The sequence below is a fragment of the Macrotis lagotis genome, chromosome 5 (assembly GCF_037893015.1).
Source record: "Macrotis lagotis isolate mMagLag1 chromosome 5, bilby.v1.9.chrom.fasta, whole genome shotgun sequence".
NCBI lineage: Eukaryota > Metazoa > Chordata > Mammalia > Peramelemorphia > Peramelidae > Macrotis > Macrotis lagotis.
Window position 1 is genome coordinate 67,835,201 of NC_133662.1, and position 72,089 is coordinate 67,907,289.

Below are 72,089 nucleotides of genomic sequence, written 5' to 3' on the forward strand. Positions count from 1 at the left end.
GTCTCCAGCACAGAAAGACTTCCTTGAAGAAATAAGGAAGGAGTTTAAAAATCCATTGGAAAATTTTGGAGAGACAATTGATACCTTGCAACAAGAAAACAAATTATTAGAAAATACAATTGGAAAATACAATACAAAATGAAACTAAATCTCTTCAATCCTCAATTGGAGAAATACAAAATGAAAATAAATCTCTTAGATCATCAATTGGACAAATACAAAATGAGAATAATTCTCTCAGATCCTCAATTGGGCAATTGAAAAAAGAAAATAATTCTCTCAAAACCTCAATTGGTCAAATGGAAAGCTCTTTCAAAAGTAGAATTGACCAATTGGAAAAGGAGTTGCAAAAGGTAAATGAAGAAAACCCCTCCCTAAAAAAAAGAATGGAGTCTGCAGAAAGTAATGACTTCATGTGAAAGCAAGAGACTGTTAAACAAAATTTAAAAAATAGAAAAAATAGAAGAAAGTTTAAATGCTTCATCAGCAAAATCACTGACCTCAAGACTAGGTCAAGGAGAGGCAATATGAGAATTATTGGATTTCCTGAAAACATTGAAGAGAGAATAAGCCTGGATTTAATATTACAGGATCTAGTGATTCAACATGGCCTTGATATCATGGAACCAGAAGGCAAAGTATTGAAAGAATACATGTATCCCCTCTAGAAGGAGATCCTAAAATGAAAACATCAAGGAATGTTGTGGCCAAATTCCAGACCTATTAGATAAAAGAGAAAATCCAGCAAGCATCCAGAAAGAAACAATTTAAATACCAAGGAGCTACAGTAAGGATTCCACAGTACCTGACTCCATCAACATTAAGGCATCAAATAGCCTGGAATGAGACATTCTGATAAGAGAGGAAGCTTGGAATGCATCCAAGAATCCACTGTCCTGCAAAGCTGAGGCTTATTTTTCAGAGGAAAATATGGACATTTAACAAAATGGAAGAATTCCAAAAAATCCTGAGGATAAGACCAGAGCTATATAGAAAATTTTGACCTCAAACAGGAGGTTCAAAGGACACATGAAAAGGTAAAAAAAAGGGGTGGGGATAAAGGGAAAAAACTGGTATCCAATAATTTGAAACTGGCTTTATCCCAACATGGAGTAAAACATTCTCACAACTCTTGATAATTGTGACTCTAACAGAGAGAATATACCTATCCAGAAGTGATGTACACTCATGATTTACCCATGTGACTGCTATCCAATAGGATGAAACTGGCTATCACCCAACCTGGTCGAAAACTCTAATAATTCTCAAGAATTATAGTTCTATTAGATAGAAAATACTTAGCTAGAAGTTATGGATACTCAGAATTTTCTATTACTCAGAATGATTTGAAAAACATTACCTCCTTAAAAAGGGTGATAGGAAGGAGAAGGGAGGAGGGAGGGGATTGAATGGGGTTAGTCTCATTACAATAAGAGGTACAAAATACCTATGGTAATAGAGGTGAAGAAGGGAGGAGATGAGAATCACTTGAATCTTCTTCTCATTAGACTTAGCTTAAAGTCAACTTACATACATACATATTGAATTAACTTAAAAACAACTAACCTTTCAAGTATTAAAAGGGGGAAATGGGAGGGGGGACAGAAATAGGGAGGGGGGAAAAGGGGAAATAACAAGAGGAAAAGAAGGGAAAAGGGAAGAAAGGAAAAGGGGAAAGAAAGGGGAGGGCATGGATATAGGAAGGCAAACACACTGAAGGGGCTGGTATTTGGAAAGAAAATACTGGGAAACATGAAAAAAGGGATAAAAGGTGAAAAATACAAACAGAAGGAAGAGAGCATGGAGGTCAATAAAATATTAGTAATTATAATTTTGAATGTGAATGGGATGAACTCTCCATTAAAAGTCAAAGGAATAGTAGAGTGGATTAAAAACCAGAATCCTACACTATGCTGCTTACAAGAAACTCATTAGAAGCAAAGAGATACATATAGAATAAACGTAAAAGGTTGGAGGAAAATATATTTTTCTTCAGCTGAAGTGAAAAAAGCAGGGGTATCAATCCTTTTCTCAGAAAAATCATCTACAAAAATAGATAGTGTTAAAAAAGATAATGAAGGAAACTATATCCTCCTAAAAGGTACCATAGACAATAAAGCGATTTCCATACTGAATATATATATATGCACCCAATGGGATAGCATCCTGATTCTGTGAGGAGAAGCCAAAGGAACTACAAGAAGACATAGACAGCAATTAAATACAAATTTAAAAATTCTAAAAATTAAAAGAGAAATTAATAAAATTTTAATTAAAAAACCTATTGAAGTAATAAATAAAACCAAGAGTTAGTTTTATGAGAAAACAATCAAATTGCTTAACCTCTGGTCAATTTGATTACAAATAAGAAAGAGGGGCAGCTAGGTGGTGTAGTGGATAATGCACTGGCCTTGGGGTCAGGAGTACCTGGGTTCAAATCCCGTCTCAGACACTTAACAATTCCCTAGCTGTGTGGCCTTGGGCAAGCCACTTAACCCCATTTGCCTTGAAAAAAACTGGAAAAAAATAAGAAAGAAGAAAATCAAATTGCTAGTATCTTACATGAAAGAGGTGAACTCACCACCAACAAGGAGGAAATTAAAACAATAATTTTGAATTATTTTCCCCAACACTATGTCAATATATGTGAAAATTGAATATTTACAAAAATACAAATTGCTAAGGTTAAATGAATAGGAGATTAAATACATAAATGACCCTATCTCAGAAAAAGAAATTAAAGAAGCCATCATTAAACTCCCTAAGAAAAAAATCTCCTGGACCTGATGCATTCACAAGTGAATTCTATCAAACATTTAAGGAACAATAGGTACCAATTCAATGTAAACTCTGTAAAAATAGGAGAAGTTGGAACTCTGCCTAATTATTTCTTTGATAGCAATATGGTGCTGATACCTAAACCAGGAACGGTTAAAACAGAGAAAGAAAATTATAGACCTATCTCCCTGCTGAATATAGATGCAAAAATCTTAAAAAAAAATCTCACAAAAAGAATTAAAACAAGTTATCACAAGGATAATACTTTTTACCAAGAAGGATTCATCCCAGGTTGGTTCCATATCAGAAAAATTTGTTAGTATAATTAATTTTATCAACAACAAACCTATCAGAAATTATGTGGGGGCAGCTAGGTGTTGCAGTGAATAGAGCACCAGTTCTTGATTCAGGAGTATCTGAGCTCAAATCCAGCCTCAGTAACTTAATAATTACCTAGCTGTGCAGCCTTGGGCAAGCCATTTAACCCCATTGCCTTACCAAAAAACAAGAAATTATATGATTATATCTATAGATGCTGAAAAGCTTTGGAAAAAATACAGTACCCATTTCTACTAAAAACATTAGAGTGTAGGAATAAATGAACTGTTCCTTGGAATAATAAGCAGTATCTATCTGAAACTATCACCAAGCATTATACTTAATGGGGAGAGTCTATAGGCATTCCCAGTAAGGTCTGGGGTGAAACAAGGATGTCCCTTATCACCACTACTATTCAATATTTTATTAGAAATGTTAGCTTCAGCAATTAGAGAAGAAAAAGAAATTGAAGGAATTAGAATTGAGAAGGAAGAGATAAAACTCTCAATCTTTGCAGATGTCATGATGGTATACCTAGAGAATCCCTAGGAAATCATCCAAAAAACTACTAAAAAAAATTAGAAATTTTAGAAAGTTGTAGGATTTATAATAAACCCTCATAAATCCTCAACATTTCTATAGATGACTAGCAAGATACAGCAGGAAGAGCTAGAAAAAGAAATCTCATTCAAAGCCACCTCAGACACTATAAAAGACCTGGGAGTCTATTTGCCAAGGCAGACTCAGAAACTTTTTAAAAACAAGAACAAAACACTTCTCCCACAAATTAAATAAGATTTAAATAACTGGACAAACATCAACTGCTTATGGATAGGCAGAGCTAATATAATAAAAATGACAATTCTACCAAAACTAAACTACCTGTTTAGTGCCCTACCAATCAAAATTTCAAAATATTATTTAATGAGTTAGAAAAAAGTTGTAATGAAATTCTTATGGAGAAATAAAGAGTCAAGAATTTCCAGGGATTTAATGAAAAAAAGTGCAAAAGAAGGTGGCTTAGCCCTACCTGTTCTAAAATTATATTATAAAGCATCAATCATCAAAACTGTCTGTTATTGGCTAAGAAATAGAGCGGTGGAACTGGTGAAATAGACTAGGTGCAACAGCAGGAGAGGATTACAGTAATCTGCTGTGTGATAAACCCAAAGAGTTCAGCGATTAGGGTAAAAACTCTCTCTTTGATAAAGACTGTTAGGAAAATTGTAAATAAGTATGGAAGAAACTTAGTTTAGACCAACACCTCACTTCATTTACCAAGATAAGATGCAAATGGATGCAGGATTTATACATAAAAAACAATAATATAAGCAAGCTAGAAGATCAAGGACTAGTTGACCTCTTAGATCTTTGGAAAGGGAAGTAGTTTATGACTAAGGAAGAGATGGAGAACATCACTAAAAAATACCTAGATGATTTTGATTACATTTAATTAAAAAGCTTTTACACAGAGAAAACCACAAGATCAAAAGAAATATAGCAAACTGGGAAACAATTTTTACAACTTATGTTTCTGTCAAAAGATTCATTTCTAAAATATACAGAGAACTGAGTCAATTTTTTTTTAAAAAGAAGCCATTCCCCAATTGACAAATGGTCAAAAGATATGCAAAGTTAATTTACAGATAAGAAAAAAGCAATCCATAATCATATGAAAAATTTCTCTAAATCATTACTTATTAGAGATATGCAAATTAAAGCTTCTCTGAGGTACCACCTCACACCTCTCAGACTGGCCAATATGACCAGAAAGGATAATGATCATTGTTGGAAGGGTTGTGGGAAATCTGGCAAACTATTATATTGTTGGTGGAGCTGTGAACTCATCCAGTTTTCTGGAGAGTTATTTAGAACTAGGACCATACGACAATAAAAATTTGCATACCCTTGGATCCAACAATACCACTACTGGGTCTATACCCTGAAGAGATGATGAAAAACGGTAAAAACGTTACTTGTACAAAATTATTCATAACAACCCTGCTTGTGGTGGCAAAGAATTGGAATTCAAGTAAATGTCCATCAATTGGGGAATGGCTTAGGAAACTGTGGTATATACATATGTCATATGTATACATATATGTATATATATGCATATATATATATATATGCATATATATAATGGAACACTATTGTTCTTTTAGAAACCAGGAGGGATGGGAATTCAGGGAAACATGATGGAAGGATTTGCATGAACTGATGCTGAGTGTAGCAAGCAGAACAAGAAAAACACTGTACACTCTAACAGCAACATGGGGACAATGATCAGCCTGGATAGATTCGCACATTCCATCAGTGTAGCAATTAGGGACAATGCTGGGATGTCTGCAATGGGGAATACCATCTATATCCAGAGAAAGAACTGTGGAGTTTGAACAAAAACAAAGGACTATTAACTTTTATTTTAAAAAGTAACTGATATCTTATTTTCTGATCTTCTTATCTCTTATACTTTATGTTTCTTCCTTAAAGATATGATTTGTTTCTCATCACATTCAATTTGGATCAATGTATACCATGGAAACAATGTAAAGATTGTCACATTGCCTTCTGTGAGGGGGTGGGGGAGGGAGGTAATATTAGGGGGGAAATTGTAAAACTCAAAATAAATGAAATCTTTAGAAATTAAAAAAAAGAAATAAAAGAAAAAAATTAAACTGTAATTTGCGAGGCAACTAGGTATCACAATGGATGGGACACTGGCCCTGGAGTCAGAAGCACATGAGTTCAAATACAGCCACAGAAACTTAATCCTTACTTAGCTGTGTCCTTGGGCAATTCACTTAAACTCATTACTTTCCAAAAAATTTAAAAAATTCAATTGTATAAATGTAAAAAGAAAATTATTCCCTCAAAAAGTTATTGGGAAAAAAGAAAAAGATAAAACCTCCTTTAAAAATTGAATTGAACAAATGGAAAAGGAAAAGCAAAATCTAAATGGAGAAAATATCTCACTGAAAAATCCATTGGAATTAGTGAAAGCTAATGACTTCATGGAATACCAAGGATCTGTTAAACAAAATTAATAAAATGAAAAATAGAAGACAAAGGAAAGAAATATAAGAATGTAAGAATCATAGGACTAAATTAAAAATCTGATAAAAATAGCTGGTACTCCATTTTTCAGGACATAGTTAAGGAGACCTCTCTGATATCCTGGAACCAGAGGGTAAAATAGTCATTGAAAGAACGAATCTATGCCTTCTTGAAGGGGATCCCAAAATGAAAACACCAAGGAAAATTATGTCCAAATTTCAGAATTATCAAATCAAGGAGCAAATCCTGCAAGCAGGAAGAAAGAAGGAATTCAAATACCAAGGAGTCATATTCAGGATTACACATGCCCTGGCTGCATCTACATTAAAGGATCGATCAAAGGACCTGAAATATCATACTCTGAGGGCAAGGAGACTTGGATTACACCAAGATTACACTGTCTGGAAAAACTGAAATTTCTCTTTTAGGGGAGAAGATGTTCATTTAAGAAAATAGGTGACTTTCAAACTTTCCTGTAGAAAATTTAATCTTTTTTGTTTGTTTGTTTGTTTTGCAAGGCAATGCAGTTAAGTGGCTTGCCCAAGGCCACACAGCTAGGGAATTATTAATTGTCTGAGGCTGGATTTGAACTCAGGTACTCCTGACTCCAAGGCCAGTGCTGTATCCACTGTGCCACCTAGCCATCCCCTGAAAATTTAATCTTCAAACAGGAGACTTGATATACATGGAACAGTATCAGGGGAAAAGAAAAAAATCTAATGAGATTAAAATGCATCCCCACCTGGGATGATGATTATATTAACTCTTGATAATTGAATGTGTAGAAGAAATATGCTTAGGCTGAAAGTATAGACATTCATGGTCCTTGGTATGGAATGATTTTTAAATATACATTATCTATCTATCTATCTATCTATCTATCTATCTATCTTTCTAAACTCAAATGATTTTATAAGTGTTGCTTTCAAGTATTAAAAGGGAAAAGGTGGAGGGGAGAGGAAGTAAAGGACTGATAGAAGTGAGGGAAGGAAGCAGGAGGAAAGGGGGAAAGGGGAAAGGGGACAAAAGGAAGGGTACTGTATAAAAGCAGGGGAGCACATTTAGAGAGGCAGTATTTAGAAGGAAAAACAATGGAGAGGAGGGATAATATGAAAGAAGGGGAAAGAAACAAAAAAGAGTGGAGAAATAGGATGGAGGGCAATAAAAGGTTAGTAATTATAACCATGAATGTGAATGGGATGAACTCTTCCATAAAACAGAAAGGGATAGCAGAGTGGATTAAAACTCAGAATCCTACAATATGCTGCTTACAAGAAACTCATTTGAAGCAGAGAGATACACACAGAGTAAAGGTGAAAGGCTGGAGAAATATGTATTGTGCTTCAGCAGATGTGAAATAAACAGTAGTAGCAATTCTTATTGCAGACAAAAAAGTTGCAACAGTAGATCTAATTAAAAGAGTTAAGGAAAGAAACCAAATTCTCTTGAAAGGTACAATAGACAATCAAGTAATTTCAATAATAAATATATATGCACCTAACAGTATCTAAATACTTAGAGGAGATGCTAAATGAGTTACAGGAAATCATAGACAGCAGAAGTCTACTGGTAGGGGAACTCAACCTACTTCTCTCAGAATTCTATAAATTTGACCATAATAAAGAAGGAAGTTAAGGAGGTGAATAGAATGCTAGAAAACTTGGATATGGTAGACCACTATTGACCATGTATTATACGAAGACCCCATAATCAAATGTAGAAAGGCAGAATATTGAATATATCCTTTGAAGATCATGGTGCAATAAAAATCCCATTTCAAAAAAGGCCTTGGATATATAGACCCAAAACTAATTGGAAACTAAATAACCAAATTTTAAGGAATGAGTGGACCAAACAAGAAATCCTAGAAAGAATTAATGATTTCATCCAATACAGTGATAATAATGAGACAGCATTATGCATTAACCATTATATATTATGCATTATGGAATACAGTCAAAGTAGGTTTTAGGGGAAACATATTTCTAAATATGTCCATGAATAAAATAGATAAAAAGGAAAATTAATGAACTGAGAGTGTACCTAAAGAGTTAGAGAAAGAAGAAATTAAAAGTACCAAATTTAATACCAAATTAGAAATTCTGAAAATTAGAGGTGATATTAATAAAATCAAAAGCAAGAAAACTATTGAACTAATAAATGAAACAAAAATTTGTTTTTCTTAAAAATTATTTTTGATTAAAAAAAGAAGAAAATCAAAATACTAGTATCAAAAATGAAAAAAGTGACTATCACCAATGAAGAGGAAATTAAAATACTGATTTGGAAATGTTTTGCCCTATTGTAAACCAAAAAGTTTTATAATCTAAGTAAAATGATTGAATATTTGGAAAAATATAAATTGCCCAGGTCAAAAGAAGAGAAAATTAAATGCTTAAAAAGCCCTCTCATATAAAGAAATTGAATAAGCCACCAGTGAAATCCATAAGAAAATTCTCCAGGGCTATATGGATTCATAAGTCCATCCAGCTAAACATAGAAGGAACAATTGGCTCCAATTCTATATAAATTATTTGAGAAAATTGGCAAAGAAGGAAGTCTGCCAAATTTTTTCTATGACACAAACATGGTGCTACTACCTAAACCAGAAAATGTTAAAAGAGAGAAAGAAAACTATAGACCTATTTCCTTAATGGATATGGATGTGAAAATTTTATATAAAATTTTAGCAAAGTGATTACAGCAAGTTATCAGTAGAATAATACACTATGATCAATCAGGTTATAACAAAAATGCAGGCTGATTCAATGTTAGGAAAAATAATCAGCATAATTGACCATATGAATTTCAAACCTAACAAACCATGTGATTATTTCAGTAGATGATGAAAAAACTTTAGACAAACTTTAGTACCCATTCCTATTAAAAACTTTAGAGAGCATTGGAATTCATGGAATGTTCCCTAAAATGATAAGCATTATCTATCTAAAAGCAGCAACAAGCATTATAGGTATTGAGGATAAGCTGGAATCATTCCCAATATGATCAGGGATGAAACAATAAAGCCCCTTAATACCACTATTATTCCATATTTTATTAGAAATGTGAGCTTCAGCAATTCAAGGAGAAAAAGAAATGGAAGGAATTAGAATTGTGAATGAAGAAACAAAACTCTCACATTTTTGCAGATGATATCATAGCACAAATAGAGAACCCTAGAAAATCATCTAAAAACTACTGGAAACAATTAGCATCTTGAGCAATGTTGCAGGATATGCAATAAACTCACATGAATCCTCAGCATTTCTATATGTTACTAAAAAGATAAAAGAGCAAATGATAAAGAAATCACATTTAAAATAACTTCAGGAGTTACAGGAAGACATAGACAGAAAAACTCTTCTATTGTGAGACCTCGATCTCCCACTCTCAGATTTAGATAAATATAAACATAAAATAAACAAGAAGGAAGGTAAAGAGGTAATAGATTGTTGGAAAATCTAGGAATGATAGACCTATGGAGGAAACTGAATGGGGAAAGAAATGAATATACTTTCTTTTCTGCAGTACATGGCATAAACACGAAAACTGACCATGTCCTATGGCATAAAAACCTAATAATCAAATGCAGAAAGGCAGAAATAGTGAATACATCATTCTCAGATCATAATGCAATAAAAATCACATGCACTATTGGACCAGGGTGATATAGATACAAAACTCATTGGAAACTAAACAACTTCATTTTAAAGAATGAGTGTATCAAACAACAAATTAGGAAGAATTAATTATGCCATACTACATAATGACAATAATTAAACAACATACCAGAACCTATGGGACACACTCAAGGTGAATGTCAGAGTATATATTATATCTTTAAATGCTTACATGAATAAATTAGAGAAAGACAAAATCAATGAACTAAATATGTACCTAAAAAATTAGAGAAAGAACAAGTAAAAACCCTAAAATAAATGCCAAAATAGAAATCCTAAAAACTAAAGAAGTGGGACGGCTAGGTGGCATAGTGGATAAAGCACCGGCCCTGGAGTCAGGAGTACCTGGGTTCAAAATCATGTCTCAGACACTTAATAATTACCTAGCTGTGTGGCCTTGGGCGAGCAACTTAACCCCATTTGCCTTGCAAAAAAAAAAAACCTAAAAAAAACTAAAGAAGAAATCAATAACATTGAAATCAAGAAAACTATTGAATTAATAAATAAAACTAAGAGTTGATTTTATAAAAGTCCAATAAAATTGATAAACTCACCACTAATGAGGAGGAAATTAAAATAATAATTCAGAATTATTTTGCCTGACTCTATCCTAATAAATTTGATAATATAAGTGAAATGTATGAATATTTCCAAAAATATATTTCCCAGGTTAAATGAAGAGGAAAATAAATACCTAAATAACCCTATCTCAGAAAAAGAAATTCAACAAGCTATCAAGAAACAAGAAAAAAATCTCCAGGACCAGATGGATTCACAATTGAATTCAATCAAATATTTAAAGAACAATTGGTTCCAATTCTATATAAACTCTTTGGAAAAATAGACGAAGATGGAACTAACTCCTTCTATGACACCAATATGGTACTGATACCTAAACCAGGAATAGTTAAAACAGAGAAAGAAAATTATAGACATATCTGTTGTATATAGATGCAAAAATCTTACTTAAAAATCTTAGCAAAACGACTACAACAGATTATCACTAGGATAAAACATTATGACCAAGTAGGATTGATCCCAGGAATGCAGGGTTGGCTCAATATTAGGAAAACTGGCAGTATAATTAATTATATCAATAACAAAGCTATCAGAAATCATATGATTATATAGATGCTGAAAAAGCTTTTGAAAAACTATAGCACCCATTCCTACTAAAAACACTAGAGAACATAGGAACAAATGGATTGTTCCTCAGATTAATAAACAGTATCTATCTGAAACCATCAACAAGAATTATATGCAATGGGGATAAGCTAGAGGCATTCCCAATAAGATCAGGGGTGAAACAAGGATGCCCATTATCACCACTACTATTCAATATCATGTTAGAAATGTTAACTTCAGCAATAAGAGAAGAAAAAGAAATCGAAGGAATTAGAATTGGGAAGGAAGAACAAAATTCTCACTCTTTTCAGATGACATTATGGTATACCTAGGGAATCCTAAAAAAATATCTAGAAGTTACTGGAAATAATTAGCAACTTTAGCAAAGTCGCAGGATATAAAATAAACTCTCACAGATTGTTAGCATTTCTATATATGACTAGCAGGGTGCTGTAACAGCAAGAGCTAGGAAGAGACATCAAAGTAACTTTATATTATTTGAGTCTACCTACCAAGGCAGATACAGAAACTCTATGAAAACATATGAAAACTCTATGAAAACTTCTCACACAAATAAAATCAAATTTAAATAACTGGGGAATCACAACTACTCATAGATAGGCTGTGCTAATATAATATAAATGACAAATCTACCAAAATTAAACTACTTGTTTAGTGTCCTCCCAAATCAATATTCCCAATCAATCAATGAGTTAGAAAAAGTTGTAAGTAAATTCATATGGCGAAATAAAAAGTTGAGAATCTCCAGGTATTTAGTGAAAAAAAATTGCAAAGTATGTTGCTTATCAGATCCGAAATTATATTATATTATATATTATATATATTAATATATTATATATAATAAAATAATAATATATTATATATATAATAAATTATATTATAAAGCATCAGTCATCAAAACTATCTTGTATTTTCTAAGAAACAGAGTGGTGAATCTGTGGAATAGACTAGGTGCAATATCAGGAAATGATTATTGTAATCTGCTATTTGATAAACCCAAAGAGTACAGCAATTGAGAGGAAAACTTACTGTTCCATAGAAACTTTTAGAAAAATTGCAAGTTAGACTGGAAGAAACTTGGATTAGACCAACACTTCACACCCTATGCCAAGATAAGATCCAAATGGATATAGGACTTAGACATAAAAAACAATATTAGAAGAAAACTTGGAGATCAATGAAGAGTGTACTTGTTAGATATATGGAAAAGAAGCAGTTTATGACCAAGGAAGAGATGGAAAACATCACTAAAAATAAACTAGACAATTTTGATTACATTAAATTAAAAAAATAAACTTTTTCTCAGACAAAACCAATGTAACAAAGATAAAAAAAATGTAGGAAACTGGGAAACAATTTTTACAACTAGTATTTCTGACAAAAGACCCATTTCTAAAATATAAAGAGAACTAAGTCAAATTTTTAAAAAGACAAGCTATTCCCCAATTGACACATGGTCAATGGAAATGCAAAGGCAATTTACAGATGAGGAAATCAAAATGACCCATATTCATATGAAAAATTTCTCTAAATCACTAGTGATTGGAGAAATGCAAATTAAAACTTCTCTAAGGTACCACCTCACACCTCTCAGACTGGCCAATATGAATAGAAATGACAATGATGAATGTTTTCAGGAATGTGGGAAATCTGGGACACTAGTACATTATTTCTTAGTACTAAGACTTCTAATGACTGATACTTAATAATATAAACTCATCCAATCTTTCTGGAGAGCAATTTGGAATTAAACCCAAAGGGCAACAAAATATGCATGCCCTTTGATCCAGCAATACTACTACCCAGTCTATACCCTGAAGAGATGATGAATAAGGGTAAAAATATCACTTGTACAAAACAATTCATAACAGCCCTGTTTGCAGTGGCAAAGAACTGGAAATTAAGTGAATGCCCTTCATTTGGGTAATGGCTTAACAAACTGTGGTATATGTATGCGATAGAACATTATTGTTCTATTAGAAACCAGGAGGGATGGGAATTCAGGGAATCCTGGAAAGACTTGCATGAACTGATGCTGAATGAGTTGAGCAAGAACTACAAGAACATTGTACACCCTAACAGCAACATGGGGGTGACGACGATCAACCTTAGTAAACTTGCTTATTCCATCAGTGCAACAATCAGGCACAATTTGGGGGTATCTGAGATGGAGAATACCATCTGTATCCAGAGAAAGAATTGTGGAGTTTGAATAAAGATGAAAGTCTATTACCTTAAATTTAAAAAAAATGTTATCTTATTATGTAATTTTGCTATCTCTTATACTTTTTTCCCCTGTAAGGATATGATTTCTCTCCCATCACATTCAATTTAGATTAATGAATAGCATGGAAACAATATAAAAAACTAACAGACTTGGGGCAGCTAGGTGGCGTAGTGGATAAAGCACCGGCCTTGGAGTCAGGAGGACCTGGGTTCAAATCCAGTCTCAGACACTTAATAATTACCTAGCTATGTGGCCTTGGGCAAGCCACTTAACCCCATTTGCCTTGCAAAAACCTAAAAAAAAAAAAACAACTAACTAACAGACTTGTCTTCTGTGGGGGGGGGGGGTTGGAGAAGGCAACAAGATTAGGGGAAAAATTGTAAAATTCAAAATAAATAAAATCTATCTAAATAAAATAAAATAAATTATCTTCAGACAACTTAAATACTTCGCAGTCTACCTGCCAAAAGTAGTTTTTTATGAAAAATTACAAAATAATTTTCACACAAATAAAAACAGATCTGAATAGCTGGGCAAATGTCAATTATGCATGAGTAGTCTGAGCTAATACAATAAAATTGATAATTTTGGCCAAACTAAACTACTTATTCATTGCCATGCCAATTAAACTACCAAAACATTACTTTAGTGATCTAGACAAAAATAGCAACTAAATTCATTTTTAAGAACAAAAGATCAAGAATCAATAGAATTAATAAAAATATGCAAAGAAAATTGGCCTAGTCATACCACATTTAACATTATATTATTTAGTATCAGTCATCAGAAATCTTAGTACTGACTAAGAAATAAATTGATGGATTGGTGAATTAGATTAGGCACAAAGGAAACAGTAGTAAACTACCACAGTAATCTACTGTTTCATAAACCCAAAGATTCCAACTGATGAAACAAAAAATACTCATTTGTCCATAAAAACTGCTGGAAAAACTGGCAAAAACTTGACATAGACCAACATCACACACCCCATTCCAAAATAAGATTGAAATAGGTTTAGGATTTAGACATGAAAGCTAATATTATAAGACAATTTGGAGAAAAAAGAATAGTTTACCTATCTGATTTATGGAAAATGGAGCAGTTTATGAACAAAAAAGAGATAGAGAACATTGTAAAAAACATACTGGATAGTTTTAGTTACATTAAATTTAAATGGTTCTGCATAAACAAAACCACTGCCACAAAGATTAGAAGGAATATAATAAGTTGCAAAACCATTTTTAAAACTAGTGTTTTTGTCAAAGGATATATATGGGGCAAAGTGCTAACTTTTCAGAAACATAGTGTTAAATTAGTCTAAGCCATAGGCCTTAGTTTCTATTTCTAAAGAATCAGGTGAATGTGAGAACCCAGATCTCCAGCTAGAAAAATTATGTTGCCCTAATCACATAAGATGTAAACAAAGACAGACCCTCCTGGGAAAGCCTAGGTACACTCCCCTTCTCTTTGGACCAGAAAGTTTGACCAATTGTTGTAAGGGTCAGCAGAAAAGAGGAGGGGGAATAGGGTGTGGTTTTTGTGGGGTTTATTTAACCCTGCTTCAGTTTCTATAATTCAGCTTTTCCTGCTCTCTCGTTCATAGAGAGTTAGGAACTGCCCCACTTCTTGCAAGAACCGAATTAAATTTTAACTCTTTGCTGTCACTTTGAGAGGACTCCAAGTAGTCATTTTGCGTTAGGGTTTCAATACTCTGCACAGTTTTTGGTGCCTCTCGTCCGGGATAGTGGTCTTAGGGAGAGAGGACCCTTGACTCAGCTCAAGGGTAGGCTCCTGTTGAGAGTTTTACTCCAACAGTCCTTGATGCTAGTCATGGAGTCTCCCTGTCCCTGAGACAAATGGTCCAAAGCTGAGTAACTTAGTGGAAGCAAAGACCAGAAATGAATCCCAGAAATTTCCCCAAAGGAAACTCAGTAGGTGGAGTTGCAGTCAGGCAATTTATACGCATAACCCAGAGGTAAGCAATATGGTGAGTCATAAGGGTAGTTGGCTCATCAGAGCACTAAGCACTGTAGAATGAATGCTGATGGGTGGTTGACCTCCACTGTGAGCCTAGTAGAGACTAGGACGATTTCTTGAGTCATGGGCTCGGAGGTGCTGGTGACAGACCTTATGCTAAATTATGGGGGAAAAGCACAATCTGAAGTTAAAGCTGCAGCAGGAGATTAGGAAATACCAAAGGACAGTCCATTAGGCAGCCGGTTGCAAGATAGGGACTAATCACCAAAATGTCAAAGTAAGGATAAGAAAAAAAATGATTAAGTATTGTTGTTTTGTATGGGGGATAAAAATTTGGGTGGTGGATTAATTTGGCCTAAATATGACTCCACCAAGGATTGGGTGCATCAGAGATGGAATACCTGGGGAGAGGTCATACATATTATGAATATGTTATTCTAGAATGGGACCCTCACCACCCCCAAGAATTAGGAGTATTAGGGGTGCCCCCTGGGGAAGACAAGTTTCTTATCCAGGATCCCCACTGGGACAACAAAAACCCAGTGCATCAAGCCCATATACAGGATTTAAGGGAATTAATAATAATTGGAATTAAGAATGCAGTCCCAAAGACCCAAAATTTAAAGAAAGCCTTTGACATTAAGGAAACTAAAGATGAGTCCCCATCAGCATTTTTAGAGAGACTAAAGGCAGGGATCCAGAAATATTCAGGGATAGATCCCTATAGTGCAGAAGGGGAAAATACACTGAAAATTCATTTTGTAACCAATGCCTGGCCGGACATAGCTAGGAAGTTACAGAAGAAAGACATATGGAATGAAGAGCCCCTTGGAACCCTCTTGAAGGAAGCTACTAAAGTTTTTATTAGAAGGGATGATGAACAAAAGAAACAGACTCTTGCATATTAAAATATGAAACAATTCTCTTCAAAAGGGATGATTTGATACTAACTCAGAATCATAACCAGAATCCAGCTGAGTTTCTGTCTGTTTCCCCCAAGGATTCACAGGAATTATACCACACAGTTGTTTGGAAGTTGTGAATTTTCCGACTAAAGTGAGAGAGGACTTACTGGAATCACCCATTCCAGGTGGGGAAGATTGGTTTGTAGATGGATCCTCAAGGGTGGTGGAAGGAAAAAGGATGAATGGATATGCTATAATAGATGAGAACAAAAATACAGTTGTTCAAACAGGAGACCTTCCAAAAGGATGTTCTGCTCAGACTTGTGAACTGTATGCACTGAACCAGGTATTAAAAGGATTGGGAAAAAAGGAGGGACTATCTATACTGATTCCAAATATGCTTGGGAAGTGGTACACGTATTTGGGAAAATATGGGAGGAATGATAAATAGTAAAGGGAAAGATTTCAGGATGCCCTAATAAGAGAAGTTTTAAATAATTTTTAGTAAACCCCATTATTGCAGTAGTACATGTCAAAGGACATCAATCAGGGAACTCATTTGAAGCTAGGGGTAACCACCTTGCTGATGAGATGACTCAGAGAGCTGGGGAAGGAAAGCTTGGAGGACTGAAAGGTATGCTATTACTAATATCAAAGATCCCTTCACACATCTCTCCACCATCCTTTACGGATAAGAAATAGCAGAAAATGTTGGACCTGGGGGCTAAGGAGTCAGCTGAGAGGCGCTGACATTTGCTTGATGGACGGGAAGTGCTGAACAAAACAAGTATGAGGCAAGTCTTACAGATTTTACATCAAGACAGTCATTTGGGGAGTCCAGATTTGGTGCAATGCGGTCTTAGCCAAGTATGTATCACCTGGCTTCCTTACAATAGCCAGACAATTGGTAGATGGGTGTCTCATTTGTCGAAGGACAAATAGGGCTGCTCAGCACTGAATGCTGGCAGGGGGACAACCTCCAGGAATTCGACCCTTTCAGAGCAAACAGATGTATTTTACTGAGCTGCCTCCTGTTGGCTGCCTCAAATTCTTGTTGGTCATAGTAGACCATTTGACCTCCTGGGTAGAAGCCTTCCCTCTTCAAAGAGCAACTGCCCCCATGGTCAGTAAAATTCTGATAGAACAAGTAATTCCCTGGCAGACAGGATTGATTTAGATCAAGGGACACACTTTACCTCCAAGGTTCTCTAGTCCCTGGCTCAAGTCTTGAAAATTTCCTGGGAACTACATACTCCCTGGCATCCACCCCGCCCTCTGGCAAGGTGGAAAGAATGAATCAGGAAATTAAGAGACCATTAACAAAGTTGTCTCTTAAGACATATTTACCTTGGAACAAATGCCTGCCCTTTGCCTTGCTAAGGATCAGGACAAAGCCTGTGCTGGACATCAGGTTATTATGAGATGTATGGCCATCCATTTCTTGGCCCAATTGAACAATGGGATACTAGTTTATATGATACAGATAAGTTTGTCAGGGAATATGGACCTATTGCACAGACTCCTCCTTTGGGGTTTGCAGTTCACAAATTTGAACCAGGCAATTGGGTGTTGATCCAGTTGTGGAAGGAAGAAAAGTTGACTCTGAATTGGGAAAGACAGTTTCAGGTTCTCCCGACCTCAGATACTGCTGTGGAGACCCAGGAGTGAGGCTGGACCCACCATACCAGAGTAAAAAATGTGTGAATCAACCAAAAGAATGGACTGTGGATTCTGAACCCATGAAAGAATTGAAACTTCATTTTAAGCAACTATAGGACTAATTGACTCTCCAACACCTCACCCAGGAGGTGGAGGATTCTTGGTATTTTCCTTTTTGTTATAATTTTGTTATCATTCCTTTGCTTCCCAGCTGGTATAATTGTATATAATATAAGGGATTTCCACATGGGACCCATTCCTGGGGTTGACTCCCTTTGCTTCTTAGGCTCTGGTCAAGACTACAGTCCTGCAGAAATGTGCCTTGGATATCATGTTCTGAGAGGGTGTCCCTCTTAAATTTGAGCCTATTGTTATATCAGTCCTCAGTTTTAGACACTTTCTTTGAAGAGGAAAACACTTTTCAGAACTTAATTCAAACCCTTGCTAATATTTTCAATGGAACTAACTGTTGGAATTATGGGGGGCCTCAAGGATTGAGCACATGGCCATGGGTGCCAGTTCCACTTAAACCTGCTTGGTTATTGAGCAAAAGGTCTTTACTACATAACAGAACTGGATTTTGGAATGAGAAGGAAGAACACCACTGGCCACTGGCAGAATCCATGACAGGGAGATATTGCCTTAACCAAACTGGGAAGAGACTTGACTTAGGACAAAGTAGTTGCAGGTGGACTTTCTCTGCTAAGTCTGACAATATACAATTATTGCCAGATTGCAGTATATGCCAGGCCCTTGAGATAGGACCCATGTACAGTGTAATGATGGCACCTGGGTTAGATGCCATACTGGCAAAATTGAAGAGAATCACTGCCAATATATATACTCAGTGGAGTAGGAAGATGTAAAGGTGACCTCTCCATAGCAGAATGTAAAAACTATAATCAAAACAATGGTCCCCTGATTACTCAGCTCCAAAGTTGGAGATGGGTAAATTACAATGGATGGGAAGGGTTCTTTATTACTTTTGAAAATGTCCGAAATAGAAGTGGAAAACCTTGTTTTGAGAGATGTAGCTGTGAGGAAGGGCCACAATTGTGGAAATGCCAGTACAAAAAATGATGGGCAGACGAGGTGTGACAGAGACCCTCTAGGGGATCAGGATATGCAGTATTACCCAGTAACAGAATATAATCAGACCAGGATTTTCCAGAAAAAGAATGAGGTTCTAGAAGGGCATTATTGGGTATGTGGGCAAACAGCCTATACACACCTCCCACTAAATTGAACAGGGATCTGCTATATAGGATTAATTAGACCTAAGTTCTTTTTCCTCTCAGCTCAAATAAGTTCTTTAGGTATTCAATTATATGATGACATAGGAAACCAGAAACAGAGTATAGATATTTCTCTAATTATAAATGGAGATGTTAATGGTTGGGGGAATGCCTGGCCCCCACAAAGGATAATTAAGGAGCGTGGCCCTGCTACGTGGGCACAAGACAGAAGTTGGGGATACAGGACACCAATCTATATGTTAAATAGAATTATTAGATTTCAGGCTGTAGTGGAAATTATAAATTATCAAATGGCAAAGGCACTGGACTTATTGGCAGATGAGATCACCCAAACTAGGGAAGCTGTACTACAACACAGATGAGTGTTAGATTATCTGTTGTCTGAGGAAGGGGGTGTTTGTGGAAAATTGAATTTTTACACTTGTATGAAAATTGATGACAATGAAAAATTGGTGAAGGTGATCACCACAGAAATTAGAAAAGCAGCTCATGCACCTGTCCAGACTTGAAATTCTCCCTTTAATACTTCATGGTGGGCTTGGTTCATAAGGAGCTGGTGGCATCAATTAGTGTGATATAGACTTCTAGTATTAGGAGTCTCTATAATCCTGCCTGCCTGTATACCATGCATGATATGTTTAGTTACTAATACATTTCATAAAATCCTCTCTCAAATACTTTTGGCTGGAGACCAAGCCTGAATACTGATGTTAAGGAGAGAAGGTTGGACTCCTGTAAGCCAAGATAGTGGAGATGAAGAAATTGAACAGCATTGTGAGGAGTTATTACAAAAATTCAAGCAGAGCAGGTGATAGAATGGGTGAAAAGTCAGCAGAGAATATATTAAATAAGAGGAGGGATTGTGGAGGCAAAGTGATGACTTTTCAGAAACATAGTGCTAAATTAGTCTAAGCCATAGGCCTCAGTTTCTATTTCTCAAGAATCAGGTGAGTGTGACAACCTGGATCTCCGGCTAGCAAAATTATGTTGCCCTAACCATATAGGATGTAAAAAAAGACAGACCCTCCTGGGAAAGCTTAGGTACACTCCCCTTCTCTTTGGACCGTCAAGTTTGACCAACTGTTGTAAGAGTCAGCAGAAAAGAGGAGAGGGAATGGGTTGTGGTTTTTGTGGTTTTTTAACCCTGCTTCAGTTTCTGTAATTCAGCTTTTCCTTCTCTCTCGTTCATAGAGAGTTAGGAACTGCCCCACTTCTTGCAAGAACCGAATTAAATTTTAACTTTTTGCTGCCAGTTTGAGAGGATTCTGAGTAGTCATTTTGGATGGGTTAGGGTTTCAATACCCCACACATATATTAATATATATATATATATATATATATATATATTTCTTTTTCTAAAATATACAGAGAACTGTGTCAAATTTATAAGCAAGAAACACATCATTACTCAATAAATGCTCAAAGGATATGCAAAGGAAGTTCTCAGATGAATAATTCAAAGATACTTGTAGTCATATGAAAAGATTCTTTAAATCACTATTGATTAGAGAAATGCAAATTAAAATATCACTGAAGTCCCACTAGAAAGGATAAAGATCATTGCTAGAGGGAATGCAGGAAAACTGGGACAGTGATATATTGTCATTGGAGTTGTGAGCAGATGGAACCTTTCTGGAGAGCATTTTGGAAATATGCAACAAAAATGTGCATACACTTTGATTAAGCAATACTGTGTCTGTAGCCTAAAGAGATCATGAAAAAGGGTAAAAAATCACACATGGCCCAAAATATTCATAGCTGTTCCTTTTCTAGTTGCAAAGAATTGGACATTGAGGGGATGCCTATCAATTGGGGCATGACTGAGTAAATTGTCTTATATGTGTATGTGATGGAACACTATTTTTCTATTAGAAATCATGAGGGACAGGATTTCAAAAAAGTCTGTAAAAGACTTTCATGAATGAAATAAGCAGAACCAGAGTGTTATACATACTATCAACAACATGAGATGATGATCAACCATGATAGATTTGTTTATTTCAACAGTACCATAACTAAAGACAATACTAAGATTTATAATGGAAAATGCCATCCATATCCAGAGAAAGAACTGTGAAATTTACATGATGATCAAAGCTTACTGTCTTCAATTATTAAAAGTTGTCTTTGCATTTTATCATTTTTTTCTCTCTAATGTTTTCCTCCTTCCATATGGATCTGATTCTTCTGTTATAAAATGATCCATATGTATCTATGTTTAACATGGAAATAGATGTAAAAGAAAGACGACATGGACACTTAGGTATTTCAGACCCCTTTTAATTCAGTCTATACACTAATCAGATTTCTATCTAGATTATCCACAACAAGTAGTATATATATATATATATATATATATATATATATATATATATATACACGCACACACATACGCATACACATTTTTACTTATATTCTTATATTTATGGATGATGTGGGCTACTTGCTGTATCATGAATATTACTGAAATGGATACTTGCTGAATCATGAATATTACTGAGATCCAGTTTGGTTATCTTGTCCTTATGTAGGAAGTTGTGTTCAATATGACTGTATAAAAAAAATCAGGAGCCACTCTGTGGTTTTAAAGAAAAATGGGCAAAAAGAGGTTTACTTCCCTTATGAAATCTCCTCTTTTTAAAACACATTGGCTGATTTTAAATTCTCTTAAACTTCCTACAACTTTGAAGGATTTAATGAGGCTATCCTTCTTCTCCCCAGCTCAGGCAAAGAAGAAAGCTGGTGGGGACTCATGTTCTCCTGTACAAGGACATGAGAGTAAAAATATTATGGGTGCATAAGAGAATGAATTCCCATTAAATTTCTTCTCTCATATTCTATTTTATCATGAGGAAAAAACTACTAATTAGTAATTCTAAGCAAAGGATGCTGTCTCTTTATGAGATAATCTTAAACTGCCTGCCAGCTAGACAGAGAAGTATTTAGAGTAGAAAATGATCATTTGAATCTTTCTTTTTTTAATTTTAATTTCTTTATTTTTTCCAATTACATGTAATGATAATTTTCAACAATCATTTTTAACAGTGTTCTCCCTACTTCCCTTGCCTCCACTCTTCCCCTGTCAGAAAGCAATAAACTATATGCACTGTATCTAAAACCATGCTAAACATAGATCCATATTAATCATATTGTTGAAAGAAGAATCACATCCAAATGAAAGAAATAAAAATTTGAGAGAAAAATGAATTAATTCATAAGACAACATTTTCTTTAAATTTTTCGATCTGCATTTAAACTCCAGAGTTTTTCCTCTGGATATGAAATGTATTTTCTATCACAAGTCTTTTAGTATTGTCTTTGATATTTGTACTTCAGAAATTATCAAATTCTTTATCACTGAATCATCATCCCATGTTACTGCTAGTGTACATAATGTTCTTCTTGTTCTGTTCACTTTGCTCAGCATCAGTTTATGCAAGTCTTTCCATGCTATTTTATAGTCCCATCTCTTACAGTCTCTTATCGAGCAGAAGTTTTCTATCAGATTATATATCATAGTTTCCTCAGCCTTTCCCCATGTGATGGGTATCCCTTCAAATTTCCAATTCTTTACCACTATGAAAAGAACTTCTATAAATATTTTTGTCCTTGTGGGTTTCTTATCCTTTTGGTGATGTCTTTGGGTTAGAAACCTATTAGTGATATTCCTGGATCAGAGGGTAAGGATAGCATTATTGACCTTTGAACATAATTCCAAATTGCTTTCCAGAAAGGTTGGATCAGTTCATAACTCCTCCAACAACACATTAGTGTCACAGTTTTCAAAAATCCTTTCCAATATTTATCATTTGCTTTTTTTTATTGTTAATGGCCGGTGGGTATGAGGTATCAGTTTTCTTTTAATTTTGATTTTTCTAATCAATAATGATTTAGAGTATTTTTATATGACTCTAGATAATTTTAATTCCTTCTTCTGAAAATTGTCTTTTCATATTCTTTGATCATTTATCAATTGGGGAACAATTTGTTTTCTTATAAATTTGACTTATTTCACTATATATTTCAGAAATGAAACTTTTGTCAGATATACTAGTTGTAAAAATTATTTCCCAGGTAATTGTATTCATTTTGATCTTTTTTTCATTGTTTTTATTTGTGTGATAACTTTTTTTTAGGTTTTTTTTTTCAAGGCAAACAAGGTTAAGTGGATTGCCCAAGGCCACACAGCTAGGTAATTATTAAGTGTCTGAGACCAGACTTGAACCCAGGTACTGCTGACTCCATAGCGGGTGCTTTATCCACTGCGCTACCTAGCTGCACCTTGTGATAACTTTTTAATTTTAATGTAATCAAAGTTACATACTTGTTCTTTTATAATGCTCTGTATCTCTAATCTGGTCATCAATTCCCTTGATATGCTTAACCTTTTGATCCTCCATATGAATTTGACTACTATTTTTTTCTAGATCATTAAAGCAATTTTTTGATAGTTTGATTGGTATGGCACTGAATAAGCAATTTAATTTAGATAGAATTTTCACTTTTATCATAGTAAGTTGACCTTCCCATGAACAACTGGCATTTGTCAAGTTTTTAGATCTGATTTTCATTGTGTGAAAAAATGTTTTATAGTTTCTGGTTTTGCCTTGACAGGGAGATTCCTAAGTAGTTTTATGCAGTCTGCAGTTATTTACAATGGAATTTCTCTTTCTATTTCCTGCTGCTGCATCTTGTTAGTAAGATAGAGAAATATTGAAGATTTATGTGGGTTTATTTTAATTTCTGCAGCTTTGCTAAAGTTGCAAATTATTTCAAGTACTTTTTAGATGATTTTCTATTGCTCTCTAGTTATATCATCATATCAATCTGCAAAGAGAGTGTTTTGTTTCTTCAGTATTTTAATTCCTTTGATTTTTTTTTCTCATATTACTAAATAAAACATTTCTAATCAATATTAAATAGTGGTGATAATAAGCATCCTTGTTTCACATCTGAGCTCATAGAGAATACTTCTAACTTACCCTTATTACTTATAATGCTTGCTGATCATTTTCTATAGATATTGTTTATTATTTTAAGGAAAACTTCACTTTTTTCCTACTCTGTAGGAATGTAGTCTGAATTTTGTCAAAATCTTTTTCAGTATCTATTCAAATAATTATATGATTTCTTTTAGGTTTTTTAATGATATAGTCAGCTATGCTGATGCTTATTCCAAATATTGATTCAACCCTGCATTCTTCGTATAAATCCTCTGTCATCAAAATGTGTTATGCTAGTGATAATTTGTTGTAATCACTTTGCTTGTATCTTATTTAAAATTTTTGGATTCAGATTCACTAGAGAAATTGATCTAATATTCATCCTTTTTTTTGATTTTTTTCTAGTTTATATATCAGCATCATATTGGTGTCATAGCAGGAATTTGGCAGACCTCCTACTTCACCTATTTTTTCAAATATTTTATGTAGAATTGGAACAAATATTACTTAAAAGGTTCGTGAATTCACTTGTGAATATATTCAGAGTTGGCTCCACTACCCCCAAATTACCACCTCACCACTTAAGACTATCTTTATTCATACTATCTCCAGTTTCCAAGTTACACAGTCCTTCTCAGTTCCTTCAAAACATTTTTTATAGAAACTGATCTCATCTAAGTACAAAATAATCAATTGTTTAAAATTCAACTTAAGTATAATTAGAGAAATAATAAAATTTTAGGCAGATTACCAGAAATTAATCATTTCAGGAATTTTGGAAATGTATGGAGCATTATAATGTTTCCATTGCCCCTTGACTGACTCCAATTAAATATCAATTAAATACTTACTTTAAGTCAATCATTGTTCTATGTATATAAAGACAAAAATCAAAAGGACCCTTTTCTTCAAAGACTTCATTGACCATTTTCAGGAGACAAGACATTCATATATATATATATATTAAAACGAATGTCAAATAAGTACAAATAAATATCAGAGAAAAAGTAAAGGAGTTGGTCAAATTGGAAAAGATTACAAGGTTTTACATTTTGTCATTTTGTTCCCATGATTGCTTTGTTTTGAAAAGCATAGCAATTAATTGATAATACTCCATCGAACATTAATTTGGCAGAATTTAGGGTAGAATAAAAAACAAATTTTAAATTTAATTTGATGGAAACTCAACTATGCCTGTTTTTATCAAAGAGAATTATAGTTTTAGGAATGGTTAAACATTAAAGTGCATCACAACTCCACAGATTTTGCAAAAATAATCTGGCCATAGGTTCTGTATGGGTCATTGTAAATGAGATTTCAAAAATTGGGAATGCTAGAAGATTGAAGTGAGAAAGAATTTCATACTAAGCATAGAAATCAGCAGAGCAGGGTCTCATATGGGATATCATATAGCATATAAAAGGACTACAAGAAGTCTTTTAGAATTGGACTATAGGAAATTAGAGAAGATTATTATGCAAAATTCCTAAGGATAAAATTAGATTCATAATTCACAAAATATTTAAATGGAGAGAAGTTTATATTTGATAATTGAAATAGTTAAATAGAAAAACATCATGTTCAGATTTTCCTTTTGGTAAAACCAGTTTGGCAGTTGTATAAAAACAGATCTGACAGGGACACAAATTAAGAGTTTATTTAAAGAATCTAATAATAGTTAATCATGGATGTTAGATGAGTAAATTAAAAAACACAGTCAATGTGAGACATGGAAGCCGAAAGTTTAAGATTCCAATACTTATTTGAAGATTCTGGTAGGTGAGAGAGAAGAGAGAATTATGGGGCAGAGTCAAGATGGTGGCTCAAAGCTAACCTGCTCCCAGAGCCTTTCCTTATCAAAAATAACTGAAGCCTCTACTCTGACATTCATACTACAGATCCCACCAAGAAAAAGAGAAGATTCAAAGAAATTTTCAACTGTAGACATCATTGAGGATGTTCAGTGAAGTTCTTTCTTTGGGGGAAAAAGGGAAGTAAAGGGAGCAGGACACTTTTAGCAACAGTGTAATCCGGGTCCTGACAGCTTAATAATAACAGAGGTCCCAGTAACTAGATAGCAAGCTAGCAGGGAAGATCCCAACCCCAAACAAAGACTGAACCCTGGAAACACTGGGGTAAAAGACAGGACTGGGTTGAGAACAATTCTCTGTTAATTCAGAACCTGAACATAAGGGAGGAAACAAGCCTCTCTCTCTGCAAAAACAATGTCTGGACTGCATAGACAACAGCTTGGCCACCAACTAGCCGGGGATCAGACCCCAGTACCAGCAAAATAAAAGTTTGAATCTATACTCCATATAGCCCAGGGGGAGAACTACAACAAGAAAAATGAACATAAAAGCTCACTATAGACAACTCCTTCACAGATGACAGCAATGACATGTCTGAAGAAGAAAACCGTGAAAAATCATTCACGGAAGTATCAAAAAAGTCTATAAATTGGACTCAAATAGAAAAGCTTATCAAAGAGCTTAAAAAGAATTTAGAAACCAAAAAAGAGAGGAAGAAGAAAAGTGGACAAAAGAAATGAAAGTCATGCAGGGAAATTGTGAAAAGTTGACCAAAGAAATCAACTCTGTTAAAAATAAAAATAACCAACTGCAAAAGGAAACACAGAAGATAATTGAAGAAAATAAAATCCTAAAAATTAGGATTGAACACTTAGAAGCCAATGGATCTACAAGACTACAAGATTCTATCGAACAAAATAAAAAGGCTGAAAAAATTGAAGAAAATGTAAAATATATTGTAGGGAAAACAAATGACCTGGAAAATGGATCCAGGAAAGTCAATCTATGAATCATCAGACTACTAGAAAGCCTGGGCCCCCAAAAAAGAACCTGGAAAACAACATGCATGAAATTATAAGGGAAAAAATGCCCAAATCTACTAGAACAATATAATAATATAATCATTGAAAGAATTCACAGAACTTCTCTAGAAAGAGACCCCAGGATAAAAACTCCAAAGAACCCTCAAATTAAGGAGAGAATATTGCAAACAACAAAAAGAAAGCAATTCAAATATAAAGGGAACACAATCAGACTAACACGGGACCTATTAGCCTCAACACTGAAGGATCAGAAGAAGTGGAATAACGTATTTCAGAGAGCTAAGGACCTGGGATTACAACCTATGATGTCCTACCCTACAAAATTCAGCATATATTGTCAGGGAAATAGATAGATGTTCAATGAAACAGACGAATTCCAGAATTTGCTGACACAAAGACCAGAACTGAACAGAGAATTCTATCACCAAATACACAACTGAAGAGTTGCATGAAAAATGCTAAGTGTAAAGGGGATGGCAAAAACAAACCAGTTGTAAACAAATGTTGGTCAACTAACAAATTGTATACAATAATAAAAGGGAAGAAATAACACTGCTAATTTTTAAGAACTTTACTTCTCTAAGGATAATTAGAGAGTATAATTAATTAAGAATAATCAAAGAGAATGAACCAAAAGGATATGGGTATAATTGGGTCTTGTCCCTCAATTGAAGAGGTCCAAGATGATATCATTATGTCTGAGACAAAAAGCTCAGAAAAAAGGAAGGATGTTAACTTTAACTTAAGTATCTCATTATACTTTGACTCACTTAATCACAAGGGGCTAAGCATTTTCATCATTTTTTCCCAGCCTTTCAACTTTCTTTGATGGAATCTTGGTGTTTCATAGACTCATTGGTTTCTATTTGTTCAATTCAAATTTTTAGGGTGTTGTTTTCTTCAGTTAACTTTGGTGTTTCATTTTCCAATTGGTTAATTTAACATCTTGCTGACTTCTATTCTCTTTTCAATTGGCTGATTTTAGTTTTAGATGAGTTGGATTCCTTTTCCAGTTGTTCAATTTTATATTTTGAAGAGTTGCATTCTTTTTCCAGTTGATCATTTTTACTTTTAAATTAGTTAATTTCTTTGGACAATTTTTCAAAATTTTCCTAAATGCCTTTCATTTTTATTCTTCCATTTTTTAGTTTTTAAATACTTTTTAAAGTTCTTCTCTGAGGTTATGGATTTGGGTCCAATTCATTGACTCCTTGGAGACTTCTCAAGTAGATAATTTCTCACTGCTTTATTCTTCTGAGATGGCATTTTTTTCATTTCTATCTGCATAGAAGCTTTCTGTGGTTATTTCTCTTTTAGATTTTTTGCTTATTTCAATTGTTTGAACTCTGTTCCTTGGGATAGGGATTATAGTCCAGAGCTTTTTGTTCAGGGGCTGGGGTCTGAGCCCTGACTTACTGTAGGACAAAATATTGCCTAAGCAGACCAGGCATTGCCTACGCAAAAGTCTTTTTCCTCCTTTATGTCCAGGCTTGACCTAAGCAGTGGTTTGTTCCCAACCAAGTACTGTCTTTTCCTCCAGTATTTCCAGGATTCAGATTTATTTCTGGGGTTGGGAGCCTTCCTACTTGCTTGCTATGTAACTGCCAGGAAATGGATTGCACTGTGGCTAAAAGTCTCTTGCTGGCTTTCCTGTTCCCCTGTCTGGCTGGGCTTTACTTCTCCTTTCCACCCAAATAATGTTTGCCCTTTGTTTTTGAAAACTGCTACATCAGGTTGGTGATACTATGACAAGGACATAAACTGGATGTGAGTGAGGGGGTACAACCAGTCTCACTTTCTCCTCCAGAGTCATCTGACTCCAGTGGCCAGATATGAATCAGGAGGACTGAAACTGGGGCCTGGATGTGAGGCAATCAGGGTTACTTGACTTGCCCATCTAGTATGAAGTCAGTAAGTCGGATTTGAACCCCCATCCTCTTGACTCCAATGTCTGTGCTCTATATACTGAGCCACCTAGCTCTCCCAAATAGACTGACCTTCACTGAAGATTTTCTAAGAAGTCTACTGTTGAAAACTTGTTTCAGTCTTTGTATTCAGTCAAAGGCACTTCTAAATGATTTGGGATAGAAAATACCATCCATATCCAAAGAGGGAATTGTGGAGTTTAAATGCAAACAAAAGCTTACTATATTCAAATTTTAGAAGTTGTCTTTTGTATCATATTTATTTCTCTATTTTTTTTCCTTCTTTTGCAGTATGATTAGTATGTATCTTTGCTTAGAACAGTTTCACTGGTAGAGTCTATATTAGATTACTTTCTGTCAAGAAGAAGGGAAAGGGAAGGGAGGTGGGGAGAAAAATGCAAGGTTGAAAACTTGGAAAAAATGATTAATGAAAACTTCTATTAAAGATTATTGGGAAAACAAATAAATAAAGCATAAAATTAAATAAAATTTCAGCAAAGATATTTCAAGTTATGACTAGCATAACAGCATAATTTGGTAGTACTTAAACTAGGTACATAGGGATGGTTCAAAATTAGAACAATGATCAATATGAATAACTATATCCATAACAAAATAAACAGATGATTATCTCAATAGTTGTTGAAAAAGTCTTTGATAAAATACATCAGCTACTATTAAAAATATCTATTCCCATGAAAACAGAGGAATAAATGGAATTTTCTTTAAAATTACAAGCAGAATCTATCTAAAAACATTAGCAAGCAACTATATGTAACTGAGGTAAATTGGCATTCCAATAAGATCAGAAATTAAACATGGATCCTCATGATTACCATTGCCATTCAATATTGTATTATAGATGTTAGTTTAGGGATCAGCTAGGTAGTATAGTGGATAGAACATTGGTCCTAGAGGAGGACTTGAGTTCAAATTTGACCTCAGACACTTAGTACTTACTGGCTGTGTGTCCTTGAACAAGGTATTTTACTCCAGTCTGGCAAAACATAAAAAAAAATGAGAAATAAAATTTTTGCTTCAGCAATAAGAGAAGAAAGAGAAATTGAAGGAGTTAAAATAAACAATAAGGAAACAGAACTTTCACTCTTTGCAAATGATTTGATGGTATACTTAGGAATTTCTGGAAAATAAGCTAAAAACTAATTGAAACATTTAATAACTTTAGCAAAGAAGCAGGATACAAAGAAGCCCAAAGAAATCATCAGCATTTCTATAAATTACCAATAAAGCCCACAAACAAGAGAAAGAGAAATTTCATTTTAAGTAACTGTAGACAACACAAAAAAACTTGTGAATCTACCTCTGAAGACAAACCTAGAAAATAGAGGAGCATAATTACAAAATACTTTACTTATAATTCTAAATCAGATCTGAAAAAATGGGAAAATGTCAATTTCTCATGGTTAGACTGAGCTAATATAATCGAAATGACAATTCTAACCAAGTTAAATTACTTATTCAGTACCAAATCAATTAAACTACAACAAAAATAGACTTTATTTATAGAACAAAAAAATCATTACAAAATTAATCGAGAAGAAAAAAGGATCAAGAATAACTAAGGAATTAAGGGAAAAATGAAAAGGATGGTGAAATATTCATAACAGACCAGAATCTATATTATAAAATGACAGTCACCAAAACTTCATGGTACTGGCTAAGAAATAGAGAATTGGATTAGTGGAAGAATTTAGGTGCGAAAGAAACAGTAATAAATGATTACAGTAATCTACTCTTTGAAACACCTAAAGACTCCAACTGAACTTCTGGAACAGCTGGAAAATAGAATGGCAGAAATTAGCCATAGACCCACATCTCACATACTATACCAAACTGAGTTCAAAATAGGTACAAAATTTAGACATTAAGGGTGATATCTTAGAGAACAATTAATTAATTAGGAGAAAAAGCCATACTCTATCTGTTAGTTCTATAGAGAAAAGGGAAGTTAATGATCAAAGAAGAGATAGAGAAAAATAATTATTGCAAAATGGATGATTTCTACAATATTAATTTTGAAAGTTTATGCAAACAAAATCTGTGTGACCAAAATTAGAAGGAATGCATAGAGCTAGGAAGCAATTTTTAAAGCTAATGTTTCTGAGAAAATATTCATTGATAAAATATAGAGAATTGAATCAAATTTAGTAGATTACAAGTCATTCTCCAACTGATAAATTATCAAGTTATATGAACATAATATACAGATAAAAATTTAAAGCTATTTTTAGTCAATTGAAAAATTCTCAAAATCCTTTTTGATTATAGAAATGCAAATTAAAAACAAAGGAGTTTTCAACTCCCAACCATCATATTGCCTAGGATGACAAAAGAGGAAAATGATCAATATGGGAGAAGATGGGGATAATTGGGACATCAGTGTACTTTTGGAGTTGTGAACTTATCCAACCATTCTGATGAGAAATTTCAAACTATGCCCAAAGGGCATTGAAACTGTATATAAGGTAGTCCAGAGTCCAAGGCATAGGCACAGGCCTTTATGCGGATTGGGAAGTGAATTGACCTGGCTAGATGTTTCTGCAGTATTTCCTCAAAGAGCATGGGGATCAGGTCTACACCCTAAAGCAAACAGACCCTGCAGGACAACAGACCTGTTCAGCTCACCCAGCCAGATTCTCCCCAGATAATAAGTATTCTAGACACCGGATCACTATCAAGAAGAGCTTCAAGGTTCTCATGACTCAACAAGCTCATTTGGTCCTCTGAGTTACCAAGCCATGGCAAACAAAGGACTCTTGCCCCAAGAACCTTTTCCTACATCTAGGGGACCTCTTTCAGCAAGAGCTTGAATATCTTAAATATCTTAACCCATTCTCACAACTTTGAAATTATTCCCTTTACACTTTGGTATTTAGAATCTAGTCTCAATTTGCCTGTATTCCTCTCTGTACTTGGTATCAGTGGACCTCAAATGATTTCATTTCAATCAGTACTGTAGGCTATTAAATCTCAACTTATTTGGGAAAAAAAGAAACTGTATAGACCCATTGATCCATTATAGGTCTATATTTCAAAATGATCATATGAAATCTGAATAAGTCTGACATGTAAAAAATTATTTATAGTTACTTTTTGATAGTGGCAAAGAATTGGAAATTGAATGATTGTTCATCAATTGGGGAATGGCTGAACAAGTTATGATATATGAATGCTATGGAGTACTATTTTTCTGTAAGAAATCATGAGCTGCCGGACATTAGAAAAGAAAAGTATTGAAAGACTTAAATGAACTGATGCTGAGTGAAATGAGCAGAACCAAGAAAACAATGTCCATAATATCAACATCACTGTTTTGCAATGATCAACTATGATTTAGACAGCTCTTTTCAGCGATTAATTGACCAAGGACAATCCTGAGAAACCTCTTATGGACAATGCCATACACATGTACAGAAAAACCGTGGAATTCAAGAAGCAGAACAAAGCTTACTATGTTCAGCTTTTTAAAGAGTTTTAAATTTTTTCTTTCTCCTTTTATTCTGCCCTTATTTCTAATTCTTCTTTTAAAACATGACTATTATGGAAATATATAAAACAAGGTTCAACATGTGCAATTTTACTAGAGTCTTGCTGCCATGGAGAGTAGGAAGGGAAGGGAGGGATATCAGAAATGTAGAACCCATAAACTTGTGAGTGGATGAATGTTGAAAATTACCTTTGAAAGTAATTGGAAAACTAAAATAAAGAAAAAGAAAAGAAAGTGTAGCAGGTTTTTATGGTTACCACCATTTTTTTCTTTTTTTAACATATTTTGATAGTTGATTTCTGCTCCTGGGACACAGGAAGTATATTCCCAAGTTTTTTGTCTTCAGGGATTAAGATCTTTTCATACCTTTCCACTCTGCTGTCTCAGTTGCTCTCAGTTTGATCCTTGCATTGAGATAGCATAATCCAATCTTGTCTGTAGCAACATCAATTCCTAGGTTCAAATTTTTCCTTCTGAGCTGTGATTGGGACTGTATTTGCTGGTCGATTTTACCACTGGTTTTCTGTCAGCACAACATAGAGCTGTGCTATGACTATAAACTTCCTGTTCCATTATTAGATTACCTCCCAGTCCTGCTTATGCTGAGTTCCATTCCCCTTTACTCATCTGAGAAAAATTTTCCAAATTTTCTCTTTGACATCTTGTTTCATTCTGTTTTTTTTTGGTGGGTTCTGTCTCTTTAGGTTCTTTTTAGAGGCATTATTTAAAGATTTTGGGGAAAAATCCAGAAGTTTCTTATCATCTTGGCTCCTGAGGTCCTGTTTTTTTAGACATTTGGATTGCTGGCCTAGCCCACTGCAAAATTATTATTTATCATTCAACAGTCATAAGAGAATACATGCAATGCAAAAGCACATTCAAAATAATCTATTTGAATCTAATTTACCTCAAACATTCAATTCAGCCATTATGCTGTCATTGCTCTTATAGCCATTCAAGTCAACTGATTTCTTGAAGAAGCACTTCCTATCCCAATGACTATTCAAAGCAAAATTATTTCTCATAGCCACTATAGCACTATATGTGCTATCTGTTTCTGTTAAATTATATGTTGGGGGTTTTTTAACAACACAAAATCTATCATTATTGCATTTAAATGCTTGGTATTTAGGACAATATTTGGCACACCATAACTACTGAATAACTGCCTCTCAGAAAGTGAAAAAGAAAATCTTCTATTTGATAAAGAAGTAAAACTATATAAATAGTTCCAAAACGATTTCAGCCCTTAAACCTGTACCATTTGAGAAATATTCAAGGAAGCATCTGAAACAAAAATAAATTTTAAAGAGATAATGGAGACCAAGAATGTTGCATGAATATCCACTGATTGAAAAGTCATTTAGTTGTTTAAGTCAAATGCATATTTTTCCAGGAATCTAAAATTATTTACTAGTTTTCAATGGAAGATGAATTTTAGGGTTTGACACAGAATAAAATTAATTTTACATTTAATATAATGGACAATGTGATATTTGCTTTTTATCAAAATGAGTCAAAGGATCTTGAAACAGCCCACAATCTCCCAGGAGTTATATTAATATGTTGGCAGTAGGTTCTAGGGTTTTAGTTATTCACAGAATAGAATGGCTATCAAAATACTCTAGAGATCTCCAGGTCTATCATTCTCAAAGGATGTCCCAAAAGTAGAGGGCTTGCATCTCTTTGGAAAAATAAAATGATGCAAGTATTTTTCCAGTATTTAAAAATCAGAGGAACTGATTTAGTTTGAAAAAACTTGGTTGCTTCCAGATAGCTTAAATGCTACAACCAAAGAGGGGAAATATTTGACTCATATCTAGCTGGACATTAAGGTTTTGTATCCCAGTATACTTGCAGCAAATCAGGAAATGGTGGGATCATATTGAGAAAAGAAATTCGAAGAAGAATCAGTAAAACTTTTTGCTACCATTTTATGAAACATCTGTGTATATAAATCTCCTATACTTTTGAAAAATTACTCCACTTCCAAATAAGCAGGATAAGGTATGGAGATCTCATGGTTTTATCAATAAACAATGGAGAGAAGAAATAAGTGAATTGCAAGGTATGGCTGTCCATTTTCTCTATGAATATATATATATATATATATATATATATATATATATATATGCATTTGTAGCTTATGACTATTATTATAATTAGTTAATTCAGAATCAATCTGAGATGATTAGAAATATAAAAGTCCATGTGAGTATATTTAAAAAGTATTTCTGACATCTTGTATGTGTGACTGTAAAAACATATCTTGGGAATGAAAATAGGGGCAAAGTATTAGAGAAAATGAATAAGATTGCTTTAGAGATCTTTCTACTTCCAAGAAATTCTTTATGAATTTTGGGACCTTTCCTTCTCTACCATTTAATAATATATATCCCTGATGCTGCTCCCTTTCTAATTCATCAAACTTCAGAGAGACCCTCACTCCCTCCCACCACCACCCAGTTACCACCCTAACACTTAGGTCTGACTTTATTCATACTATTTCAATTTCAAAGTTATTCAACCATGCTCAATTCCTTCAAACAATTTTTCCAATGCCCCTTAAAACCCTAGAAAGCAAAATAAAATCACTTAAAGGCTGACTCCAATCAATCAAGAAACATTTATCAAGTTGTTATTTTAGGTTATACATTGTTCTTTGCATACAAAGACAAAAATCAAAACAATCTTTGCCTTCAAAGACTTTACAGACAATTTTGAAATGAGAAAGAATGAAATGCATGGCAGAAATGGAAAACAGCAGAGTAAATTCTCAGAACTGGGATATTATTTACATGTAAGGGGGATTGCACAAAGGCTTTTCAGACTGAAGTATGAGAGCTTAGAGAAGAATTTTGTTCCATATGACTGAGAATAAAATTTGAATACTGATTCAAAAAATACTGCCATAGAGAGCATTTTATATTTGATCCAGAAAGTACTTCAGAGCCCAAGGAACTGAGAGAATAGAGTACTGTCATGCTTAGATTTGCTTTGGGAAAGGTGTAAGGAAAACATAGGTTGTGATGGGGACAGACCTTAGACTAAGACCACAATTAAGCACTTATTGAAGGCTCTAGTAATAGGCAGAGACTGAACTAAGATGTTAAGTAAGTTAATAAAAAAATCAATAAGAGGTATGGAATCACAAAACATAAGATGTCAAAACTTATTTGATGTCTGTGGTAGGAGTGATTGAGGAAACAAGAATATCAGTAAAATTCTGAATATGATGATAAGAATATTGTGTTCCCTTGATAGAAGAAAGAAATCTCAGTGTCAGAGGGTTCCTTTAGGATGGTAGCAGGAAAGCTTAGGAGGAGTTAATAGAGAGAGTAAGTTCTTTGCATCATGTAGAGTTTGAGGTTTCTATTTGACATCCACTATGTAATATACAGTAGCAGTGTACAATAGGCAATTGATACAATTTTGGAGTTCAGGAGAGATGGTGGTCAAGAATAGGAGATGTAGGGGGCAGCTAGGTGGTGTAGTGGATAGAGCATCAGCCCTGCAGTCAGGAGTACCTGAGTTCAAATCTGACCTCAGACACTTGGTAATTGCCTAGCTTTGTGGCCTTGGGCAAGCCAATTAACCCCACTGCCTTGCAAAAAAAAAAAAAAAACTAGAAAAAAAGGAATGGAAGTAGGACTGATCATCATAAAGGAATTGGATAAACCTTTGTGAAATGATAAGGTCACAAAGAGAATTCAGGAAGAGCATAAATGAGAGCAAACAAAACTTTGTCATCCATCCTCACTTAACATGTTTTGAGAATGAATTAGAAAGAAAAACTAAAAATGAGTCATAAAATAGGTAGAAACAGAACTAAGGAGGGAATGTTCAGAAAAATTCATAGACAAAAGAATATATAAAATTGATGCTGGCAAGCAGTTTTAAAGCTTCATGGAGACTAGGGAGAGTAATGCTAAAAATGTCAATCAAATCTTTCAATTAACTAATTATTAAATTGGGAAAGTATCCTTTCAATTGGCTGATGATGTCATGTACCAGAATATAGCATGGTCAGGAAGTATGAGAGAACAGACAGGGAGTTCAAAAGTATATCTGTACTTAGACTGAGAAAGGGAAGAGAGACAAAGAAAGATGGTTTGTTAAAGATAGTAAGGTCTCATTGAAGATTTATTTTTCTGTTAATGGAGAAAATATAGCTGCATTTATGAGGAGCAAGGGAAGAACCAGCATACAGGGAAAGATGAGAGGGAGAGAGCAGAATGAAGATAAGACAAGATAGGAAAAATCAAGGGTATGAAAAAAGTTTTACCTTCCTCTGATGTCTTATCACTGAAGATTATTGACAAAATATAAACAGGATAAAATTAGTTAATGGAGGATGTCAAGGAAGTTTGACTGACAAGAAGTGAATATAAGAATGTCAATAAGAATAGCTTCTACTTTCCAAATTATGAATTATTAAATGAAATCCTAATTTATATGAGTTGCTGACAAAAAGAGTATGGAAAATTTAAAGACAATAAATAATACTGAGCAAAGGAAAAGAGGAGAATGTGATAAAAACTTGATTTAATGGAAGAGGGTTCTGAGGAATGATTGCTATTGGCAATGGATTCAGTTAGTATTTTTGGACTTTCATGAACTCCATTCAGTAACACTGAATAGGATTAAGAAGGTGAATTCAGGAGCAGCCTGAAGTTAATTTTAATAAGTTTCAAATTGTTCAAAACAGTGATTGATTAAAGAGGAAAAAATTGGAAAAGCATAGGGTCCCAATTAGGAAACAAGTAACTTTGACAAGTATTGTCAAAGTTCAAATTGCACATACACATCTTAGAATCAATATTCATAATTTTAAAAAGATCTTTACACTGAGAAAATAGAAAATTCCTCCTTCCAAACTTGACTTTTCAATTTTTTTGTATCTATATATTTGCTGGCTCCATAATGGAACAATGAATTCAAAAAGCAAAGTATTCCTGCCTGGAGAGATCCAGTCCACTCTTTAAAATCCACATTATTGAATAGTATGTTGGTTTACACATTTATTATTTATTCAATCTGATTGTGTATTTATTAATTCATGCACATTCTCTCTATATATATACATATAATTATATGCAAACATACAGTAATATCAGTAAATGAGTGCCTCTCAATCAGAAGTAAACTCATATTTCACTGATTTTTTTTTGTTATGCTATATGCATTTATCTCATTCTAATTTTATTGTGGTTATTTGGAAATCTTTCTTATCTCCCTAGGTCTCTAAAAGGTTCATAAGGTAGACAATTGGACATTATTCATCTATTTGACCTTTATAGGCCTAGATCAGAGATTTGCATAAAGTAGTCAATTGACAAAGTTTCATTGAAAAATATTAGCAAAACATACTTATCAGTAATCCCTTTGTCTTGTGTACAAAGGACAAGCTTTTTTTCTGTATATCTTTAATGAGAGAATAAGATATTTCAGACATGTCTTTCTATGTTAGTTTATGAGATTAGGAAGATATTTAATAATAATATGTAGCATATGCCAGGCTGTATCTGAAGATATTGTATTTTCATTTTTTGAGGATTTTTTTTATTTTTGCAAGGCAATGGGCTTAAGTGGCTTGCCCAAGGCCACACAGCTATGTAATTATTAAGTGTCTGAGGCCAGATTTGAACTCAGGTACTCCTGACTCCAGGGTCGGTGCTCTATCCACTGTGCCACCTAGCAGCCCCCCTGAAGATATTTATAATTATTATTTCTTTGGACCCTAACAGCAACCCTTGGGGGATGGGGACTTTTATTATTCCTGTTTTATAAAAGAGAAAACTGAAGCAAGAAGAAATGATTTGTCAAGGACCCCACAGTTATTAAGTGTCTGAGCCTGAATTTAAACTCAGGTCTTCCTAATTACAGGTCTGGAACTCTATCTTAACTGCCTGTAAACAGATTAGCATTTTAACTAAAGAAAGCAGAAAGAACAAGCAACCCCCCCACCCCCACCCAGAAGAATAGAACAGACTCAGACAAAGTTGATCAGGAAATTAGTTGACAATGTATTTGCATTTCCAGATGGCTATACTATGTTAATGGTAACAGAATCTTTGACTAAGGGAGAGTTTAATATTCAAATGCCCCATTTCAGTGCCAAATCCATTAAAATGATTTAATTTGCATCACAGTTCTATTATTCTATGGTATTAATGCTGTTTAAGTGAGTGAACATCACTTAAAACTGCTAGTGAATCTATCTCTACCACTAACATTATTGAAGAATGGGCAGAAAGTCATTTATTCATGAAGAGTATGTTCAGGTTGGACTTAGTATAGGTATCTGAAATAGCATTCAGCTTAACCTTACAATCAGAAGTGCAAAGTGAGCTACCAGGTTCTGACAATTCTTGAATGAAAGAATGACTAGAAATTCAGATGCAGAGGTCTGGTACTTTATGTTTGATATCTTATGTTAAAAATGGGATACAATACATGACTAATTTCTCACAGATATCTTGTCATAAAATCTGTTCTATAACCCTTAAAATTCCAGAAATTTAGACATACATTGTTATTATTAACATCCTTTTCAAGCAGTGGCTACTGTTTCGAGGAAAAATTTCTACTTTTCAGTAGAAGAGTTCTTAAAAATCATCAAGTTCAAAGATTCTTGTCTTTGGTTACTCCTTGTAATAGAATAATTAAATTTATAAATTGAAACACATGGATTTCAAAAGAAATCATCCATAGTGTAATATAGTTATCACAATTTATTTAAAAAGTATTTCCTGGACCTAAAGTTAAGATACTATAATATAGTTTTCTCTCATAATTTAATACAAGAAAAACCAAAAGACTATAATTTGCACAAAGCAACAGAGTAGACCTTAATCAAAGTCTCTTGATATCAAGCACCCTAGATATTCTCATCCTCTCAATGGTTTCTTTTTCCTTTGCAGATAATCAAGAGAATATCCAGAGCATGCCCAACTTCACTATGGGGACAGGATTTCTCCTGATGGGTTTTTCCAATAACTGGGAGCTGCAGATCTTACTGGCCTTTTTCTTCTTACTGATCTACCTGGTGGCTTTGATAGGGAACCTGCTCATTTTCATCCTCATCTCTCTTGATGAGAATCTCCATTCACCTATGTACTTCTTCCTGAAGAATTTGTCATTTTTAGATTTTTGCTTTATTTCTACCACACTCCCTAAATCTATCAAAAACTCCCTGAGCCATAGCCATTCCATTTCTTTCATGGAGTGTGTATTACAGTTATTTTTAGTAATTTTCTTTGCAGCATCTGAGCTTTTCCTCCTCACAATGATGTCCTATGACCGCTATGTGGCTATCTGTCAGCCTCTGCACTATGAAGTTATCATGACAAGAGGGACTTGCGTGAAGATGGCTGCTGTTTCCTGGTTCAGTGGGGGCTTCTTTGGTGTTCTCCTATCAACTACTACATCCAATTTGCCTTTTTGTAGCTCCAAGGAGATCCATCAATTCTTTTGTGATGTTCCTTCATTACTTAGTCTGTCCTGCTCTGATGTACATATTGCAGTAGATGTGACTTTGGCTACTGCAGTTGCTTTAGGGAGTCTTTGTTTTATTTCCATAGCTTTTTCTTATGCTCCTATAGTCTTAACTGTGCTAAAGATTCCAACCACAGAAGATCGGTCAAAAGTCTTCTCCACTTGTGTGCCCCATCTCATTGTTCTCATAATTTTTCTCACAACCTCTTTCATAGTTTACTTAAAACCACCTCAAAAGCAATCTGACTCAATTCTGGATTTATTGTTATCTATATTCTATACAGTGGTGCCCCCACCCCTGAACCCTTTGATTTATAGTCTCCGAAACAAGGACATCAAGAATTCTCTGAAGAAGTTAATAGCCTGGAAATGTTTCTCATAGAGATTAAAAAAATGAAAGGGAAATCAAATGTTGTCTTTCCATGCTTGATGATTTGAATTCTTTACTTCTTTTCCTATGTCAACGTCAGTTGTTAGGAAATGTAGCTCTTAAGAGATTTTTGATAAATGACTTTCACACTACATATAATTTCATCTATAATAATATGTTCTTTTGACTATTGTAAATATTCAAATAAACTATAAATAACATATGAAGAAAGAGAACTGCATCTTGAGAAAGAACTATTTCATATATGCACACACGTACATATATAAATGTGTCTAATTTTGATAAGGGTGAAAAAAGAGGAAAACAAAACTTTCACATGACAATTATGTTTCATATTTATTTTTTAATTTTTTTGGTATATTTTATTTTTTCACATTACCATAATAGTCATATTGTAAATTGTTCACACACAAAAAAGATAGCACTCAAGAACAATAGAGAGAAAAAAAAAGTGTGTTTCAATCTGTATTTAGATACTATCAGCTCTGCTTTGTAATGGATAACAATATTTACCATAAGTCCATCAGAAAAATTGCTTCAATATATATTTCCCACAGTTCTTAGGCTACCTGCATTTCCCTCCTTCCTATTCCTCCATATCCTATTTATTCTATTCTTTTTCTCCTTTCACCTTGTCCCTCCCCAAAAGTATGTTACATCTTATTACCCCCTCCCATGATCTTCCTCTCTTATTCACCTCCACCCCCAGTCTCTCTCCACCTGTCCCATTTTTCCCCCACTTTCTTCTATTTTCCTCTAGGGTAATAAATTTGTATACCATATTGAGTGTGTATGTTATTTCCTCTCTGAGAAAAATACTTCCAATGAGAGTGAAGGCTCATTCATTCTCCATAACCTTCCTTCCTTCTACTCCATTGACCAAGCTTTTTCTTACATTTTCCAAGTAAATTAACTTAGCCAATTCTACCTCTCCTTTCTCAACCTCTTACTCCATCTTGATATTATACCTTCATATTAAACTTCCTCCTGTGCCTTGTCTATATTTGCTCTTTCTGACTGCCCTAATAAATGAGAACTTTCCTATGAGTTATCAGTATCATTTTCCCATGCAGGAATACAATATCAATAAATCCCTTATAATTTGCCCTTCCCATCCACCCTTTCTATGCTTTATCTGAGTCCTGTACTTGAAGATCAAACTTTCTGTTCAGTTCTGGTCATTTTAACAGGAAACTTTGAAAGTTCCCTATTTAATTGAATATACATCTTTTCCTCTGAAAGAGGATGTTCAGTTTTGTTGGGTAGTTAATTCTCAGTTTTGATGCAAGCTCTTTTGTCTTCCTATATATCATATCGCAAGCCCTAGGAGCCATTAATGTAGAAGCTGCATGATAATAAATAATGCTAATTGTAGCTCCGTGATATTTGAATTGTTTCATTCTGGTTCCTTGTTATATTTTCCTCTTGACTTGGGAGTTCTGGAACTTTGCTATAGTAGTTCTGGGAGTTTTCCTTTAGGGATTTCTTTGAGAAAATGATCTGTGTATTCCATTAATTCCTATTTTACCTTCTGCTTCTAGGGTATCATGACAACTTTTTCTATGGAATTTCTTGAAAATTGAAGTCATGGCTCTTTTCCTAGTCATGATATTTAGGTAGCACAGTAATGTTTAAATTATCTCTTCTGCATCTGCTTTCCAGGTTAGTTGCTTTTTCCAATGAGATTTTTTTTTTGCATTTTCCTCTAATTTTTCATTCTTTTGGTTTTGTTTTATTGTTTCTTGATCTCACACAAAGTCATCAGCTTCCTTTAGCTCCTACATCTGTGCCTTCAAAGCTCCTTCCTTTAGTTTTCTATATTTGAAGGAATTATTATCCTCAGAGAATTTTTTTATCTCCTTTTCCATCTGGTCAATTCTGCTTTTTAAGGCATTGTTCTACTCATTGACCTTATGGCTGCCTTTTCCATTTGATCTAAACTGGCTTTTAAGATTTTATTTTCTTCAGTATTTTCTGTTAACTCCTTCACCAAACTTCAGACTTGATTTTCATAATTTTCCTGAATCACTCTTATTTCTTTTCCCAACTTTTCCTCTACCTCCCTTTATTTCCAAAATCTTTTTCTGAGATCAATTACTAATTTTACTTGGAGGTTTTGAATACAGAAACTTTGATTTTGCTCTCCAGTGTTTATTTTGATTCTCCATAGAATCTAAGTAATTGTCTATGGTTGTTTTTTCTTCTCTTGTTTGCTCATTTCCCCAGGCTATGACTTGTTTTTAAGTCTTTGCTAATTTGGGGCTCTGCTCCCAGGGTTGAGGATACGCTGCCCCAAGTTTTTGAGAGTTTTTTTTAGCTGTCTCTAGAGACACCCTCCTGGGGACCTCAATTCCTTCAAAATCTTTTGAGAGGCTCTGACAGCTCTCCTGAACTTTGCTCTGGTCTGTGGATGTACACAGCACTCTCCTGTATCCTGAAGCTGTGAGAAAGGTCGCTAGTCCATTTTGATAGTAAAGCTCTTTTCCCTGATACTTGGTCTCAAATTGTAACTTGAATCTGAGCACAAAGCCACAGAACCCTGCCTCAGGAATAGACAACATAAAGACTTCTGCAATCTTCCCTTAACTTCTTTCTATCCATGGTTTGAGTGCTCTGGAAGGAGTTGCTGGGTGGCTCCCTGTCTGGTGACTTCCCAGACCTGATCCTGATCCTCTGGTGCCAGCTTTGCACTTAGGTCTGTGCTGGACTGAACTGAGTGATAGAATTTGCCTGCTGACTTTCCCAATTTTCCTTGGCAATCCCTGGGCTGAGAAGTCTGGAACCCACCACCACCACTGCCAAGGACCCAGGCATCCGCAGGAATGCAAGTACTCTGCAGTCAGCTCCTGTTTGACTAGAGCTGATTCACTCCAACATGACCTAAACTGTGCTACAGGCACTTTCTAACCCCATTATAATACACTTTTCCCATGGATCTTCCAAGTTGACTGGAAAAGTGTGTGATTATAGCTATTTGTTATGTGAGAGAACTTTTTTTTGAGGGGGAAGGTATGTGACCTTGGTTCAAATGAAGTATGGTGATAGCAATGCTATAAAGGAATTGAAGTCAAGAAAAAGTAATAAAAAAAGAAATATTTATTTTAGATTTCTCAAATTGAAATGTGTGTCTACATATTCACACATCTCTACTATTAAACAAAACATATTGTTTTAATTTATATTAAAGTATTACATCTGAGAATATTATTTATGATAGTAATATAACAGTAGAAATGAGGATGTTACTTTCTTTTTATAAGTTTAATATAATTTTTTTCAGTTTTATTTCTGAATTATTTTAAACCAATTTTAACTAGTCTTTCCATTGAAAGGAAGGAAGGAATGAAGGAAGGAAGGAAGGAAGGAAGGAAGGAAGGAAGGAAGGAAGGAAGGAAGGGAGGGAGGGAGGAAGGAAGGAAAGAAGGAAGAAAGGAATGAAGATATTATAGTTAAAACAGCTACCTGAAAGACAGTCTTAAATTCACAAAGGTTTTTTTTTTTTGATAACTGCAATTTCCAATAAACCTATTTATGAATTAAGGAAATGAATAATGCACTCTATTATAACAGAATTTAACTTCTACTTGTCTTTAATGAAAGCAATTTGTCCTTCTGAAATTACTTTCAATGTCATACATTAGGTTATGAGAATAGATAGTAATAATAGTGACTGATATTTATGTAGCACTTTCTATGGGCAGGTTCCCTCCTTAATACTTTACAAAAGCTCCCTTTTGATCCATATAACACTGGGAGGTAGGAGCTATTATGACTCCCATTTGAGTTTAAACAACTTACCCAAGATCAAACAAGTTGTAAGAATCTGAAGTCAAATTTGAACACAGATATTTCTGACTACAGATTGTGCACTCTTAACTATTGCACCTTTGAGTTATTTTCTTTGCCTCATCAGAGCTTTTTTCCCTCACAATAAAGTCCTGTAACTGCTATGGAGTCAATTGTCTGCCCCGAGGTCAACATGATGAGAGGCCGCTCCCTAGTGCACTAGTAGTTTATTATGTGCCCAGTATGCTTTACCTTTTTGTCCCTTGCAGGAGATCCACCTGTTCATATTGTACATATTATACATAGTGAACTTGAAGTGACTGTAGTTTTTGTGTTCAATTTAGGGATTCTCTCCTCTCTTTACATTACTATCTCTTATAGAACCATTTTTTTTTCCACTGTGATGAAATTTCCAACCACAGAGAGTCAGTCAAAAGGCTTCTCCATTTGCTCACTACACCTCTGTTTTCATTGCGTTTTTTTTTTCAGATTTACAATCATGTCTTCACTAAACCCATTCTTAGGATATAACTCAGTTCAGAATCTATGGTTTTTCATACTGTATGTAGTAATATCCATATCCTTAAAACCTGTGATATTAAGGCTGATTTTACTGAAGAAGTTTATAGAAAGTCTATGTCTTATTTTTCTTTTTCTTTTTTGTTCACATAAAGGTTAATGGTTATGAAATATTTTCTCTTAGAGCATATAAAGATTTTTAATAATTTTCAAAGTGTATGAACTCATTTAAACAACCAAAATCATACAAATTGTGTGTATTTCTTTAGAACTTTATGCTTTTAAAGGACTTACATAACTTACAATCTTAAACTAAACATAAGAAATGTTTAATTGCTATTAAGGAAACAGGAACACTCAGATTCTTCACTCAAGCACACACATAATGGAATTCTCAATTCAGCTGTATTTTTTCTTTGAGAGTCAAAATTTTGCCCATAATATAATACCATGTTGTCAAGTGTTAAAAGCTATGGGAAGGTTTTTGTTCCTTTGGTCCAGGTTGAAGGGTCATCTTCCTATCAGTGTAGATAGAGTATTAATTTGGCAGATAAGTGTTTAAGTTACATGCTTAGGGTAATACATTTAATGTCTGTTAAACATAAGTCTTGAATCATTGACCTGCTGATGTCAAAACTAAATCCCAAACTCCCTCACAGTTCTGCTTCATAATTAAACATAATGTGAAGATTTTCCAATAAAAGATATCATGAGAAGTATCATTCTTTTCTGGAGATAGTTGACTACTGATTGCACTCATATATTTAAAATTAATAAGAAAACCACCCAGACTTAGGGATATCAGAATCATTTTAATTCATTCTCTACATCAATGAGATTTTATCTAAAAATGCATAACAGAAACACACACATATATATACACACAAACACATTTCTAAGTAATGGGAGCCATTTGTTGACACATGAATGTTCTTGAGATAATACAAGTCTTGATCTCCATATCATCATTACTGGGAAGCTGTGTTCAGTCCAACTGGCTTCAGAGTCAGGAGGAGTTATGGTTAAGAACAGTAAGAAAAATATTCCAATTCTCTTGTGGTTCCATCAGCTTTCAATAGAACTTCTAGGAAATTTGTGGGGTATAATAGAAATCTCTTTCTCCTCCAATCCTCATTCCCTTACTGGAAATGCCTTCTATGTGCACACAAAAGCAAAATCATGTGCCTATGTAGCGAAAAATGTCCCTATCACCATTCTTCAGTTTTACCCTTTTCCTCCCAGACTACAGATTAGCTATTACTTATCTTGAACAAAGGATGCATTATGCCAATAGAATAATTTTGAAGCCTGTCAGACAGAGGGAGGGAGGAGAACTCCTTAAAGTAAAAAATGATAATGTAATTTATTTTAAATTTCTAAGGAGGGTGTTATATTATCAAATATGTTTGAACTCCTCACTGTTATACCCATTCTTTGATAGAGGAAGAAAATGGGCAAACAATAATAGATATTGTCCAGAGTGATTTTTTTCTAGAAGAGATTCCATAATTTGGAATTTTTCATAAATAAATTTCTTCTGAGTTACACTCTTTTTACTGTGAATTTTTAACCAATACAATAGATACCTAGTCAAATGTCAGCAATTTGTATTCTGATCCATGTGACTCCAGAGCCAGAGTTCTGGGTAAGAGACCTATTTTCCTTACCACCATTCAGTGAAGATTATACCAAGTTTTTAAATTAAAAAATTTTTAATGATACATTTTTAACATTCTTTTTTTTATTTTTAGTTGCAATTCCTTCCTTCCACTTCCTTCTTCATTCTTTGAGGAAGCTTCCTGCTTTTGTTATTTTCCTTTTCTATCATGTTGACAAAACCTTATAGATGATTTGATTTGTATTTCTCAATAAAAACAAGGATTTAGGGAATTTTACATATCAATATTGATTATTTTGTACATGAACATTTTAGATAGAAGATGGAAGGATAATTTTGTTACTAGGTAGAATTGTAAATAGATAATTTCCTACAGTGTCAAACTCAGCCCTAAACAGTTGCATTTTAAAAGGGATCTTTTCTCCTATTATCATTATTTGAAAAAGTCATACCATTTTTTATGAGAAGCTTTCTCAGAATTTTACTGTGGTTTGATGACAACAAGAAGGAAGGAATCAACTTCCATCTCCCACAGAAATTCATTTCAATACCTACTTCTACACTATTCTAAGTTGTATTCAGATGATTAAGTATCTCCTTGAATAGTGAGAAAATATATCAATTGCCTAATTACACTCTTTTTAGTAGTCAAAAGGATAGTCCATAGAATATAAGCTACTCTCAAGGAAGGGCAAAGTATCATCCTGCACAAGTCAATCTATAATGGAAAACATTCGAATTATGGTATGATAACCTAGTGAAATTATATCTATAAAACATTTATTAACACATTGAGAACTATTCAAATACTAGCTATTATCTTTTTTAAGTTTTTTTTACAAGGCAATGATGTTAAGTGGCTTGGCCAAGTCCACATGGCTAGGTAATTGTTAAATGTCTGAGGCTGGATTTGAACTCAGGTACTCCTGACTCCAGGGCCAGTGCTCTATCTGCTGCACCACCTAGCTACCCTAGCTATTATCTTTTAAAAGTTTAAATATAATTTTATTCTCTTTATCTTTTTATTTCAGATATTTTTCAGGTACCTCCAATCCAAGTCTTTGGATTCAAAAAGACCTATTGGTATATAGATATCTGAAATCTTTATGGTCAGGCATGAGCATAAAAACATCCTTTTTAAACCACTCCACCAACTAGAATGTTCAGAAATTTCTTCATTTCATGTGCAATGGTAAAAAAATAATACATTGAATCCTGACCAATTAAAAGAATAGTAAACACAAAATTATTAGAAAGAAGAAAAGATAATAGCGGAAAGAAATAATAATCCAGATAGCAATATAAATGAACATAAATTGAAAAATAAAAAAGTGAATGATCTTTCTCAATCAGATGAGTAAATATTGACTTTATATGGAGCAGTGGACAGATAGCATCAGATACTAGATTACATTATTAGTTTTCACTATTCAATCAAGTTACATTTAAGATAGACATAATATTAAATTTCCAAAGCATTGATAATTTAACTCAGATTTCATGAATGGAGAGTTGTCAAGAGATTCTCATCACTGGATAAACGTAAAGTTATTTTTCTAAAGTTCAGGTCCAGTTATGTCACCTTCAATTGAATGAACTTTAATGGTATTTTATTGCTTTTAGTATCAAGTAGAAAATGATCTGGTTGGTATTCAAAGCTCTATATAACCTAGCCCCACCCTAGATGATACTATACCACAATTAGTAGAACAAGGAATAGTTTATCTGCTAGATCTATGGAAAGGGAAGCAATATATGACTAAAGAAGAGAAAGTCAACATTATAAATAGCAAAATGGATAATTTTGATTTCATTAGAGTCAAAAGTTTTCGCACAAATAAAATCAATGTAACCAAGATTAAAAGGAATTTGGTGAACAATTTTTACAGCAGTGTTCCTGATAAAGGACTCATTTCCAAAATATATAGAGAACTGAATCAAATTTATAAGAATACAAGTAATTTTCCAAATGATATGTCTTCTAAGGCCATGAATGGAAAATTATGAAAATAAATTGAAGCTACCTATAGTTTTATGAAAAAAATTCTCTAAATCATTATTGATTAGAGAAATTCAAATAAAAACAACTCTAACATACCACCTCACTCTGCTAAAATTGGCTAATATGACTAAAAAGGAAATGATCAATGTGGGTGGGGATGTGGAAAAACTCAGATTCTTCTGCACTGCTGATGGAGTTGTGAAATGATTCAACCCTTCTGGAGAGCAATTTGAAACTCCATCTAAAGGGCAATAAAACTGCATAGCTTTTGATCCAGAAAAACAGTACTAGTTCTATATCCAAAGAGATTACAATAAAGGGAAAAAATCCAACATGAATAAAAGATTTACAGCAGTTCTTTTTCTGGTGGCAAAAAATTGGAAACTGGGGATGTCCATCAATTGGAGAAAGGCCGAATAATTTATGGTCCATGGATATTATGGAGCACTGCTGTTCTGAAAGAAATTAAGATGGGACTCCAGAAGGGCCCAGGAAGACTTGAGTGAATCAATGCTGATTGAAATAAGCAGAATCAGAAGAACATTGTCTAGAATAGCAAAAACATTATGTCATGATCAACTATGATGGATCTACTCATCTCAACAGTAAAATCGTCAAAGACAATTCTAACTGATTTGGGTTGGAAAATGCCATCCACATTGAGAGAAAGAACTGTGGCGTTTACTTTAAGTCTTCCATTATAATGATTAATATGGATATTAGTTTAACATGTTATACACATTGTACACATATTAGAGTGCCTTCTTTCAGGGTGATGAGGGAAGAAAGTCAGCGAGGGAAAATGTGATACTCAGAAACTTACAAAAATGATTGCTGAAAACTAGCTTTGCATGGAATTGGAAAAATAAAAAGATAATATATTTTTAAAATAGCATTCATATAAAAAGATGGAATGCACATGAAGATGTTTTACTAATGTCCCCACAAGAATATTATATAATATGTCTGTATAAGATCTTTGATCAATTCAAATATGTTATTAATGTCCATTTGGTTGGATGTCATAAAATGTAAGGAAAATAAATGAAGAAAGATAATAGATGATATTACAAGACCACAATCCAAGGTGACATGGGAGGGAAAAGAATGAAAATAAAATCATTGTCTAAAAAGTCTATATACAAATGCTCCAAAGTTAGAGATAACAAACAAGATAAAAACAAGAGGTCTTAATTCATAGTTGAAAATCAGAGCTCATGTATAATTGAAATTTTATGGTAGGATGAAGAGAGAACTACATTATTTAAAACACAAAAAAGCAGAAAAATAATACTAGTAATGTTAGCACACTAAGGAGTAGCTATCCTTTTGTTTGAAATCAAGGACCCAAGAGCAGGGTTAAGGAACTATACACACACACACACACACACACACACACACACGTGTGTGTGTGTGTGTGTGTGTGTGTGTGTGTGTGTGTGTAGCCAAGCACCATTTGTCTATACTATCATTCACATGACATACAAAATTATCACTTTAAAAATTAACCTGATATATTTAATTAATTTGCCCCTAAATATCTCCATAATTTATTGAATTTTAAGTCCTGCCTGTTGTTGTGGCAGTATGAGTGCAAATGATTTTGTAGGTCATATATAACCTACAGGTTTATAGCATCTGTGGAAACATCTATGGTGGAAATGTCTTGAGTGACAAATGTGCTTTAAATAATCTAGCAAAATAGGAAAAGTAATGAGCAATTTGGGGAATTGATCAAAGAATTGATATCAATGCATCATACGACATTTTTTTTAGGTTTTTGCAAGGCAAATGGGGTTAAGTGGCTTACCTAAGGCCACACAGCTAGGTAATTATTAAGTGTTTGAGACCAGATTTGAACCCAGGTACTCCTGCTTTATCCACTATACCACCTAGCTGCCCATCATACAACATTTTTAAGGTGATTTTCATAAAGAATCTATAAGAAAGAGTCTTCTCTAACCAACAAAATGAAGTGGATAGCATCATGACTTCATTATATAACTCAATGAATGCTTGTTTTATATTTTAAAAGTCAATCTATCATCAATTGAACTGACCAGAAATATGAAAGACCATATGTATAAATGAAGAAAGTATTTCTGACAACTTGTATGTGTATAAACTGGAGGAAACATGACAGGATTAGAAAACAAGTAAAAAGTCAGAGATGAAAAATGGCATGTAAGAGAAACAGAAAAAACACATTTTGACACAATAAAGGAGACAATAAAAGAATGATGTACACTATGACTGAGAAAAAAATGTAAGTCCTGACTCACAAAAGATTGCCAAACAGAGTTTATATTTGATCCTGGAATTATTAAGAAGTACCTGAAGTTTATTGAGTGGAGCAGAGTTATTTTCATATTTTGCTTTTAGGAAAGACAGTTTGGCAGTTGGGTAAAAAATGGATCAAATGGGGTGCAAGCTTAACTCTTTAATTTCAACTGAGAAGCTATTCAAATAGTTTAGGGATAGGTAATAAGAGATGGAATGAGTGTGAAAGCTAAGTAAATAAAAGGAATATACAATGTGTGATGTGGAAATAGAAAGCACAAGATTTAGAAACATATTGGATATATGTGGCAGGTGAGAGTGCGGTAACAAGAACATCAGTAAAGTTGTGCATATGGGCTATAGAAAGAATGAGTGTCCCCTTGACAGGAGTAAGAAATTTCAGCAGTTGGAAGTGGTGTAAAAGAGTGTGAAGAGTTAGAGGAGATCATTTATCTCTTGAACATGTTGAGTTTATGATTTCTATAAGACTTTAACTTTGAAATGTCCAATGGACTGTTGATACTCAGGAAAAAAGATTAAGTCAGGAAATAAAGATATATAATGCATCATCATTAAGAAACTAGACAAACCTATCTGAATTGATAAGATTACAAAAGGATCCAGGAAGAGCATAAAAGAGAACCTATAAAAACAGTTTGGGGCATTTACTCACATTTAGCATGTTGTGAGAATGAATCAGTAAGAGAAACAATGTATCAATCATAAAATAAATAGTAATAGAACCAAAAGAGGGCAGGCATATTCAGAAAAAAATCAGAAAGAAAAGACTTTATAAAAGGTAGAGGTGGCCAGCAGCTTAAAATAACTCATGGAGGCTAAAAAATAATGCTGAGAAACTGGAATCATATTCATTAATTATAAAATTAAGAGTTGATTTGGGAAAAAATCATTTTAAGAGGCTTAATGAAGTTATGTAACAGATTCCAGCAGGAGGAGGAAGTATGAGAGTAAAGACTATGATATACAAATGTTTAGACAGCATTATTCTAGACAAGATGATAAAGGGAAGAGTGACTTAGAAAGATAACTTGTTGAAGATTGTTAAAATCTATTGAAGATTTTTTTTGAAAATGGAAAAAAACTGTATTTGTGTTTTATGTAACAGAGGAGAAACTAGTAGACAGGAAAGATTAGAGCAAGAGAAAAGAAAGAAGATAATAAACACAGGATGGGAAAGGAGCATAGTTAAAGAATTAAATTTAACCTTTATCCAGAGATTTTTCACCTCATATCATCATCTAGGAGTAAGGGAAGGAAAAGAGAACATGTAAAGGAATTTTGACTGAAAGAGAAGCAGAAAAGAAGAATCTCATCGTGAATAATCTCTATTTTCATAATGAAGTCCTAACTTATGAGACCTGTTGATAAAGAATCTAGAAATTTAAAGAGAGTAGATAAGTTTGGAAAAGAAAAAAGTGAAGAAAGTGATGAAACAAATTGATCTGGAGAGAAGGGGAATGATTGCCTTGCCAAGATGAGATAATTAAAATTGACAAAGGGTTCAATTAGTTTTTGACATTCATTATCTCCATTCAGTAGCATCTAAGTAGAAATAAGGGAAGTAAATGCAGAGGTAACCACAAGTTAGTTTTAATAGGTGTGATCTGCAATCATTCAAGAAAATAAATGATTCAAGAGTTGACAAAATTGGTTAAATATAGGGTCCTATTTAGGAAATTTAAGTTAGAATAAACAAGTGTTAGAACAGAACAAGAAAAGTATTAAAGAATATGATGACTCGAGGTCCTTGGAAAGAAAAAGAACAGGATTATAGAGAATAAGATTTGGGTATTTCAATAAAGCTTATCAAAATTCCAATTTCAACTGAAACTTTTAAAATCAGTACTTAGTATTTTAAAAATCTCTGTGATGAGAATATAAAGAATCCCCCTTTCCAAATATTACAGTTCCATTCTTGCTTCTGTGAAATTGTTAGCAATATACTTGGAATATTCCTTGAGATATCTTCAAAAATCTAAATATCTCTGCCTAAAGAGTTCTATCCTACTGTTTAAAATTCACCTTACTGCCTAAGGTGCTCCCATAGTCATATAAACACAAATATGCACACATATATTCACATACATGCCACATATATATTTGTATATATGTATATATCTGTCCTTATATCTGTCATCCAGAAGTAAGTTCTTGCTCTCACATCTCATTGAATTATTAGGTATGCTCTAATGCATTTATCTTATATTAATTGTATTGTACTTAATTGAAAATATTGTCTCCCTAAGAATCTGGAAGGTCCATAAGGCCTACAATTTGATGTTGTTGATTTATATGACTTTTTTGTCTAGAAAAAAGATTTGTAAAGAGCAGACAATTAAAAAAAAAACTTTGTTCAAATGTATTAGTGAAATATACTGAGCAGTAATTACTTTATCTTGTGTAGAAGGTATAAACTTGCTCTATATTTTGTGAATGAGAATACAGGGTCCTTCAGACATGTCTTCCTATGTTAACTTTTGAGTTTAGGAGGACAGATAATCTTAACATTTACATTCACTTATTATTTACTAAGGGAAGATGGTAGAGAGTGGCTAGGAAGTTCCCTGAGATTTTCCATAGAAGATTTATAATTTTTATTTCATTTGACCTTCACAAAATACCCTGGGAGGAAGGTTGCTATTATTTTTCATGTTTTACAAATGAAGAAACTGAAACAAGAAGAATTTGAATGAGTTGCCAAGGATACCAAAATTAGGAAGTGTCTTATTTTGGATTAAGACTCCTGTCTTTCTAACTACAGATTTGGTACTATATTTACTGTTCCATCTAACTTCCTGGAGACAGATGGGTAATTTAGTTCATGAAAATTAAGTAGACTGACAAAGTCATTGTCCATTTGACCTTTATCATACAAAGAGAGTAGTACTGATTCAACATACATGAAGGTGATTTGGGAATTAATTCTCCAGTTGACAAGGGATTTGTTTTTTTAAGTTGGTTTTTGTGAGTTACTGGAGGCATAGTATTTGGTTAGCAGAGAGTATACAATTAAAATGACTCAGGTTGGTGACCATGGAATTGACTTCACTGAATTATCCATTGGGTAGTGCCCATATGTTGAATACCTATTCTGGGAAGTTAATAGAGAATCTATCTCTATTCCTAACATTCTTGAACAATGGGAAGAACTAGCTGGGCAGAGTCAAGATGGTAGAGAGTAACTAGGAAGTTCCCTGAGATTTTCCCAGTTACTCTCTGAATGAATTTTAAATGAAGTCTCTAAAAATATTCTGGAGAGACAAAACCAACAAAGAGATCAAGTGAAACAACATAGGTAAAAGGTAAGTGCAGACCAGTTGGGAAACCGAAAAGTCAGTTGGAGGTTCATATCCACAAAAGAGATCAGTAACTGAGATGTCTGTCTCCCTTTAGCAGCAGTGGCATAGCTGGTCAGCGATGATGACTCCAACCTGAGAACTGAAGGCATACTTCAAGCCCTGGAGTACTATTATAGCAGGCAAATGTGGGTTGGGCTACTCTAACACAGGGAGCAAGTCACTAGCACCTGAAGTTCCTCTATAGTAGTCTAGTGACCAGACCTCTAACAAATAAAAATCATATGATGTTACCAATAGATATTGAAATTTTTTTCACAAAATATAGCAACCATCCTTATTAAAAACACTAGAAAGAGTAGGAATAAATAGAATTATGTGGTATCTATCTCAAACTTTTATCAAGTATTGTATGCAATGGAGATAGACTGAAATCATTCTCAAAACAATCATAGATGAAACAAGAAAGCCCATTATCACTATCATTCAATATTACACTAAAAATGTTAGCTTTAGTACTAAGAAAAGTAAAAGAAATTAAAGGCATTATATAAACAATAAGGAAACAAAACTCTCTTTTTTGCAAATAAGATGATATTCTTACAGAATACTTAGATGATATACTTAGAGAATTATGTGAAGCAATTAATGATTTAGCAACAATTTAGCAAAGTTGGAGGATATAAAATAATCCCGCATAAATCATCAGCATTTCCATACATTATCAGTAAAACAGCAGCAAGAGATGGAAAGATAAATTCCATTCTGTAGACACTGTAGACAACACAAAATATTTGGGATCTAGTTACCAAGACCAACCCAGGCATTATATGGATACAATTACAAAAGAATTTTCACATAAAATCAGATTTAAACAACTGGAAAAATATCATTGGCTCATGGATAGACAGAGGTATTACAAAGAGTGACAATTTGACCTAAAATTATTCTACTTATTCAGTTCCATACAAATCAAATTACACAAAAAATAATTTAAAGAGCTAGAAAAAAATAAAGACAAATTTATCTGGAGGAAAAATCGATTAAGATTATCAAGGAAATAATGAGAAGAATGCAAAGGAAGTTGACCTAACCACATCAGGTTGAAAACAATGTTAGAAAGTAAAAATCATTTGTTATAGTCTAAGAAATAGAGTAGTAAATTAGTGGAATGTGAGGTTCTGAGACAGAAAACTAAACTAATATAATGTTTGCCAAAACTAATGATTGCAGGTTTGGAATAACAAATATTTGGCAAAAACTTATGATTAAACTAAAAATTGTATGGCAGAAATTAGGTATGTATCAACATCTTACACCATATACTAATATCAGGTCAAAATGGGTACATGATTTAGGCATAAAAAGTGATTACATAAGATAATTAGAAGAGCATGGAATCATTTGCCTGTCATATCTTTAGAAAGGAGAATTTAGACCAAAGAAAATATAGAGAACATTATGTAATGGAAAATGGATAATTTTGATTATGTTAAATTGAAAATATTTTGCAACCAAGATTAGAAGGAAAGTAGAAGAGTGAGAAAACATTTTTAGAGACAGTGTTTCTAATAAAGGTTTCATTTCTAAAATATAGAAACTGAATCAAATTTATAAAGAGACTAACTCATTCCCTAATTGATAATTGGTCTAAGGATATGACCAAGTTATTTTTGGAAGAAGAAATCCAAGTTACAAATAGTCATACGAATAAAATGCTCCAAGTGACAATTAAAGAAATGGAAATTAACAGAACTCAAAGATAGTATCTCAGACTTATTAGATTGGATGATATTACAGAAAAGGGAAATGCTCAATGTTGGAGATGATGTGGGAAAATGAAAATACTAATGCACTGTTGGTGATGTGATTACTCAAACAATTCTGGGGAGCAATTTGGAGCAATTTTCCCAAAGGGCAATAAAATTGTATATAACCTTACATCCAGCAATATCACTAAGCCTGTTTCCCAAAAAGAAATACAAGAATATTCATAGGAGATATTTTTGTAGTGACAAAGAATTGAGGATATGTTCATCAATGGGAACGTGACTGAACCAGTTGTGCTATATGAATGAATATTATTTCTCCATAAAAAAGGATGAGGAAGCAGATCTCCAAAACAACTGAAAGACTTACATGAACCTATGCTGAGTAAAGTGAGCAAAACTAGGATAGCACTATAAACATTAGACAGTATACACCATACACGTTAACAGCAGCATTGTATGATGATAAACTAATCTCTTCTCAGCAACACAGTGCTAAATGATAATTCTAAAAGACCTGTGATAGAAAATGTCATCCACATTCAGAGAAAGAATAAGGAAATCTGATATATAATCTTATATATAACCAGATTGTATAAGTATAAATTATATGATATCCGATGTTATATAACTTTTATTTTATCCTATGCTATGGTAGGGAGAGTGTAGGAGGGAGAAAACTACCAAAAGGAATACTGAAAATTATCTACATATATATATATATATGTATATATATACATATATATATATATATACATATATATATATGAATGAAAAATTCATTATTAAAATTATAAAAAGTAATTGGAACAAAGTAATTTGTTCATGAAAAGAAAGTTCAGGTTAACTTCATTTCAAGAAGCTGGAGTAGCTTTCAACTGAGTCTTAGAATCAGAAGCGCAGAATTAGTGACCAGGTTTTTTTTGTTTGTTTGTTTTTTTTGCAAGGCAAATTGGGGTCAAGTGGCTTGCCCAAGGCCACACGGCTAGGTAATTATTAAGTGTCTGAGACCGGATTTGAACTCAGGTATTCCAGACTACAGGGCCACTGCACCACCTAGCCACCCTGTAGTGACCAGGTTTTGATAATGCTTGTATGACCATTAGAAAGTCACAGTCTGGTCCTCTAGGTGGCGCAGTGGGGGCTCTAGGTGTCACAGTGGATAAAGCAAGCACCAGACCTGGAGTCAGGAGTACCTGGGTTCAAATCCGGTCTCAGACACTTAATAATTACCTAGCCGTGTGGCCTTGGGCAAGCCACTTAACCCCATTTGCCTTGCAAAACAAAATTAAAAAAAAGAAAGTCACAGTCAAAAATCAAATTAGGGGGAGTTAGGTGGTCCAGTACATAGAGCACTGCCACTGGAGTCAAGAGGACCTGAGTTCATATCTGGCTTCAGTCATTTAATAATTTCCTGTGTGATCTTGGGCAAGTCACTTAATCCCACTGCGTTAAATAAATAAAATAATTTTTGAAAAGTCAAATTAATTTCCCTGATATTTTGGTACCTTATGGTCAAAATGGTATAAGACTAATTGACTCATTTATCCCATAGAGTTCTTGTGATAAAACTATTTTATAGCCGTAAAAATTCTTTAGAAATATATTGCTATTGTCATCTTTTTCAAGATGTGGATACAGATACTAAAAACACAAATCCTTTGGATTCTAGAAAGCCCTTAAAATCATCTAGTTTAGGAGTTCTAAATCTGTATTTTGTCAAGTCCTACTTCTAATGAAGTCTACCAACCCTCCTCAGAATATTATATTTAAATGTATCAATTTAAATAGATTTCTCGTATAGTTTCATCTCTTAGTTTAGTAAATGACCAAATCAATACTGTGATTTGCACAAAATTACAAAGTAGATCTGAACCAAAATCTCTCAGGACCCAGCACAAAGTGATCATTTGAAAACTGCTTCTTTGTTCTTTATAGACAATCAGGAGAACTTCCAGAGCTTGGCCAGTTTCACCCTGGTAGCTGGATTCCTCCTAATAGGTCTTTCTAATACTAGGGAGCTACAAGTCTTATATGCCATGCTCTTCTTACTGATCTACCTGCTGGCTCTGATGGGGAACCTGTTCATTTTTACCCTTATCTCTCTTTTTTTTTTGCAAGGCAATGGGGTTAAGTGGCTTGCCCAAGGCCACACGGCTAGGTAATTATTAAGTGTCTGAGGTCAGATTTGAACCCAGGTACTCCTGACTCTAAGGCCGGTGCTCTATTCACTGGGCCACCTAGCCGCCCCCCCCCCCATCTCTCTTGATGAGCATCTCCATACACCCATGTACTTCTTCCTGAAGAATTTATCCTTTTTAGATCTCTGCTTTATTTCTACCACATTCCCTAAATCTATCACAAACTCCCTGAGCAATAGCCATTTCATTTCTTTCTGGGAATGTGCATTACAATTCTTTTTTAGTAACATTCTTTGCAGCCTCTGGACTTTTACTACTCACAGTGATGTCTTATGATCACTATGTGGACATTTGCCAGCCCCTGCACTATGACATCATCATGACCAAAGAGACTTGTGTGAAGATGATAACTGTTTCCTGGCTCAGTAGAGGTCTGTTTGGAACTCTGTACTCAGCTAGTACATTTACTTTGCCTTTCTGTAGCTCCAAGGAGATCCATCAGTACTTCTATGACTTCCAGTCATTACTTAGTCTTTCCTGCTCTGATATGCATATTAGTCTAGATGTGACTTTGGCTATTGGGGTTGGTTTAGAGATTATTTGCTGTATTTCCATAGCTATTTCTTATGGTCCCATATTCTCAACTGTACTGAAGATTCCAACTATATAGAGGGCTGGTCAAAAGCTTTCTCCATTTGCCTGCCCCACCTCATTGTTCTCATGGTTTTCATGACAACAGCTGTCTTTGTTTATCTAAAGCAACCTCAGGATTCCCACTCAGTTCAAAATTTGTTGTTCTCCATTTTCTATACAGTGGTACCCCCCAACCCTGAGCCCTGTTATCTATAGCCTGAGAAACAAGGACATAAATATTTCCTTGCGGAAACTAATAACAGGAAACACCTCTCATAGGTATTAACACTAAGGTCTTTTGCATGATTATATGACTACTTTATTTTAAAAAAAACTTATTTGTGGTCTTTCTGTATTTATTGACTTAAATGCTTTTCTTGTTTCCTCATCTCAAGGTCATTAATTAGGAAATATTGTCTTTTGGAAACTATTAATGAATGATTTAGAATATATATGTGCATATATGTGTGTGTGTGCATGCATGTGTGTATATAAACATTGTAGAAATAAGTTTTTCTGATGATTATAAATAACCAAATTAACTTTAAATGACATGTGAAGATGCCATCAGTATTGAGAGAAAGAACTAATAAACAGTTATACAGGAAAAAAATTACATATATCTATATTATAATATGCATGTATTTCTTTGTGTCTTATGGTGACTATATAGTAGGGTAAGGGGTAAAAGAAGAAAAAATTACATTTTAATTTGATTGTGGATTTAAAAGAAATTGTTATTTGTGTAATTTTAAATTATATTAAGGGACCTTTAATCCAAAACTTGTGACTCAAAAATAGATTTCTCATCTTGAAAGTAATATAGCTAATATGGAGATTAAAAGGAATGAAGGGTATGAGGGAGGACTGAAAAAAAATCAAGCAAAATAAATGTCCTGATCCTTAAAGGAAGATGGAAATGGGTCACGCAAAGAAGGAGGCAAAGAACAGAAGTAAAATCTAAGAGGGGACAATAGATTGCCTATTAAATGACTGAGGAATAACTAAACAAACTATACTATAGGATGCAATATTATTATATCAAAAGAAATGAGAGGGGGAAGGCTATCAGAAAATACTCCATAGTTTGGACTGATGAATAGTGAAGTTATCAATTCAACAACAATTCAGACAAGAAAAAAATTATTGTAAACACTTATGAAAAACTCTAAAATTAAATTTTTGATGTCTACTTTTTTGTACAACATAATATTCCCTGGCATCCCTCTTCAAAAAGGATTTTTACAAAGAGAGTTGGAGAGAGAGACAGTGACAGAGGAGACAAAGAGAGAGACAGAGACATGAAAAAGTTTCATCTCCTCATTCATCAAATGAAAAACTTGAAGTAATGTGTGCAGTGTCACAGAACAGACCTAAAACAAAATCTCCTAACACATAACACCCTGCATGTTCTTCCATTTGACACCTGCTTCTACTTGCTGTGTCCAGATGTCTAGATGATAGCCAGTCTCGCAGTCTCGCTGTAGTGACAAGATTCTTCTTCATCAGCTTTTCCACTACCAAGTTGCTGTGAGGGTTTAAGAGTAGTTGTTGAAGTACCTGGTGGCTCTATGAGAGAACTACTTACCTTCTCCTTCATTTCTCTATGTGCTTCTTCCTGAAGAACTTGTCCCTTTTAGATATACCTTATTTCACTGAAACACAGTCATTTCATCTCTTTGTTGGTATCTCTATTACATGTCTTTTTTGTTATTTTTTTGCATCTTCAGATCTTTTTCCTTCTCAAAATGATGTCCGATGAATGTTATTTAACCATCTGTCAACACCAGATGTCAATATGATGAGACTTGTAAAATGGAGTATGCTCCCTCATTCATTGGAGGTTGCTTTGGGGCCCTACATGCAGTTAATACCTGAACATCCATCATTTCTCCTGTGTTATTACTTCCTTACGCATAATCTCTTGTTTTGATACACATATTGCATTTGTTGTGACTAGCTATTTAATTCAGTTTAGATCATTACTGTCTCATATGGTCCTGTTTATTAAACTATGCTCAAAATTCCAACCACAGAGGATTAGTTTATCTTCTCCTCTTCCCTAACCTAATTCTTTGTTTTCATATATTTTATCACAAATAATGCCCTCTTTGGTATATATCTAAGCTCTGAAAGTATTGATATTGATGCACCTTTTAGTGATAGACATAAATTTGAGCTCTGATTTCTAGAGCCTGCTGGAAAAAGAATATGAAGTTCACTAAAAAAATTCATAGTCTGACAGCTTTCTTCAGAGGAAATAATTAGAACTTTTCCATAATTATTTGCCTACTTATTTTTAAGGAAGTAAAATAAATTAGTTGTTGCTGTTACATGTTTGCTGACAGGCTAGCTTTCTTTGCTAATGTCAAAGTCATAAGTTATGAAAAAATTAAAGAACCAAAAGATTGTTAAAAAAATATTTTCAACAGAATTCTAGGGTAGATCTGAGTTTCTCTTGAAAATCTAGGAAACTCCTGGAGTTTTTTTTTTTTTTTTTCTCAAAACAACTTTGAATGAAGTTTCTATACTGATCCTAAAAGGGAAGAACACACCAAAAAAATGTGAAAGAAATTTACAAGGAAATACCTTGAGGAAGCTTCAGGAACAGGTCTGTCATGTGGCTAAAATGCGAGGATGACCCTGTGTAGGCAGGAGAACTGTCAGCAAGAGTTTTTAAAGCACAGTGCAACTAAGGTCCAGTGTAGTTCTGCAAGCAATAAGGGTCCCAACTCCAGCTCAGGGAGTTTAGTGCTGCACTGTGCTTTCTACCTTGGCACAGGGAGCAAACCAGGAAATACAGAAACACCTGAACATGAAGACAGGGACCAGAAAACATAAAGCAAAGAAAAAAGAAAAATCTTGAGACTATATATCTCATACCATAGGACAGAGTTCAACTGGAAAAAAAACTCAAAAACTAAAAACAAAAAAGTACTACTCATTGACAGCTACATTTCTGATAGATGTGATAAAAACTCCATCTCAGAAGAAAAAAAGTGACAAAATGTCTTATGTGAAGTCTCTAAGGGTTGATGAATGGATCAAAATAAATGATTTTGACTATATTAAATTAAAATATGTTTGTACTACTAAAACTAATGCTAGCAAAATTAGAAGGGAAACAATTTTCACAGCTGGGGGAGTTCTCATAAAAATTTCATTTCTAATATATACAGAGAAATGGGGCAGGTAGGTGGGACAGTAGATAAAGCACTGGTCCTAGAGTCAGGAGGAGCTAGGTTCAAATCCAATCTCAGAAACTTAAATAATTACTTAGCTGTGTGATCTTGGTCAGGTTACTTAATCCCATTGCCCTGAAAAAACATCCCCCCCCAAAAAAGAATTGCATCTTATTTATGTTACTAGTCATTCTCCAATAGATAAATGATCAAAGGATATGAACCTACACTTTTCAAATGAATAAATTAAACCTATATATAATCATATATAAACATGCTCCAAATTATTACTGGTTAGAGGAGTGAGAATTAAAACAGCTATGAGAGTCTACCTCTTACCTAGCAGATTTGCTTAGATGACAAAAATGGAAAACTATCAATATTGGAAAAGTGTGGAAAAATTGGAACATTGTTGGTGGAGTTATAAACTGATCCAACCATTCTGGAGAGCAACATAGGACTATGCCCAAAGAACAATAAAACTGATCTTACCCTTTGACCCAGCAATTCCAATACGAGAAAGCATAAAGGAAATGAGAAAGTTCCCACATGCTCCAAAATATTCATAACAGTTCTATTTGTAGTAACTGTAGTATTTACAGTTCTATTTGTAGTAATTACCCAAATAGGTAATTGAGGAAATGTCCATCAATTGGGGAATGACTGAGCAAGGTATGATATATGCATATTATAGAGTACTACTGTTCTATAAGAAACCATGTATAATCAAACTTTAGAGCAGTATGAAATGAATTATAAGAACTAATGTTTAACAAAGGAAGCAGAACCAAGAGAATATTCTACAGACTAACAACATTATGAGTCGATCAACCTTGATGGATGCAACTTGTCTCAGCAGTTCAGAGTGCTAGGCCAACCCTAGGAGATCAGCTGTGGGCAATGCTATTCCCAACCAAAGGAAGAAAGATGAAACAAAAGAAAACAAAAAAAACCTACAGAATTTGAATGAACACTCATGTTTTAAAATTGTCTCTTCTGTATTTCTTTCTTATATTATGGATTTCTTTATTTTCTCTTAATCCTAATTCCTGAAAATGACTAATTTCTAAAAGTGTTAGCCTAAATGTATGTAAAATATTCACATGATCGTCTTTGAAGGGAGAAGGGTAGGACGGGAGGATAGAAGAAAATCATGTAGCTTAAAATGTTCATATGCATATGGATCAATGTTGAAAACCTTTCATGACATGTACTTAAAAATAAAGTAAATTATAAGTTAAAAATTTTCTTTAAGATTTTTGCATCAGGGCGGCTAGGTGGTGCAGTGGATAGAGCACCAGTCCTTGAGTCAGGAGTACCCGAGTTCAAATCCGCCCTCAGACAATTAATAATTACCTAGCTGTGTGGCCTTGGGCAAGCCACTATTGCCTTGCAAAAAACTTAAAAAACAAACAAAAATATTTTTGCATCAATGCCCATTAGGGAGATTGGTCTATAATTTTCTTTGTCTGTTTTGACTCCTCCTGGTTTGGGTATCAGCACCATGTTGACATCATAAAAGAAATTTGAAAGTACTCCTTTTCCTAATTTTAAAATTGTTTATGTAGCACTGGAATATTTCATAGAATTCACTTGCAAATCCATCTGGACCTGGAGACTTTTTCTTAGTTATTTTATTGATGGTTTCTTCATTTTCTGAAATGGGATTATTTAAATATTTTATTTCATCTTCTGTTAATCTGAGTGGTTTGTATTTCAGTAAATATTAATCAGTTTCACTCAAATTATCAAAATTATTGGCATACAGCTGGACAAAGTAGCTCTGAATTAGCTCAAAATTTCCTCCTCATTGATGGAAAGTTCACCTTTTTCATTTTTGAAACTGGTAACTTGGTGTTCTTTCATTTTTTTAGTTAGATTGACCAAAATTTTATCTATTTTATTGACTTTTTCATATAACCAAATATTACTTTTATTTATTAGATAAATAGCCTTAAATTTTGTTAATCTCTTGTTTTCAGGATTTCTAATTTGGTAATCTTTATTTTATTCTTTTTCTAGCTTTTTTTAGTTATATATCGATTTCATTGATCTCCTCTTTCTTTTTTTTATTTATGTAGACATTTAGAGATATATATTATTTTCTCTAAACACTGCTTTGACTTAATCCCAAAAATTTTGGTACGATGTCTCATTGTTATTATTCTCTTGGATGAAATCATTGATTATTCCGATGACTAGTTGTTTCAGTCATTCGTTCTTTAAAATTAAGTTTTTTAGCTTCCAATTAATTTTATATTTATATTTCCATTGTCCTTTATTACATGCAATATTGATTGCCTCATGATCTGAAAATATGCATTTATTATTTCTGCCTTTCTGCATTTGATTGCAGGGTTTTTTATGCCCAATGCATGGTCAGTTTTGGTATAGCTGCCATGTACTGCAAAGAAAAAGACATAGTTTTTTCTATCCCCATTCAGTTTTCTCCAGAAGGCGATCATATTTGCTTTTCAAGATTTTATTCACCTCCTTATTCTTTATTTTATGAATTTCTAAGAGAGGTAGGTTGAAGTCCCCCATTACTATAGTTTTGTGGTCTATGCTTCCTTGCAATTCATTCAAATTGTCTTCTCTCTAGGTGCCTATATGTTTAATAATACTATAACTTCATTGCCTATGAAGCCTTTAAAGAAGTTGTGATTTCCTTCCTTATCCCTTTTAATGAGAACTGTTTTTTGCTTTTGCTTTATATGATATCAGACTTTTTTACATCCGCTGAAGCAAAATATATTTTGCTACTTTATTCAGTGTATATCTCTCTTCTTCAAATATGTTTCCTTTAAACAGCATATTGTAGGATTCTGGTTTGTAATCTATTCTGCTTTTTGGGAGAGTCCATCCAATTCATATTAATAGTTAAGATTACTAATTCTGTATTTCCCTCCATATTATGCTTCCCCATTTGTACTTTTCTCTTTCCTTTCCTCTTATTCCTCTTCACCAATGTTTTGCTCCCTTTCCCCTTCAATTTTTCTTTTACATTTTTAACTTTAGGTTTACTTTCACTTATACCTTCAACTTTCCCTTTATAACAGTTCCTTTTTCCATTTTCTTTCTTTCCTCTTCTCCCCTATGGCACTGTAGGGTCAGTAAGATTTTTAAACTCAGTTGGGAAAGTATGCTGTATCCTCTCTGGTCCACATCTATTGAGTAGGATTTACTCAGTGTTCAAAACCTCACTTCTTTCCCTACATTATAATAGGCCTTTTTGCCTCTTAACCTGGTGTTATTCATCCATTAATCCCTAGTCTTCTCCTAGTATAGTCCTTCTCTTTATGTTTTCATTGTTTTCACCATTTAGCTTTCTCAAGATAGATGGTTATTTTCACTTAAGAAAGATTATTCAGAATCCTGGAGACAGTCATTCTCTAACCAATCTGCTTCATAAAAAAATGGTAAGAAAGACCAATAACAAACAGAGATAATTTAGGAATCAGTTCTCCTGTTAACAATAAAATTGCCTTTTAAAATGTCTGTCCTGAGTTACTGGGGTCATAAGCTTTGACTAAAGAAGAGCAGGAAATTAAATGGTGCAGATTGGTGTCTAATCCATGACACTGACATAGTCAAAAGAGGAGAACTGTCACTATGACAGTGCTATGGATGGGTTACCTAATCAAAGCAGTGGAAATAATTTAAAATTTTTTTTTAAATGTATATTTCTTCTTTTGCAAAGTCAGATTAATCAAAGATTTATCAATTTTGTTTTTTTCATAAAACCAACTCAGTTTAATTATTTATTTAAAACTCTTTTTATTTATAATTTTATTAATTTTCCCTTGATTTTCAGAATTTCTAAATTTGTGTTTAATTGGGGGGCTTAATTTGTTCTTTTTGTAACATTTTAATTTGCATGCTCAATTTATTGAACTCCTCTATTTTATTTGTATAAGAACATAAAGATAAAATTTCCCCCTAGTAATTGAATTTGACCTCATTCCACAAATTTTGATATGATCTTTCATTGTTGTCCTTCTCTGGATGAAATTACTAACTTTTCCTATGATATGCTGTTTGATCTACTCATTCTTTAAAATCAGGTTAATTTTTAATTTTTATTTCCACATCCCTTCATCTAATTTTTATTACATCATAACTGAAATGGGTGCATTTAATATTTCTCCCTTTCTACATTTGATTCTGAGGTTTTTAAGCCCTAACATATGGTCAGTTTTGGTGTAGGTGACATGTACTACAGAGAAATAGATGTTTTCTTTTCTATTCCCCATTCAGTTTTTTTCCAGAGGTCTATCAAAGCTAACTTTTCTAACATTCTATTCTTCTCCTTACCTTCCTTATTGTTTGTTTTATGCTTAGATTTATCTAATTTTAAGAGAGGGAGGTTGCAGTGCCCATCTTTATAGTGTTGCTTTATATGCATACCTATAGGTCTTTTAGCTTCTTCTCTAAGAACCTAGTTGTTATTCCAGCTATTGAATATATTTCTAATTCTGATCTTACTTCTTTGCCTGTGGTAACTTTTAAGAAGATGTCATTTTCTTCCTCATACTTTTTAATTATATCTATTTTATTTTATTTTATTTTATTTTGCTTTTGCTTTGTCTGAGATCAGGATTGCTATCCCCTGCTTTTTCTTAACTTCAACTGAAACATAATATATTCTGATCCAGCCTTTTACCCTTTAGCCTGTGTGTGTCTCTCTGCTTCTAATATGATATAGTATATTGTAGGAGCTGGTTTTTAATCCACTCTGCTAACTACTTTCATTTTATGAAAGAGTTCATCCTATTCACATTTACAGTTATGATTAGTAACTCTGTATTTCCCTCCATGATTTCTTCCTCCATTTGTAATTTTCTCTTTCCTTTCCCCTCATTCCTTCTCATCAATGTTTGATTCTGACTGCTCCCTCTTGATCAGCCCTTCTCTCTATAAACTTCTTTGCTTTTCTTCTCCCATTTCCCTTTAATTTGTCTTTTTTTAACTTTTACTTTACTTAAGCTTTATTTTTACTTTGGCCCTCCCTTTTATCATTCCCTTCTGCCTCTTTCTTTCTGATTCTGTCCCTACTTATTTGGAGGGTAAGATAGAATAAATTTTTAAGTTCAAATGGGAATGCATTTTATTCCTTCTTTTGTCTAAATCTATTGAGAGTGAGATTTATTCAGGGCCCATGCCTTCCCTCTTTTCCTCTACTATAATCTACTACTACTTTTTCCTCTACTACCTTTTTGAGCCTCTTTTGTGCTATTCTTTATCTTCTAATGCCTTACCTATTGCTATAAATTTTCTTTTCATGTCTTCATTGTTTTAAACCTGTCTTGGACTCACAACCTCATTCAAGATATACTGCTTTTATCTGCCCTGAGAGAAGTGCAAGTTTCACAGGTTGATTGATTGAGTTATAAGTATTATTACCTTATTATCACTTCATAGCCACAAATTTTGGCCAAGGACACTCTCCTAAAAACTGTCCAATTAGGAGCACAATTCTCAAGAACTATATACATCATCAAACTATAATCAATTTATATTACACCCTCTTACCCTGTACAATTAAAGTATCATGGAGAGGAAAATCACTTCATGATCCATTTATCTGTAACCCCTCTAAGTACACTCCCTACAATTGTAGCCAAACTATCCTATAAGCAAAATCAATTCATTACCCATTCATACACACACCTCTAATTCTCTCCAACTGTCCCATTAGAAATATATTACTCAAGAGCTAAAATGTCATATAAAACAAAATCACATCATGATCCATTTATACCCACACCCTTAAAATACAGTACCTACATTATATTTAATTTTCATGAGCTAGAATATCAACTAATCATCATCATCATACAACATATATCCATACCCACTCTCTAAGTATGCCTCTTTTAACTATGCTAAGAGAAACATAATTCTCATGAGTTCAGGCATTGATTGTCTTCCCAGGTGGGGAAGTTTAATGTTACTGACTATTTTCTCCCTTTCTGTGTAACTTTTTATGCATTGAAGATAAAATGTTGTATTCAATTCTTTGCTTTTTAATCAGATAATTTTAAAAATCTTCTATGTTGCTGAAAACCCATCATTTACCCTGAAAGAATATGCTGGATTTTGCAGATTAGTTGATTCTCAGATAGAATCCAAGATGCTTTGTCCTCCAGAATTCCAGGTCCTCTGATTCCTTAATCTTGGAACTTGATAAGTGATTCATTACCCTGCCTGTGTCTACCTGATATTTAAATTGATTCCTTTTGGTTGCTTGCAATATTTTCTCCTTTAGTTGAGAATTCTGAAATTTTTTTTCATTATTCAGGAGAGTTTTTATTCTGGGATATCTTTCTGTATGTGAAAAATGGTTTCTTTCAAGACTATTTTGTCTTCTTGTAATATGATATTGGGAAAGTAATTTTTTTAATTTTTAATTTTCTTCAGTCAGTTTTTGTTTCCTTTTTCAGTAGGTTAATTTTCCTTGTTCATATATTCATTCTTTTCCAAGTTAGACATTTAGACTTTTAAAGTAGTTTTCCTTTTCCATTTGGTCAACTTCATTTTGAAAATAGTTGATTTCTTCATTCAATTTTTCATAATTGCACATGGCTCTCATTTCTTTTCTATATTTTTCCTCTTCTTTGGTTTAAAAAATCCTTTTTAAGCTCTTTCAAGTGCACTTATTGGATTTGAAGTCAATTCATAAATTCCTTTTGTTGAAAATGAAGGATGAATATTTATTGTCTCAATCAGAATAGTAGGTTTCTATGGTTAGCACTTTTTGATTTGGGTTTTTTTTTTTTTTGCTTTTTTCACCATTTTTATATTTGAGTTTTGCTCCTGAAGCAGAGGAAGTATAATCCCAAGCTTTTTCCCCCATTTTTTTATTAAAGATTTATTTTGAGTTTTATAATTTTTCCCCTAATCTTACTTCCATCCCTCCACCCCCCATAGAAGGCAATTTGTCAATCTTTACGTTGTTTCCATGGTATACATTGATCCAAACTGAATGTGATGAGAGAGAAAGCATATCCTTAAGGAAGAAACATAGGTATAAGAGATAGCAAGATCAGACAATAAGATATCAGTTTTTCTCCTAAATTTAAGGTAATAGTCCTTGGTTTTTGTTCAAACTCCACAGTTATTTCTCTGGATATAGATGGTAATCTCCATTGCAGAGAGCCCCAAATTGTCCCATCAAAGTTGATCATTGCCCCCATGTTGCTGTTGGGGTATACAGTGTTTTTCTGGTTCTGCTCATCTCACTCAGCATCAGTTCATGCAAATCCCTCCAGGCTTCCCTGAATTTCCATCCCTCCTAGTTTCTAATAGAATAATAGTGTTCCATGACATACATATACCACAGTTTGCTAAGCCATTCCTCAATTGAAGGACATTTGCTTAATTTCCAATTCTCTGCCACCACAAACAGGGCTGGTATGAATATTTTTGTGGAAGCAATGTTTTTACTGTTTTTCATCATCTCTTCAGGGTATAGACCCAGTAGCGATATTGCTTGATAAAAGGGTATGCACATTTTTGTTGCCCTTAATCCCAACTTTTTGTGCTGGGCCCAGGATCTGATCCCTGGCTTATCCCTGCCTTATGGAATTGGCTATGCAGGAATTTGTTCTCTACCTTGGATTAGCCCAATGTAGTCCTGCCAGTTGCACCAGCATTCCCAGGGCTCAGATATTGCATCCCTTTTTTTAAGATTCAAGAGTAATTTTATTTTTAATTGATATTTTTATTTTTCCATATATATGTTATCAAAGTTTTTCAACATTCATTATATGCATTTGCATATTTTAAGTTACATAATTGTCTTCCACCTTCCCTTCCCTCACTCTTGCTCTCAGTGTCAAACAGTCACTGAGGGGAATATAGTATATACTTATTTGGGTTAAATCTGTTTACCAATTAGTCATTTTTGGCATGAGGAAATAGGATTAAAGGAAAGAAATCTATAAGAGAATTTATTTATAATGTGAATGTAGCATTCATCAGATTTTGAAGCATTTCTGGGGGGGGTGTTTTCTTTTGTTTTGTTTATCTTCTTCTGTATGGAGATAGCATTTTCCATACTTGTTCTAATACGGTTGTCCCAGTTCTCTGAACTGCTGAGAGGAACTTCATCCATCAAGGCTGATCAACTCACAATGGTGTTGTTAATGTGTAGAATGATCTCTTGGTTCTACTCCCTTTACTCAGTATCAGATCCTCTAATTCATTCCATGCTTTTCTAGAGTCTATTTATGGTTTCTTACAGAACAATAACATTCCATAACATTCATATACACCATAACCTGTTCAGTCATTCCCCAGTTGATGAGCACCCCTTCAATTTCCAATTCTTTGTCACTACAAAAAGAACCCCTACTGGAATTACTGGGTCAGTTTTATTGCTCTTTGAGCGTAGTTCCATATTGCTCTCCTGAATGGTTGGAACAATTTGCATTACCACCAGCAAATAATTAACGTCCTAATCCCACCACAACCTCTCCAGCTTTGATCATTTTCCTTCATCATTGATAACTGTAGGGTGATACCTCATAGTTATTTTAATTTGCATTTCTCTAATCAGTTATGATTTGGAACATTTTTTCTTATAATTATAATTAGCTTTAATTTCTTCATTTGAAAACTGTCTCTTCATATCCTTTGGCAATTTATCAATGACTTGTAGGCTTATACATTTGATGCAATTCTCAATATATTTTAGAACTGAGACCTTCAACAGAACTCCTAGCTGTAAAAAGTCATTTACCAGTTTTCTGTTTTCCTTCTAATTTTGGCAGCATTGATTTTATTAGTGCAAAAACCAAAGTCTGTCTTCCAAATAGTATTTGGTATTCTTAGTTCTGACCTGTTGCATTGGTGATCTTTGGTGATCCTTGTCCTGAGCTGTGTGTAAAACCCTTCCATCATGCTCTCCTACCATGGCTGGAGTAAACTCCACCTTCACCTAGGTAAGATAGACCTTTATGGAAGTTCCTCTATTATATCTTGAAAAGAGATATTGTTTCACTCTCTTTTGCAAGGACACTATATATTTATATCTCTATTGAGGCTTCATTTAATGTTTCAGTAAAGGCTCCAGGTACTTCTCAGCTTCACACTGTCTTCTTGGCTATGTCTTGAGGTCTAGGCCTTTATATTTTTAAAAAAACTGTCATAATTGAACAATTTAGGCTTCTATTGATCATAATAAATACTATACTACTATTAAAGAAATTGGATCCACAAGAGATTAAGTTCTTTGTTCAAGCACACACATAGATTGCTTTTAATTCAGACTTATTTTACTGTCAAAATCAAAAATTTTCCCCAAGTAATCATATCATGGAAACAAGTGTTAAATGAAAAACTCTAGATTCGCTTTTATTTCTTTGGTCCAGATTGCAGGTAATTCAGTGAGAGATCTTTCTATTAGTGTAGTCTAAGAAAATTTATTCGAGATGAGAGAGGTTAAGTGGCATAACTAGAATTGTAAAATTATTATTTCTATTTATTCATTTATTTTAGGGTTTTTTGCAAGGCAATGGGGTAAGTGGCTTGCCCAAGGCCACACAGCTAGGTAATTATTAAGTGTCTGAGGTCAGATTTGAACTCAGGTACTCCTGACTCCAGGGCCAGTGCTCCATCCACTGCACCACCTAGCCACACCAAGTTGTAAAATTGTTTAAGAAAAACATACATCTATGTTATTTATTATTCTGGATAATTGGGACAACTTTCCAAGACTTGAATTTTCCTGAAATGTTACAACAAATTCTGATTTTTCAATTTATTCTTATGACTAGGAAGTTAAGTTCAATATGAATGGATACAAGATCTGGAGGAGAGCCAATCTCCCTTTGTTTTTTAAAAGCAGTAAGCAAAAAAGATGAAGAAGAGAAAGGAGAGGAAGGAGCAGGAGAAGGAGGAAGAAGAAGAAGAAGAAGAAGAAGAAGAAGAAGAAGAAGAAGAAGAAGGAGGAGGAGGAGGAGGAGGAGGAGGAAGATGAGGAGGAGGAGGGAGGAAGAAAGAAAGAAAAGAGAGAGAGAGAGAGAGAGAGAGAGAGAGAGAGAGAGAGAGAAAGGAAGGAAGGAAGGAAGGAAGGAAGGAAGGAAGGAAGGAAGGAAGGAAGGAAGGAAGGAAGGAAGGAAGGAAAGAAGGAAGGAAGGAAGGAAGAAAAAAGAAAGAAAGAAAGAAAGAAAAGAGAGAAAGAAAGAAAGAAAGAAAGGAAGGAAGGAAGGAAGGAAGGAAGGAAGGAAGGAAGGAAGGAAGGAAGGAAGAAAGAAAGGAAGAAAGAAAGAAAGAAAGAAAGAAAGAAAGGAAGGAAGGAAGGAAGGAAGGAAGGAAGGAAGGAAGGAAGGAAGGAAGGAAGGAAGGAAGAAGCTTTCCCCTTCTCTTTTGGAACCTTCTCTTTTGGAACATGTAGATTGATTTTAATTTCCCTAAAACTTCATACAAATTTGAGAGCTCTATTAGAGAAAACTTTGTCTTCCCCATACGATGACAAAAAGAAAGTTGGGAGGAACTCATATTGTTTTTTAAAAATTTATTTATTTTCATCCATATGTATTTGCATACTTCCAAATTACAAAATTTCCCTTCACCCTCCCTTCCCACCTGTCTCTCCTCAGCAGGGAACAGCCAGCTTAGCATTTTATATACATATTTTGTTAAGCTTGTTTACAAATTAGTAATTCTTGGCATGAGGAATTAAGATGAAAGGAATTGCATATATAAGAGATAAAATT

General features: G+C 33.9%; 1 protein-coding gene and 1 pseudogene across 1 annotated transcript; both read left to right on the forward strand.

Annotated features, from left to right (window-relative positions):
- Positions 1–31,278: 31,278 nt before the first annotated feature.
- On the forward strand, positions 31,279–31,473 carry LOC141489736 (H/ACA ribonucleoprotein complex subunit 3 pseudogene; annotated as a pseudogene).
- A 7,706-nt stretch (positions 31,474–39,179) lies between these two features.
- On the forward strand, positions 39,180–40,112 carry LOC141489737 (olfactory receptor 14A16-like). The gene has a single exon (XM_074190194.1). It carries the CDS (start codon positions 39,180–39,182, stop codon positions 40,110–40,112), a length of 933 nt encoding a protein of 310 aa, XP_074046295.1.
- Positions 40,113–72,089: the final 31,977 nt, after the last annotated feature.

What these genes read in the sequence shown, in the direction of transcription:
- LOC141489737 (XM_074190194.1), top strand. Translation starts at nt 39,180, where the DNA reads ATGCCCAACTTCACTATGGGGACAGGATTTCTCCTGATGGGTTTTTCC.